Here is a 72,089-nt window from a genome sequence, read left to right as displayed (position 1 = left end):
TCTTAAGTCCTCAGTTTGAATTCTGCTCCTGCCTCTTTCTAACTGTGCCAGTTGTGGGCAAGTCCTTTATTTACTCCTTGAATCCCCAGCTCCTCATTTGTCGGGTGAGAATGAACATAGCTGCTTTGCTGGATTTTGTCAAGACCAGATAAGACGATACACGCAGAGTGAGTGCATTGTACTGCTTTGTACTGAAGGGGCGCCTTTTCTCTTACTTGCCCTGGCATTGGTGTATGTACACAGGCCAAGGGGATACCGGTGTTAAGCTCGGTTATGAACTGAAAATTAGCTGAGTTTTGGTAATGATTTTTAGTTTTCCTTTTTTTTTTTTTTTTTTGCGGGGGCAGGGGGAGGTTCTTGATTCTCTGCAGCCACTTTTAGAAAGAGATTTGGAATGAAACAGGTGTTACTAATACATTTGGCCATTCAAAGATAGGCTTGTTTGTTTCCAAGCACACATCTTGTAAATGAGAACAGATAGAAAACCAAGCAGTTGCACGATGTAACAGGCAAGCAGCTGGCTGTGTCTCCTTTCCGTTTCTACCCCGGCCCCCCACCCCCCCCCGCCCCCCACTGTCTTCCTTGCCTTCGGGCTCTGCCTCCTGATCGATCTATTTCCATCTCTTACCTAACCTAGAAATCAAGTGCTTGGCACTCTGGGGCAGTGGGGAGAAAGATGCTTCGTGCACTTGACAAATAAGCAAAGACTAAGTAAACACACAGAGGGCTGTGGCATTCCAAGAAATAAAAACCTATGAGATTATTGAAAACAAACCATGCCTGACAGGTGTAATAGCATTTGCAGGCACATTACAGAATTGGGGCTGGGAGGCAGTACCCATGTAGATATTAGAAAGCAGTTAGAGTGTCTTGTGAAATCTTATAAAGTGGATTCAAATTGGTTTGGAGAGGAAGAACGCCGCAGGTATTTTATGGATTAAGAGCAATCAGAGGCAGCCAAAGAGACGGGGGATCCCTGGTGGTGTGTGCAGGCCGGACAGGGTGACCAGTGGGGGTGATGGCCTTCGGCCTCGGAGGTGGCCTTGCTGGACACTCTAATTTGCCTGGAAGAGGCAGAAATGACCATGATAAGAATTATTTATTATCTATCGGTAAGAGTTACTGGTGCTAAAAAAGAAAGAGGGATGTAGTGAGGATGCAAGGCATAGATCCCAAGAGACCTGCCAGAAGTCAGCTGTGAAAAATGGGAATTAATGTGTCAAAAAGGCAGAGTGTGAAAAGGTGAGGAGAAATGGTGATCCTTTTGGCTGGTTTTATTTCAAAATATCAGCACTATTTCTCTTGGGGGTATCCTAGGTATTACTGTTTGCCCAGGTGAAGGCTGCTCCGAAGTCCCAACCAGATCTACCATCGATGGGTGACTGATCCATGGAAGTGAGTCCACAGCGTTAGACTTAATTTTTCACCCTGGAGTCAAACTGCCAAAGTCTGTCTGACACACACACACATTCACTGGTACATGAGGGGAAGAGTTAGAAAGTATTTCCAATTTCTTGAATATTTAGCTTACAATTTTCATTTCAGGCTGGATGGGGTGGGGAGTTGGTAAAAAAAAAAAATGGTGACGCCACTTCAGTAAGCAGTTTGGCAATTTCTTTGAAAAGTTAAACATACACGTGCCATAGGATCCAGCCATTCCGCTTCTAGGAATGTACCCAACAGAGATGAAAACATATGTCAACACAGACACATACGCGAATGTTCGTAGCAGTGTTCTTCATGGTCGCCAAAAGCTGGGGACATTCCAGATGTCCCTCAACTGGTGAATCCATCCAGTGGGTTACTACTAGCAAGAAAAAGGAGTCAGCTGTTGATACTAGGTTGCAGCATTGGATGAACCTCAGAAAACATTACATTGAACAAAAGAAGCCAGATGCAAAAGATTACATATTACATTAAATATTCAGAAAAGACAACTCTGTGGAGACAGAAGGCAGAACAGTAGTTGCCAGGGGCTGGGCAAGGGAGCGGAGATCTGTTGCGGGTGGGCATGAAAGCACATTTTAGAGTGATTGAAAGATTTGAAAACTGGGAGGTGCTGATGGTTGAGTGACCCTCAACTCCCAGCTCCTGGCTTGTGATGTGAACTCGGTAAGTTACTGTACTGTTTTGAACCTATCTTTGCGTCTGTGAGTGGGGCCCACTAGTACCCTAGTGCTGCAAGAGCCAAAGATAACTCCTGTTTATTGTCAAGCTCGGTTCCTGGCATGAAATAGGCACCTAATAAATGGCATCACTCTTGCTTGAGCCTTTCACGCGTGTGTGCATGCTAAGTCGCTGCAGTTGTGTCTGACTCTGTGAGACCCTGTGGGCTGTAGCCTGCGAGGCTCCTCTGTCCGTGGGATTCTCCAGGCAAGAAGACTGGAGTGGGTTGCCAAGACTGGAGTGGGTTGCCACGCCCTCCTGACCAGGGGATCTTCCCGACGCAGGGATTGAACCCATGTCTCCTACGTCTCCCACATTGGCAGGCAGGTTCTTTAGCACTAGCGCCACCTGGGAAGCCTTGCCAGTCTCCAAAACAGTTTGGTGCATCCGTTTTCTGCAAGCCTTGAATTGTGGTTGTTCCCCCTACCTCCTTTAGGCTGTGGATTAATAAATCAGTGAGCTAACTTTTCTTCCCTGTCATCAGTTTGGCAAAAATGAAAAAGTTTAAGACTATCACGTTTTGACAAGGATCGGGACAATTAGGTGGCTTTGTTCATTGTTGAGTAGTGAATATTGACACAGCTTTTCTGAGTGCTCATTTGGCAATGTCTGTTACAGTTGAGAATGTGAATGCTTTGGGCCTGGAGTATTTTGGTAGGCTTTGGATTGGTGGTGGAAGGGGAGGGAATAGACCATTCATCCGTTATCTTTCTCATTAAGCCAAGGATGTAGAAATTGGGAAGCCCCCTGCTCGGGGGCAGATACAACATGGTTTTGGCTTCTCAGTTTCCTAACAGGATGGATAATTTTTAGGGGTGAGAAAAAAGTTCCGTCCTTGCATTTTTCTGCCTTTGGGGGATTTCTGTAAACACCCCGGAGAATGTGCCCCCGGCAGACCCTGTGCTGCTCTTAAGGTGTCTATTAACTTCAGACATGCTGGGCATCATGACTGCATCCAGGGGAATGCCACCCGCATTCCCGGCTCCAGCTTCCCAAGACCCTGGAAATCCTGTTCCTCTCAGATCACCCTGACTTTGCTTTACTCCCGTTTATCCCAGTGGTTCCAAAGCCAGTCATGAGACGACAAGCCCATTTGTTTTGGTCCTTTTCTAACTCTCAGGGGATGGTTATTATTCATCTGTTTAAGGGTCATGTATTTGTGTCTTTGGAACCAAGCATGAATTCATGGATTCAACATCAGCAGGGAGAATGTTTTAAAGACTGCTTACGGGTTTGATCCTCATGAACGGGTGGCCTTGGATGGTCTGGATTAGCTTTAATGGACTATAATTATGCCTTTCTCTGCTGCTCAATTGGCATCAAGTAGGTCAGTGGGAGCCCCTTTAAATCAATTCCGTTTTCTCCATTTTCAGACATCTTTGACAGCATCCTGACTTTTCTGTGACAACGAGGAACTTCAGGCTCACCTCCAGGTTTTCTGTTTCAAACATCCAGTCAGTCATTTCTTCCAAAGAGACCTGGTCCCTTTTGGTGGAGATGTCAGAACCTGAGCTGCCCATTGTGGTGTTTTATTTGTACACTGGGAGAAAACTGAATAAAACAAGAGCTGTTGGTAATGTTAGGGAGAGAAAAAGACATTAAAAAAAGTTTATTTATTTTAATGGGAGGCTAATTACTTTATAATATTGTAGTGGTTTTTGCCATACATTGACATGAATCAGCCATGAGTGTACATGTGTCCGCCATCCTGAACCCCCCTCCATCTCCCTCCCCATCCCATTCCCTCAGGGTCATCCCAGTGCACCAGCCCTGAGCACCCTGTCTCATGCATCGAACCTGGACTGGCGATCTAATTCACATATGGTAATATAAAAAAATGTTTCAATGCTATTCTCTCAAATCATCCCACCCTTGCCTTCTCCCACAGAGTCCAAAAGTCTGTTCTTTACATCTGTGTCTCTTTTGCTGTCTTGCATATAGGGTCATTGTTACCATTTAAGAAAGACATTTTTAAACAGCATGCCTCTATGACCATTTATCTCTTTGTGTTCTTTTTGTAAGTTGATTAGATCATGCAAATATATTAATTAAAGATAATTTTGGTATTGTCGTAGTATGTGCTTGCCTGTGAGCATCGCCTCGACGCTGATGCCACCGTTTCTTCTTTTCTTAAGCATGTTGGAATCAGCCCTTAAGGGCATGGGTCCAGGCAATGCTCACTGTTTGTGTTTTTTGGGCACCAGCTTTCTAAGAGGAAAAACGAAAATCCAGTTTAAGGCAGCTTGGTGAGTTGTCTGCGCTGCGTAATTGGTTATCCCTCGAGACTTAGTGACTTTATCGTCTCACCGTTTCTCTGAATCAGGACTCTGAGTGGCCCAGCTGGGTGCTCTGGGCCCCAGGCTGCAGTCAGGACAGTCAGGATAGTGGCTGCGGCTGTCATCACTTCAGTTCAGTTCAGTTGCTCAATTGTGTCCGACTCTTTGCAACCCCATGAATCACAGCACGCCAGGCCTCCCTGTCCATCACCATCTCCTGGAGTTCACTCAGACTCATGTTCATCGAGTCAGTGATGCCATCCAGCCATCTCATCCTCTGTCATCCCCTTCTCCTCCTGCCCTCAATCCCTCCCAGCATCAGAGTCTTTTCCCATGCGTCAACTCTTCGCATGAGGAGGCCAAAGTACTAGAGTTTCAGCTTTAGCATCATTTCTTCCAAAGAACACCCAGGACTGATCTCCTTTAGAATGGACTGGTTGGATCTCCTTTGCAGTCCAAGGGACTCTCAAGAGTCTTCTCCAACACCACAGTTCAAAAGCATCAATTCTTCGGCACTCGGCTTTCTTCACAGTCCAACTCTCACATCCATACATGACCACAGGAAAAACCATAGCTTTGACTAGACGGACCTTTGTTGGCAAAGTAACGTCTCTGCTTTTAAATATGCTATCTAGGTGGGTCATAACTTTCCTTCCAAGGAGTAAGCGTCTTTTAATTTCATGGCTGCAATCACCATCTGCAGTGATTTTGGAGCCCCCAGAATGAAGTCTGACACTGTTTCCACTGTTTCCCTATCTATTTCCCATGAAGTGATGGGACCAGATGCCATGATCTTCTGAATGTTTTCTGAATGTTGAGCTTTAAGCCAACTTTTTCCTTCTCTTTTACTTTCATCAAGAGGCTTGTTAGTTCCTCTTCACTTTCTGCCATAAGGGTGGTGTCATCTGCATATCTGAGGTTATTGACATTTCTCCCAGCAGTCTTCATCACCTGGGCTCAGATGGGAAAGGGTCCGCTCCTGAGATCACTCACAGGGTTGTTTGGAGGATTCAGTTACTCATGGCTCTTGGACTTGAGGGCCTCAGTTCTTCATGAGCTGGAGGGAGACCATGTGGGCTCCTTGCTACATGGTCTTCTCCATCACAGCATGGTACCTGCCTTCACCAGAGTGAGATGCTGAGGGGGTGGGGGAGAGTAAGAGCAAGCTGGAAGTCAGTCTTTGCAACCTCATTTCGGAAGTGACATCCATCACTGTTGCCATGTTCAAGTCAAGTCACTGGGTTCAGCTCACCCTCAAGGGGAGGGAACACCTAAGGTCTTGACTCCCAGCAATGGGAGATCTTTCAGAACCACGTTAGGAGCTCAGCCACAGGAACCTCAAATAAATGACCTGTGGTATAGGAAATTTCGGTTCTTGGAGAAAAATACAAACATCACTTTTAAAGTGTGTTCATCTCTTTTCATTCTTTTTATTATTTTGGGCGCCAGTGTCAGTTCAGCGTCAAGGTTTTACTCTCTAAAGGACTTTGAGTAAAGAGATTTATTGTCTCACAATTGACTTAAATCTTAAAAAAATTATGAAAGTCATTATTAAAAATGAATTAATATGAAGATTCATCAGAAAAATTTTCAAACCTTACCCTAAAAGTTGAAGTACTGTGTTTTTGTAAGACTATAAAATGATCACACTAGTATGTAGGCTCCACAAGACCCAGTTAATAGGAAACAGTAGGTTAGGGTATTAATCAAATTTAGCTGAAGTTTGTTAGTTTTATTGCATATGGATACTCGGTAAAAAATTTAGTACTTAATATTTTAGGCCTTTTGGACCTATTTTTAGACAGTTTTTTTCCTTTTAATTTTCACAGGCTAAAATTGAGAATTAAGTTGGCAGTGATTGAAAAGCTTAATGTAAATATACAAATTATTATATGGATCAAAATATGTCCTGCCTGAACTTTTAGATTTGGTTGCTGAGGCAGTAGCACAGTCATTACAGAAGAACATCACTCAGTATTTTGGTGATGCTGGTGGTAAAGAACCTGCTTGCCAACCCAGGAGACTTAAGAGACGCAAGCTCGATCCTTGGGTCAGGAAGATCCCCTGGAGAAGGAAATGGCAACCCACTCCTGTGTTCTTGCCTGGAGAATCCCACAGGCAGAGGAGCCTGGCGGGCTACTGTCTGTAGCATCAGACTTAGCACTCACACGTGGATGGGGCCCATGAAATCTTCCAGGAAGGATGGTTTTGTGAAATCCGGATGGGCTGACCAGACATTAGAGCTCCTGATGGGGATGTGCTCCAGAAATGTACCTGTTTTCACACATTACCTATTTGCTTGGTGTTGGGAGTGGTGGTTCCAAAGGTCCCCATTGTGCTTGTCTAGGCAGTTGTCTATAAGTAAGTAGGTGGGAGGGTCACCGGTTTACAATGCCCAACTCCAGGTCCTTCTGGACTCACCTCTGCAAGGTGACCTTGAGGAAGGAGGAAACCAAGATGCCTCGAATTTGCCCTTCATCTGCCTTGGGGAACTGCTTGTCTGGCTTCTACTTTCAGGGGCTTGGATTTTTGAGCAGTTTCTCATTTATTCATTGTCATCCTCAGTCCTGCTGAGTCAGACTGTGCAAGGTTAGGTGCCAGGCACCCCTCCTGCTGTGAAGGAGGTGGGAGGCATACTCGTCTTTGGTGTCTAAGTGAGGCTGCTGCACGTGGCTCTGTGAAACTTGCACAGCTCTACATGCAGGACTGGGTCAAGGACCTTATTCTGCTCCACTAGACCAGCTTTGAGTTCAGAGCTGTTTCCATATCTAGTCTCTCTCCTATTTCCAGATCCAGAGCTCTGATATTTTAACCGTTATTTTTTCTTTCACCCGCCAGATATTTTCTGTTTATCCTCTCTTTACCTTTTACATTATCCTTTTACCTTGTTATTACAGGAAATGTGTACACTGGGTTGGGGTAATGGTTTTTAGCTCGGAAACTTCAGAACAAAGACTTTAAAGAAGATTCTGCTGCTGCTGCTGCTGCTGCTGCTGCTGCTGCTGCTGCTGCTGCTGCGTCGCTTCAGTCGTGTCTGACTCTGTGCGACCCCACAGATGGCAGCCCACCAGGCTCCACCATCCCTGGGATTCTTCAAGCAAGAACACTGGAGTGGGTTGCCATTTCCTTCTCCAATGCATGAAAGTGAAAAGTGAAAGTGAAGTCGCTCAGTAAGTGTCCGACTCTTCATGACCCCATGGACGACAGCCTACCAGGCTCCTCCGTCCATGGAATTTTCCAGGCAAGAGTACTGGAGTGGGTTGCCATTGCCTTCTCCGAAACATGTCTCAAACCAGGACTGGGGAGGGGTGGAGTGGGAGGAATGATCAGTTATAGTCAGAGTCTAGGAGCACGGCCAGCCTCTTTTCTGTACCTCGGCTGGCTCCAGTTTAGGATAGTTATCTTCCTCTAAACACAATTGTCTAGAACAGAACAGAGGGCAGCTCTCTAACACTTTAGTTGCATTGTCTTGAGGCCCTTTAAATTGGATTTATGGAGGAAGTGTGGAACCTCCTGGCAAAAGGAAACTTACGGTTTCCAACTGCTCAGATGCTCAGCTCAAACATGCAAACACCTTAACTGAACTCCATACCACTCTTGCTTCAAACAGAAGTTTAAAAACTTTCTTGGAGGATGTACTTATTGTTGCAAATTTTTCATTTCAAATAAGTCTTAAATTTTCTGTACAGAGGACATGTATTCCAAGTAGAACATTACTCCTGGGACTTGACCCCTTGAACACAATTTTTGGTGTTTAGTTAACCTGAACAAATCCCAGAGTTTCAAGGTCACTATTGTGTGTAAAGATGTATGTGTATTTTAAAACAAAAATTTTTTTTTACCTATGATATTTGTTTTTAAAATATTAATCTATTTATTTAAATTGAAGGATAATTACTTTACAATATTGTGATGGTTTTTGCCATACATCAACATGAATCGGCCACAGGTTTACATTAAAACAGAATTTCTTAGTATAACTTGGGACCTCTCTCTGTACTGGTCACTCTTTTAGTGAAGGTTGATGATGTCAGAACTTTCTTACTTTATTTTCTTTATGTCTTCTCACCCATAAAATGTTCAGCATACATTTAAATTCACTTGTATGCAGAATCACATTGTTATTACTTTTACCTGAGAATTAATTTAGCAAGTCCTGAAGCATTTCTCAATTCCGTTCTCATTTTCTCTTAACTCCAAAACCTCAGCAGCTATCATTTGTCCCCCTAGAATTGCTGATGACCTGTTCCACGTGGAGCTCTAGGAATCTTGGTACTTCCCTCATACCAGCCTATCTTTTCAGATGTCTGAGTGGGGGTCCTCCCTTTGTGATCCGTACGTTTTGGCTCAAATCTAACATTTCCTCCTTTTGGGGTCTGAACTCCCTTTGGAGAAAATTCTTAGTTCTGGCTACTGTTTTGGCTCATACAGAAGCTTCTAGGAATTATGCCTTGAGCTCATTGCTCTTGGCTCAGCCATCTTTTTTTTATATGCAGGGTCCAAATGATTGGAGGCAGGAGAACAGTGAATAATTTTCACTTGGCTCAGCTCCTCTCACGAAGACTCTCATGTTTCAGGCATATTTTACTTACTGTTTCCTACCTTGGCATTCTGATCTGTGACTGAAAGCTGGCCATGACAGTGAGTGAGGCATGCCTGGCCCACTTCTGACACCAATGGCAGAGTCAAAATGGATTAGAGGTTATCTCGCAGAGACCTTGTTTGTGCCCCAAACTTCCATAAATTCCTGATGTGTTTAACCAGAGATGCAGGGTCTCATGGAAGGGAGGTGACCACACAGAGATGAAGCAGATGTAGTGTCTTGGCCTGACTTTTTCTGGCCTCTTGGTTCCCCTCATGGAGTGCCTGTCTGCTAGTAACACCTTCAACACTGGCAGAATCCTGATTATACACAGAAGCAGGCAGAATTTTGCTGTGCCACTGCATATAAGATCTTGGAAGATTTTATACTAAAAATATAAGCATCTATTAAGAGATATTTACAAATATTTACAGATATGTTCTTCTGGTTCATGAAGCAAACTCAGCATCTGCAAGGCCACATCCTTTTCTGTAGGAAGAAAGAAGAGAGCCTATGTTATGGATGTGACAATTGAATGTTGTATTACTGATAACACCCTGTATGTTTATGTTAGTATAAGAAGCAAAATGGAAGGCTGCCCTTTGCAAAATAAGTATATAGAGAAATGGGATTGAGCTGGTTACATAACGGGCATTTTGGCCTTAATTTGTGATATTTTATTTCATTTGAAATGGAGAATGCACTTAAAAATTTGTTACAATCGTTTGATAATTCTTGATAGAGAATAATATAGGTGTTAATTACACTTCTCTTTGTAATGTTTCTGCATTTAAATTATTTCCTTAAAAAGCGATACCCTTGTAATTTAAGATTTGTTGCAAATTATAGGGATTTTTAAATATATGTACTGTTTCTCAATCATTCTTTCAAAACAAATTGAGGTTTTATTTTCTGTATGGAAAGCCGCCTTTCAGAGTCTGTAATGAGGAATCCTACGGGGAAGTCTAAGACCCCAGCCTCTGGTTGGAAGAAACAAGGCAGAGAATTGTGTTGCAGATGCAGGGAGGCCTAGGAGCTTGAGTGATGGGGGCCCCTATGGAGGAGGGCTTCTTAGGTGTCATCATCCGGCCACTTTCCACACCCCCTTCTCTCCCCTGGGAACTCCATGGAGGAATTACAGAGATTCTTGAAGGCTGTGGAAGACACATTTCACCTAGAGGAATAAGACTGCAGAATCTTTTCAATGTTTAGAAATGCTGTGAACCTGGGCACAGTTTTCCCATCTCTAAAATGGCCAGATGACGTCTGTGTTTCTTAAGAGCTGGAGTTCTAGTCTTTGACTTTAGGATTTTGATTGTTTCCCCAGAAAATCAAATCATTTGAGATCTTTGATGGAGGTTAAAATATTAAAAATCGACCCTTTCCTGATGAATCAGTTTTGTTATTCGATACCATCCATAGTCTGTTCTAAAGGAAGAAATTGTGAAACCCCCAGGGTCTGGAGGTGAAACAAAAAGAATCAGTTTCCCTGGATTGTTCGTTTCAAAGGGCGACTCCATTAGTCCAGATTAGAATATGACAGAGGGAATTTTCACTCTCCTGGGATGAAAATTTCTAAACCCAAAGGAGTATACAGAGGAGCAGAGCATTTGGCTCATGTTGGAATGGAAAGCAGGAAATGCAAGGAGATGACAAATCATTTGGTGAGATGATGGATGATAGAGGAATAATAATAGGGAGCCAGATTTCAAAGTTATGAAAATCACAGGTGCACTGGGGTATATCTGCAGAGCATGAAGGATTCAAACTGAACCTCAAGGGAACAAATACAAGAGAGGAAATGACTACCAAAAAAGGAAAACTAACTCTGTTGTGTCCTTAAGAACTTGAAATGAACCAGATATTTTTCAACGGCTTTTTGCTAATTGTCACGTATAGAGTCTTCATAACAGTCCTATGAAGTGGATACAGTTATCACCAAAAATGAGGAACAGAGTGGTTAAGCTACGAAGGTTACACAGTTTTAGTGAGTGGTAGAGCCAAGGCTTGAACTTGAGCAATTTGAGCCTGAAATCTGCCTTCTTAGCCACGGCTTCCTGCTTTCTCTCTGGCTTACATTGTGTTGGGTGCTGTGCTAAATTCATCCTTAGGGGGAAAGTTTAGGTCCCATTTGAAATTCCTGGGTGGAAAGCCTTCCTTCAGAATTTTCAACGAGAATTCCTGTCGGGGAGTTCTAAGACTCCATTGAATTCTCATGATGGTCTCATGAAAGCAGGCACAACAATCCCATATATTAGATAAGAGAATGGTTTTATGGATTAAAGGGTTTGGCCACAGTCACACATGCAGTCATCTCATTTCCAAGTCCCAAGTCCTTAAACGCATAATGTTGAATTTTAGAAGACTCTTAGGTCTGTAAATGTGTGGGGAAGAGGGGCTGTGTTCCTAAGAAAGATGCCCCATCTCACCCCCAAGTAAGTCTCCAACCATACCAGTCTCAAAGGAGAGTAATTCATAGGACCCTCACTTGTCCTGGAACAAAAGTTATGTCCTTTGATGTGGCTGATTGTACACTGGGGGCTCAGCTGCTGAAGGTGCTTGAGCACCCTCAGGCACTTAGATGGGATGAAGGGTTCATCTTCAGCTATGGTCTTTGGACCTCTGGGTCTCCAGCAAACATAGTATTTTAGGAAAACACGTTTGGTTGGACATAGTTGACTGAATTTATTTAAACCACAGGATAGTCACCCTGTGGATTTAAGACAGAGGCATATAATTTGAGTTTTAAAAATGAGTGGTTGAGCCTAGGCTGTCAGGTGGGACTGCTATTGAGTTTGCACCAGCAGCTGTCGAATGTCATAGGTTTTGCAGCAAGACTTTGGTTCTAAAATATAATGAAAGTGTTAGTTGCTCAGTCATGTCTGGCTCTTTGAGACCCCATGGACTGTAGCCCACTAGGCTCCTCTGTCCATGGAATTCTCCAGGCAAGAATACTGGATTGGGTAGCCTTTCCCTTCTCCAGGGAATCTTCCTGACCCCTGGGATCAAACCTGGGTCTCCTGACAGATTCTTTACTACTGCGCCACCAGTGAAGCCCTCTGAAATATAAAGGTCTGTGTAATTTTATCTCAAATTTTCCAAAAGTACCAAATACCTCCCTATTGAGTTTTTCATTGTGTGACCTGCAATAAAGAATATGTAAATCTCCTCTCAATTTCTACTCTTGTGACTGCAGTTTTGAGCTTACTCCCTAACATGAACTTTGGGTAGTTCTTGGCTGTTTTTCACGTGGAATCAGGTCTGAGGCAGGTGGACCCATCTGCTCTTCATGAAGGGAACAATAGCTGTTAAAAGCGCAGGCTCTGATCTCAGACTATGTGGGGGTCAAGTCAGTGATGTGTTACTTATAGGCTGTGTGACCTTGAGCAGGTTATTTGAGCCCTCTGAGCCTCAATGTTACCATCTGTGAAATGAGGGTAATCACAGTAACTTTCTCACAGTAGGGTAGTTGTGAGAAATCAAGGAGGTGATGTCCCTAATAAAATACTTAGCCAGGCTTATGGGAGTTGCTGGGTAAATGCCAGCTATTCTTGGTGGTGATGCTATTGCTGGAGCTCCGTGGAGCACAGAGTACAGGGCGAGAGTGAACAGTTGTCCTGGTTTGTCCAGGACAGAGGTGTTTCCCAGGATGTGAAGCCTTCCTTGCTGAAACCAGGCAAACCAAAATGAGTTGGTCACTCAGATGCCCATCCCATGCCACACAGCTCCGTTCAGAGTGGCCTCATTGCATATGCTGTGCAGGTTCCTGCAAGTTGCATGCACAATTCTTATTTATGTAGCAGAATAAAATAAGATTATCTATTTGACCTGCATTTGATAGATGTTACTATAGGAAGAAATAAAATAGCTTTTGTCAGTTTCTGAAGATATCACCATTAGAGGAGCTGTCTGGGGTCTCCTGGTATACCTTCTGGATCCTGACATGAAACAGAATCCAACTGCACTGTGTTGTGAGACTTCCAATGAAGGGACTACATGGTTGGGGTAAAGGGAACCTGCAAGGGGTCCTGAGGCTTCTGGAGCCTAGGAATGGTGGGAGGTTATTGGTACCTTTTAATTTGCAAAGGAGCAGTGGGAGGGAATTATGTTAATAGAGCCCTTTTGTGTGCTGCTCTGAATTCCTGGAGGGAGAGTCCTTTGCCCTCTGGTTCTGATTGTGTTCAGCAGATGGGGAGCACTGGCAGGGGATTTTGAGGCTGGAGGAGAGGGCTTGGGGTGTTTATCCTCCTCTCTGCCTGCCTCACTGCTCTCTGGTAGGGCTGTAGTCCTCAGTGGCAGTGGTTCTCAAAGTGTGCTCCCTGGACCAGCAACATCACCTGGAAACTTTATAAATGCAAATTTTGGGGACCCACCTCAGACCTGCTAAATCATAAACTCTGGGGTGGGTAATCTGTGCCCTCCAGGTGACTCTGATACATGTGAAAATTTGAGAACTGCTGGTCTAGGGAGCAGAGATATACCATTCATTTTATGTGGGGTCTTTGGCTAGTTAAGTTCCTTCTCTGGTTTGGAGTGCAGTTGCCATCTCAGCCAAATGAGAGAGAGTTTTGCCATCTCTGTTCATAGCGCTTGTTCCTTTTAAATAGTCTTTTTACTTATTTATGTGTTTATTTTCTGACTCTCTTTTCTCCACCTGCCTTTTTTTTTTTGGCTGTGGCGTGTATTCATTGCTGTGCATGCTCTTTCTTTAGCTGCTGAGAGCGGGGGCTACTCTCTAGCTGCTGAACGTGGGCTTCTCATTGTGGTGGCTTCTTCTGTTGTGGGGCAGGGACTCGAGAGCATGGGCTTAGCTGATTTACAGCATGTGGAATCTTCCTGGACCAGGAATCTGAACCCGTGTCCCCTGCATTGACAGGCAGATTCTTAACCACTGGACCCCCACAGACGTCCTGACTCTCTTCTGTTAGAATTATCTCTCCACAAGGGTCAGGACTTTGTTCTTTCCACTACTGATCTCCCATGCCCAGGACAGTTCCTATACATGGCACTCAGTGTTGGTGAATAAATGGATAGGAAGTGGTTTCATAGATCACTTTCAGCAGTTTTAATTTTAATGTGAAGATTCTATGTTCTGTCTTATATAATAATTGCTAGTTTATCTTAAATCTGTCAATTTGAAATCTCAACCTGCAATCCTATTTTTTTTTAAAAAGGAAAATAATAATTGATGAATTAAAGAAAGACTATTTAAAACACCTTCTGTGTGCCAGGGGAAATCTGTCACACATTCTTTGATTTATCTTCATAAAGGCTCTGCGAAGTTGGGTCACTATAAAGAAATGCGATCTTAATGAGATTATGCGACATACCCAAAGTCACGTAGCTATTTTTAGTTTTATGGAAGTATAGTTGGTTTACAATAGTGTTAATTTCTGCTATACAGCAAAGTGACTCAGTTATATATATTCTTTTTCATTATGGTTTATCGCAGGATATTGAATATAGTTCTTTGTGCTATATACAGTAGGACCTTGTTGTTCACAACGCTATTAACTGGCCAAACCCAGCTTTCAGTCAAGCTGTGTTCACTTCTAGGCCAGTATTGTTTTAATTTCAGAGCTGTAAAAGATTCAGAGAAATCTACTGAATTGCAAAAATTGATTACATTATAAAAGAATTGTTTGCCTTGAAATATGTTTCATCTTGAGTCACTCAACATGGAGAGAGTATAGGCATTTAAGTCAGAAAGACCTGAATTGAAACCTCACCTTTTGCCACTTAATGGCTGTGTGTCCTTGGGTGAGTAACTGTACCTCTCTGAGCCTAGATTCCCCCATCCGTCATCAATAGGATATAATTCTACCCTGACAGGGGCAGCTGTGACCATTTGAGATAATGCATATAAAATACCTGGCAAGTGATAATAGCAGTGGCGGTTTCTAAGAATTTTTTCGAGAATTAGTAATTCCTGTATAAATTGTGATAAATCTCAGTCTAAGGGGTGGATTTTAGAGTTTACTGTTCTTCATTAGGAAAAACTGATCATGTGACTTGAACTCACAACAATCTTTGGAGATACTCTTAGTCCTGTCTGGATTGGCTATGGGCTCAGACTGCCTGAGATCCTGAGTCATCTTGCATGCTTGCTGTACGTCCTTGGGCAAATTAGTTAGCCTCTCGGAGCCTTAAATATCTTTATCTCAAAATGAGGAATGATAGTACCTATCTCCTTAGACTCTTAGTGTCATATGAAATAACACATAAAATGGCAAATAAATAATATGAGAATTGTTATTGTTAAATGGGAATTTCTTTTGTATATCAAATAGCTCCATGGTCTCATTGCTGTTGAAATTTAGATGTGCAGATTCTGTCTGTGCACGTAGTGAAAGTTGCTCAGTCGTGTCTGACTCTTTGTGACCTCATGGACTATACAGTCTGTGGAATTCTCCAGGCCAGAATACCAGAGTGGGTAGCCATTCCCTTCTCCAGGGGATCGTCCCAACCCAGGGATCGGACTCAGGTCTCCTGCATTGCAGGAGGATTCTTTACCAGCCGAGCCACCAGGGAAGCTATGCACATAGTCGGCATCAAGTGAGGTCCTAAGTGTGGTAACCGTACAGCAGGTATTGTGTAAAACTCCTTTCGTCTCTGAAATCCTACTGTTTAGAAGGCTCATCTTCTAGTATGCAGTCAAGATTTTGGAAAGACGCTAAGACATCTCTGGGCTGCCCAATAGATGCTATACGCCCACACAGCTCTGGTCTTTTCTCTAAGGGAACGCCTCCAGGCTGTCATCCGGTGGCTGTAGCTCTTCCTTTACTCACATTCTAGCAAATTTGTATGATTCCGACCTCAGACCCCAGAGAGTTTCGAAGGAAGGAGGCTGGCTGCTGCAGGGGTACCTGCTTGCCGTGGCGCTTAGTAGAGGGAATGACGGCCTGATTGCTAGAGAGGAGCAGCAGAACTATAAGGGGCAGCCGTGAGATCGCAATAAACTCAGAAGCTGGAGCAGTAGCACGTGGACAGAGCATGTTACTCTCTGAAGGCCCCGAAGGCTGTACCTTATGCTTTCCTCAAGATTCTCTGACAGTCATGACCATTATCATGTCAGAAGGAAGAAATAGGTGTGGGTTCTGAACACAGTAACTGACCTTTTAACGGCTCACCTTGAGTTATAAGAAAAGGCTAAATTGTTTTCTTTAATCCAAGTGATTCTATTTTTACGATATTTTCTGCAGTATTTTCAGGTGTTATCACTCCACTTCAATCTTTGCTCTTAGGTGCAATCACTCTTTTGTAGTGAAGAGGTTGAATCTTAGATGCAACAAAGGACCAACCCAAGGTCACACAGGTACTGAAGCCCGGGGTAGGGCTTGAAACCCCCCCCCCGCTGTTTAGATTGTGAACCTGAGGTGTACAACATGGCCTTATTCTCCCACGTGGGAGGGAAGGGAATTTTGTAGAATATTTTTAAAGCCTTTGCAGACACAGCTCTTTAAGTGTCTGCTGTGGTGGTTAGCATGATGCCCTCTGACTAATTAACCTTGGGTTTCAGTATTTATAGTACGTTGAGTTAAAGAGCAAACCTTGAGTGTCTGGAAAGTTCTGATATTATAAAGGAACATCTTAGGAACAGCTGGAATGAAGGCATCATGGGAGGGGATGGAGAAGGGGATGGTCAGGTAGGAGGAAATGCACGAAGAGGATTGGTAAAAAGAGGGAGAGAGGAGGGGCCAAAGGGCCTCTCTTATAGCATCTGGAGGCCAGGGGCCAGAGGAACAGGGCATGTGACGTTTCCTTGGAGGAGTATGCTGCTGCTTTTCCTCTTGACTTCTTTGAATTTGCTTGACCTGACTCTTCAGGGGAGCAAGTTTACAGCCTGAGGCTCTTAGTTAAAAATAACATTTGGTATAAGAAATTCATGCTAGCGTGAGAAAAATTGTTATGGACAAGAGGTTTTGATGAAAAACAATGAGACAGTGACCACTGAAGGTATGATACCCCACCTCTGGCTTCCCCTGATGCCGATTCTATCCAAATGATCCGGGAGGCCTGGGGCTCAGAGCCATCTCACTCCATTCCTGATGTGAGGCAGGCCAGGCCGAGTGATGTCATTGGTTCCTCCTAGACCCAGAGGTGGCCATGCCATGGTTTGATTTTCTTCTTTGTCACCAAAGAGGTTGTGGTGGTGGTTGTTCAGTCATTCAGTCGTGTCTGACTCTGTGATCCCGTGGACAGCAGCACGCCAGGCTTCCCTGTCCTTCACCATCTCCTGGAGTTTGCTCAAACTCATGTCCATTAAGTCGGTGACGCTGTCCAACCACCGCATCCTCTGTCTTCCCCTCTCCTCCTGCCTTCAATCTTTCCCAGCATCGAGGTCTTTTCCAATGAGTAAATGATGTCTCTTTGGAGGAAACAGATCAAGATTTGTTTAATGTAGTGGTTCTTTGAAAGAAATCAGTGTCTAATCTGTTCTTTTAAATTTGAAAGCCTAGCACAATGCAGTAAGAGGCATATGAAGAGTCAAAAGCATGTGACTTCTGAATTAGGATGACTTGAAAAATTCAAATTGAAGTGAAACCCTATGTTTAACTATTGCTGCCTAAAAAATTGGCACAAAGTTAGCCACTGAAAACAACACTTACTAAACCACTTCGGCCACAGACAATGACATTGGTTATCTCAGTTTTTGTGGGTCAGGAGTCTGGACATGGCTGGGCTGGGTCTTCTGGCTCAGGGCCTCTCATGAGGCTGCCATCCAGACAGCTAGGGCTGTGATCTCATCTGAAGACTTGACTGTGAAGGATCTCTTTCTAAGCTCATGTAGTTGTTGGCAGCATTCAGTTTTTTAAAAAATTTTTACTGAAGTATAGTTGATACATAATGTTGTGTTCCTGGTGTGTGGTGGAGTGATTCAGTTATACATATGTGTAATAGTTTGCATTTGGTAACCCCAAACTCCCAGTCTATCCCCCCTCCACTTGCCCTCCCCGTCAGGGCAACCGCAAGTCTTCTCTCTCTGTGAGTCTGTTTCTGTTTGTAAATAAGCTCATTTGTGTCATATTTTAGATTCCACATTTAAATGCTATCACGTGCTATTTGTCTGTCTGGCTTCACTTAGTATGATAATCTCCAGGTCCATCCATGTTGCCGCAAATGGCATGATTTCGTTCTTCTTTATGGGTGAGTAGTATTCCACTGTATGTGTACACACACACATCCCACATCTTCTTTATCTACTCATTTGTCTCTGGACGTTTACCTTGCTTCCATATCTTGGCAGTTGTAAGCAGTGCTGTGATGAACCGTGGGATGCATGCATCTTTTCAAATTAAGAGTTTTCATTTTGGGGGGATATATGCCCAGGAATGGGATTTCTGGATCATACAGTGGGTCTCTATTTTTAGTTCTTAAAGGAAACCCCTTATTGTTTTCCATGGTGGTTGCACCAGTTTACACCCCCACCAACAGTGTAGGAAGGTTCCCTGTTCTCCACACACTCTGCAGTGTTTATTATTTCTTGACTTTTTAATGGTGGCTGTTTTGACTGATGTGAGATGATACCTCACTGTAGTTTTGATTTGCATTTCTCTAATAATTAGCAATAGTGAGCATCTTTTCATGTGCCTATTGACCATCTGTAACAATCATTCAGTTTTTTTAGCAGACTGCCGGACAAGGGTCTTACTTCCTTATGGCCTGTTGGCCAGAGGCCAGTCTTAGTTTCTTGGGACATGGGTCTCTCCAACAAAGTGGTCTGCTTCATCTTCTAGGCAAGGGAGAAGCTCTGCCAGCAAGACAGAGGTCACAGTCTTACCTACCTAATTGCAGCAGTGACATCTCATCACCTTTGCTGTATTGTGTTGGTTAGAAGCTAGTCACCAGTCCTGCCCACACTCAAGGGAAGGGGATTACATAAAAGCATAAAAGCTGGGAAGCGAGGATCACTGGGGACCAGCTTAGAATCTGCTTGCCATAGGCCCACATCTCAAACTCCCCCTACCACATGCTGTTTTTTGGTATTCTTCAGAGCCTTACCACAAAATGTTTTGCTGCTATGAGTATGGGAGGGATTGAAATTTAAGTGAGAGACTGCAAGAGGGGGATGGAAAAATCTGTTGTGTTTGACCTGGTTACTTGCTTATCTTGATTGCCATGTCAGGGGTCTTACAGGGGGATTGAATTCTGTGATTTCCTTTCACCCTCATTGGTAACCCTGAGAAGTAGGCAGGTGACGGAACCAGGATGTAGACACAAGCTTGAATCTTGTCTAAGCTTGTGAGGGTTGAGAGGCCTTGGATTTTGAAGAGGTCAGAAGGCATTAGGAGGAAAGGCTTTGCTGGGGTTGATAACACTGTGTGCCTTCTCTCTGCTGGAGCAGGGTTAGCTGAAGCTAGGCCATGGGCAACGTTCAATGTCCGGACACGAAGTACAGCCTCCGTACAGATGTGAAGGTCAGGCTTGGAAGGAAATGTTGGAACTCGGGGCTCAGGAAGGGTGGCGCACAGTAAGCACAATGAAGCCGAAAAGGGCCAAGTCTCAGGAGCCTCTCCTTCCATAGAAGGAAGAAGTAGGGGAGAAGCGCTGTGCTTGTCTTCACCATTCGCTCACACCCACCACTGCTGGACTTGATGAAACTGGATGAAGCCATTGCACTCGTGTCTGCTAGCCACGAAGCCTCTCTTTTCCCCCTGCCGCCTTTGTCTGCACAGATGGGATTGAGTTTTTTTTCGGTTTTCTCTTATATTATAAAAATGAACAGAAAAATGGAAATGCAGGTAGTCACAGTAGTACATTGAGGCAAAGGTGGAGCCTGGTATAAAAACAGTCTCGACTGTTTTGCTTTCATTTACTGCTGGTCAGATAGTTCCCATTGTGAAAGGAAATCAGATGAAGCACATGTCTGAATTGATGGGAATATGTCCTCCCACATTGTGATGCCAAGGCCATGTTTTTGCGATGTAGGAAAATAGGGAAATCTTTAAAATTATGTGAAAATCAACATTGAAGAGGAAAAGCTTCAGTGATTCAGGTACAGAGAGAAATCAACAGATCCACAGAGCTTCTGATGGGGAGATGGTTGACTCCAGAATCCTTGATCAAAAGGACAGCGTTGGGCTTCATATTGATGCATTTGTCCAAGAAAGTTGACGACACTGTCAGAATCACAGCTGCCAAAGTAATGTTTTAAGCCATAAATCAGCCATGTCCCTCTTCTCTTTCAAATTGTGTCACTTGTATTTAGAATAAAGCCCCCAACCCAAACTGCTGCTTCTTGCCTCTAATATCTGGCTCCTGAGACTGTTTTTAACCCTGTCTCTCACCATTACCACTGTCATTACTGGATTGAGTCTAGCCTGGCAGGTGAGGGTGAGGTCACCAGTCTTCATCCCATGGGCCAGATCTGGCTTTGCCACCTGTTTGTGTGCGGAGTGTGAACTAAGAATGGTTTTCACGTCTTAATGGTTGACAGCATTTTGTAACACGTAGTGATGGAATGGAATTCAGATTTCAGTGTCCATAAAAGAGTTATCTTGGGACACAACTTTGTCCATTTGTTTGCAGACTGCCTTTGGCAGCTTTCAGGCTGCAGTGGTGGAGCCGAGTAGTGGCAAGGAGGACTGAAGCCCTGCAGAGGCTAAAGTAATTACCATTTGGCTCTCTATAAAACAGTTTGGCTGACTTCTGCTCTAGTCACACTGGCCTTTTTTTCTTTTCTCGAACAGTCAAAATCTGTGCCCACCTCAGGGCCTTTGCTCTTGCTGTTCTTTTTACTCATTTTAATTTTTTGGCTATATCGCACAGCATGTGGGACCTTGGTTCCCTGAGCAGGGATTGAACCTGTGCCCTCTGCATCGAAAGGACAGCATCTTAACCTTCCTGGGCCACCAGGAAGTCTCTGTTTTTTCTACTAGGGATGCTTCTTTGTTTTACCCTTCACACAAGTATCACGCCTGCACTTTCTGTCCCCATTAGCTTAACTCTGTTGATGTGTTAATAACATCTGCTATCTCGAAGTATTTACTTATTCGTTTCTCCCACTTGAATGTAAGCTCTTGGAGGGAACAGTTCTGTCTTACCACTTAGGAAGTGCTTGGCACATCCCAGGTACTCTATAGATGTTTGTTGACAGACTGTGTGAATGAATGGAAGTCAGTGCTGAACCTCCAGCCCGATCTTCTCCTGCATCTCTGCCAGGACTTCCTTCTCCCCGACACAAACTCATTTTCTCCTTCGTATGAGATGTCATTTTCAGTAAGCTGAGATAATTGGGTTTTAAGATAAGACACCACAACATTAAATTTATTGTTTGTAATTTAATTTATTTTAAAATATTTTAGCTAATCCTGAATAATCAGGAGTATGCTGTAGACACTTGTGGAGTTAAGAAATGAAGCGTTGACACTACAATTAAAATTTCATAGTTTTTTGTAGCTCACTCCCCACAGATACCCACCTCTACTCCACTCTTACAGTGTGTAAAGATCTGTATATTCCAAACTTCCGGTTTGCAGCTAATTTTTAGGCGCGTGTTTTCTCAAAGAGAAGATGTGGAATGACTGTGCTTCTGCCTCCTCCTCTTCCCACTCCTTGTTACACGCACATAAGGAGGCGAAAGCTATGAGCCACCTAGATAGCATATTGAAAAGCAGAGACATTACTTTGCTGACTAAGGTCTGTCTAGTCAAGGCTATGGTTTTTCCTGTGGTCATGTATGGATGTGAGAGTTGAACTGTGAAGAAGACTGAGCACTGAAGAATTGATGCATTGGTGCTAGAGAAGACTCTTGAGAGTCCCTGGGACTGCAGGTAGATCCAACCAGTCCATTCTGAAGGAGATCAGCCCTGGGATTTCTTTGGAAGGATTGATGCTAAAGCTGAAACTCCAGTACTTTGGCCACCTGATGCAAAGAGTTGACTCATTGGAAAAGACTCTGATGCTGGGAGGGATTGGGGGCAGGAGGAGAAGGGGCGACAGAGGATGAGATGGCTGGATGGCGTCACTGACTCGATGGACGTGAGTCTGAGTGAACTCAGAGTGAACATTAACACATCGGGAGTTGGTGATGGACAGGGAGGCGTGGCGTGCTGCGATTGATGGGGTCACAAAGAGTCGGACACGACTGAGCAACTGAACTGAACTGAAGGAGGCCCAGGTGAGATGGATGTGCCCGGGATGGATGTCCTTGGATGGCTTTCCCCGAGGACACTAGTCCAGTGGAGGACCACGGAACAGTAACACGGTATATGAGAAATAGCTGCTGCCTTGCACGTACAGCCTGTTCTTCACCTCCCGGTGACAGCACGGACCATGAGAACACTTTGATGCAATCGAAGGCAAGTGTGATTTGGGCTTTAGAGCGAACGGCAAAAAGCCAGCACACTGTCCAGTTGTTGACCACAGATGTTTGTCTTGGAGATTCAAAAGCTGCTAAGCAGCTGCTGTTCATGAAAAATCTTAGGAGGCCTGGCTCCAGTGCTTGGTAGGTCATCCTTGCTGCTATCAAATGTAGGTCTCTGTTCTCTCCCCAGCCCGTTCCTTTGGTCTACCAGTATTTGCTGAGTTCCCTGTCTGGATCACCCATGGGAGCTCCATCAGCAGGGGAGACACAAAGGACCATTCCTGTGCTCAAGGAGCTTACTGTCTGGTTTGGGGAAACAGATGGGCATGTCTGTGGTCATGGTAGAGAGACAGCAGATGTGTTGATAAAGTGCTGCTGCAGTGGGCAGCCTCGGGAATGGCTTACTTGGGTGGAGCCAGGGCTGGTTTCTGGTAGACGGTGAGGCTTCGCTATGGGGTAGTGAGGCGGGGGAGGGCATGGGAGAACTGCAGCTCACTGAAAAGCCAAGCCCTTTGGCATGGTTGGGGCCATGGAGGCTGAGTTAGTGTGGCAGGAGGGAAAGGGAGGGGCAGGGAGGAGTGCGAGGCAGCCCCTTGACCTGATCCAAAAGGGCTTGACTCCTTTGCTGCTTCTGAGTCCAGGACCATGGAGACCTCTGTCGGTAGGGAGCCAGTGTTATAGTTGCCAGGGGTCACTGAGATGGTTTTGGGCATTGATAGTTGTGTGCTTCAGTGATTCAGAGTAGCTTTTTGCTTCTGCAGAAAGCTGTTACTCTTTGCTTTCTGTGCATTTGTTAACAAGCTTTAGAGTCAGACACTGGCTTTGCCACTACAACATTTCTGACCCTAGGAAGTTACTGAGTCTAGCTGTGCCTCAGTTTCATCATCTTTTAAAAGGGTATAATCATAAAACCCACTGCATAGGATCATTCTGAGAATTTAATTAGTTACTACATGTATAAAGCACATAATAAGCACACATTCAGCAGTCTCTATTACTGCTATTTGTTTTATTGATCCCCCCAAATGTGTACCATGCTTGTTTAATTACATCTCCCTGATTCCTGTCCTCCAGTTTCAAATACAGGAATCACCATATTAGCATGGTAATGCTGCAGTAATAATCCACTGAGTCGATGTAAATAAGGAACATCTGTGCAATATTTATGACCCATAAAACACAGCTATGCTCTAAAATGTTGTTCTCATCCCAAGTAGGTCACTGCAGTGGTCCATGATCAGAGGACCCTCCTGGGGCCCTGGGCTGTGTTCACTTAGGTCTGTGCCAGCCAGCCCAGATGGGGACAGGCACTGCCACATGGCAGTTGGCAAAAATTAGACTCCTGAGGGTTTTTTTGCCCATCAGAGCAAAAAATGAGTTATCTTTTTGCAGGAAAAATAGGGTGAAGGTGCTTTTAAAATCAAGAACAGCCAGCTTGCAGTTGCCTGCGTGGGTTTAAATACTTGCCGGACTGTGTAGCGGATATTTAAAATCCCAGTGTGGTTTCCTCACCTTCAGTGCAATTCTGTCACGTGTGTTACCATTTTCTTACCATTTTTACTTGGGTGTCCAGGAAACTCTGAGTCAGATTTGCAGCCCCATCTTAGTCATTATGTATGAGCTCACAATAGGTGATTTTTCTAATACCTCTCTTCCCCTTGATCTTGATTTTCTTCCATTTATTCTTGTGTTCTTATATTCTCTTTGGATTGCATGTGTTTTTTTAAAAGTCAGCTAACCTTTAAATGTTCAAGCTGGTTTTAGGAAAGGCAGAGGAACCAGAGATCAAATTGCCAACATCTACTGGATCATCGAAAAAGCAAGAGAGTTCCAGAAAAACATCTATTTCTGCTTTATTGACTATGTGGATCACAATAAACTGTGGAAAATTCTGAAAGAGATAGGAATACCAGACCACCTGACCTGCCTCTTGAGAAACCTGTATGCAGGTCAGGAAGCAACAGTTAGAAGTGGACATGGAACAACAGACTAGTTTCAAATAGGAAAAGGAGTATGTCAAGGCTGTATATTGTCACCCTGCTTATTTAACTTCTATGCAGGGTACACCATGAGAAACGTTGGACTGGAAGAAGCACAAGCTGGAATCAAGATTGCCGGGAGAAATATTAATAATCTCAGATATGCAGATGACACCACCCTTATGGCAGAAAGTGAAGAGGAATTAAAAAGCCTCTTGATGAAAGTGAAAGAGGAGAGGGAAAAAGTTGGCTTAAAGCTCAACATTCAGAAAACAAAGATCATGGCATCTGGTCCCATCACTTCATGGGAAATAGATGGGGAAACAGTAGAAACAGTGTCAGACTTTATTTTTGGGGGGCTCCAAAATCACTGCAGATGGTGATTGCAGCCATGAAATTAAAAGCCGCTTACTCCTTGGAAGGAAAGTTATGACCCACCTAGATAGCATATTCAAAAGCAGAGACATTACTTTGCCAACAAAGATCCATCTAGTCAAGGCTATGGTTTTTCCAGTGATCATGTATGGATGTTAGAGCTGGACTGTGAAGAAAGCTGAGCACTGAAGAATTGATGCTTTTGAACTGTGGTGTTGGAGAAGACTCTTGAGAGTCCCTTGGACTGCAAGGAGATCCAACCAGTCCATCCTAAAGGAGATCAGTCCTGGGTATTCATTGGAAGGACTGATGCTAAAGCTAAAACTCCAGTACTTTGGCCACCTGATGCGAAGGGTTGACTTATTGGAAAAGACTCTGATGCTGGGAGGGATTTGGGTCAGGAGGAGAAGGTGCTGACAGAGGATGAGATGGCTGTATGGCATCACTGACTCAATGCATATGAGTTTGAGTGAACTCCGGGAGTTGGTGATGGACAGGGAGGGCTGGTGTGCTGCAATTCATGCGGTCGCAAAGAGTCGGATACAACTGAGTGACTGAATTGAACTGAACCTTTAAATGTTTTAATGAGCATGTCAGGGTAACACGAGGCTCTTCCTGCTTGTCATTTGATATGTTCATAGAGTCTGCACACTCATTTCCATTATAGGCTAAGAAAAACGCAAACAGCAAAACAGATCTGCTAAGTGCCCAAGTCAAGTTCAGTATAGTGTGCACAGGGCTCAGCTAGCTTGTTCTACAAAGGGCCAGAGAAGCAGAGACAGTATGTAACTGAATGGGTCAGCTGTGTTCCAATAAAACTTTATGTACAAAAACAAGCAGCTGGCCCTTAGGTCATGGTTTTCTGATCCGTGTGTTAGTGTAATGTGCATAGAGTTTGGCCACCTGATGCAAAGAGCTGACTCATTAGAAAAGACCCTGATGCTGGGAAAGATTGAAGTCAGGAGGAGAAGGGGATGACAGAGGATGAGATGATTGGATGGCATCACCAACTTAATGGACAGGTGTTTGAGCAAACTCTGGGAGATGGTGAAGGACAAGAAAGCCTGGTGTGCTGCAGGCCATGGGGTTGCTAAGAGTCGGACACGACTGAGTGACTGAACAACAATACATAGTGTATGTAATTCACTAGTCACTAAGTGTCCACCACAATGAACTGTCATCTCAGGATGATGCTTCCATGAAACCACCCCCGAGGCCAGGAAGTTAGAACAGGGCCAGTGTCTTGAAGTGCCCCACACCTCTTCCCATGTATCACCTGTCTCTACCACAGAGGTAACCAGTGACTTCTACACATAATAAATAAATTTTCATTACATTAAGTCCCAGATATGAAAGCATCATAGGTTAAAAAAATTACTCTCAAGAGGCAGACCTGATACCTGGTCAGCATATATGACTGACTTTAGCATCACACTCAAAAGACCGATAAGCCTTTTGAGTTTCACTTCTTTTACTTGTAAAATGGGGATGTTAGTGCTTATATTGGGGGCCGTATGAGAAATCAACTGGATGCCATACTTGTGGTCTTGAATGCAGTCCTGTGTCCAGAGACCACGTAAGTTAATTTCTCATCAGTGAGATCACCTTTTCCACACTGGCGGGCACCTCTTTGGGATGGTGCTAACTCTGCATAGAGAGGAATTCTTAGTCAGCTGGACTTATTTGTGAGTCCATCACCAAGCCCGGTCAGCCTCAAGCATGGTCAGCTTCTTTCAGATTCATTCTGGCTGTTGGATGCCTCCGTGAGGGCTCCGTTGGTGTTTTTCCCAGGACACCAAACAAATGGCCGTTGTGGGGGCTTCCTGGCACCGAGACCTCCCAGCTTATTTGTATTCCGGTGGCTTCTTGTTCACACATGAGCACTTGTCTCCCGGGCCCAAGTCCGGCTCGGCTGTATGGGCTGGTGGGTGGCACCGGGCAGGCCTGCTTCCTGCGGGGGCCCTTTCAAGATTGGTCTTTTTTGGAGGGGAGGGGTGGGCAGAAGGGATTGACTCTTTTTGGGAGACGACTTGCCAGTGCCTGTGTGAGCAGCCCAGCAGTGTACCCAGGACAGTGCTGAATGTAATCAGGTTATGAATGATTCTGTCTTCACTGATTTGCTTTGGAGATAAAAGGTCCTGATGAGGTGGGTGCGGCCAACAGCAGCGGCAGAAGTCAAACGTACCTTGGGGACATGAAGGGCCGTCTTCACTCTCAAAGCACCTCCACTTCCTCCATCCAGAAAGGGCTATTGAGAGAGATCGTTATCCATGTCGGAGAGTCCATTAAGGGGAAGGAGTGCTTTGTAGCCAGAGAGCAAGGCCATAAAACCGAAAATGCCCTTTTGAAAGGGCCCCTGTGGCCTGCGAGGAAGCAAGCTTTTCCCTTTATGTGAGAAGGGAGTAATGGGGAGAAGACGAAAGAGAGAAACAAAGCTGAGATTCTTTGGGTCAGACGCCGCGCCAGAGGCTTTGACAAACACGGTTTTGTAAAATCCTCAAGCCAACTCCAAGCTGCAGGGATTATTATATATAATATATAATCTATATAATAGATACACAATGATCTATAATATCTAGATATACAATCAGTTCAGTTCAGTCGCTGAGTCGTGTCCGACTCTTTGCGACCCCATGAATCGCAGCATGCCAGGGATAGAATAGATATATAATAATCTATAATATCTATAGATATATGTATGTCATCTATAAAATTCGACCCAGCTCCCCCACCCCCCAATTTTACAGATGAAAACTAGGCTTGGAGAAGGTGGGTGGACTGCCTGGGTGTCAGCAGCAAAACCTTATTGGGTGGTGATGCCGGTGTGTGTCCTGCCCACATCCGGTGCCCCAGCCAATTGCAGTGGGTCTCTTTCTCCAAAGTCAGCAGTCCGTGCCCCGCCCCCACCTGCAGTCAGCTCTCACCCTGATTGACAGGAGTTGGTGGATCAGCATCTCCGCTCCCTCACCCTCTGTTGGGATAGCCCTGTGTTCTACCGATGGGATTAACTTCCAGCTCCCCACGGTGGTCACTTACTTGATAACACGTCCTGTGTTGGCTTCTTTCCTTGAATTTCTCGTTCACCAATGTTTCTTAGGATTGCTTTCCAAGTAAACTATTTGTTCTGTGATCCTGGTCACAGGATCTGCCTCTCGGGGACCTCACGCTAAGTCAGATACTCCTACTACGGCTAATTACAGCTTGATAATTAATTGCTGATGTTTACCGAGCAGTTCCTAAGTCCCAAGTGCTGTGCTAAGCTGTTTCCATGGGTCTTGTCACTAACTCCTCCCTAACAGACCCATGAGGTGAGTGTTATTATCATTTTACCTCTGAACTGAGGCTCAGAGAGGTAGAGTGATTTGTCCAAGGTCACACAGCTAAGGAGTCACACCCTTAACAGAGCTGGGTTCCCTCTTCTAGGTTTTCAGATCATGTGCCCATTGCCCTCCCGAACAGGCTGCCTGTTTTTATACTAGTTTTCCTTGATAACATTTGGCTTGTTATGGGATGGAATTGTTTGAGGGGGTACCTATTTGGTATTGTAAAGTGCCTGCTCCTTCCTACCCAGAGAACAGCTCTGGGTGAACTAACAAGGAGGGTCACTTAGATTTCTTCTCATTTCTTTTTTTCCTTAGTATGTTCCATCAATACAAGGAACTTGTTTCTTGTTTCTTGTCTGTTTCCATCTCCCACCCCCAGTAAGATGTAAACACAAGAGATCTTTTTTTTTTTTTTAATTGCTGTTCCAATGCCTGGCATTCAAAAATGGATGTTAAATGAAGAGGCAAGTGATTTCTAATAATTGATTCATACCACCCGGCCCACTGCCTTTGCATGATTTCTGGCCATGGAGCTGATCAGAGTGTGTGTTCAGTTCAGTCGCTCAGTCATGTCCGACTCTTTGCGAACCCATGAATCGCAGCACGCCGGGCCTCACTGTCCATCACCAACTCCCGGAGTTCACCCAAACTCATGTGCATCGAGTCGGTGATGCCATCCAGCCATCTCATCCTCTGTCGTCCCCTTCTCCTCCTGCTCCCAATCCCTCCCAGCATCAGAGTCTTTTCCAATGAGTCAGCTCTTCGCATCAGGTGGCCAAAGTGTTGGAGTTTCAGCCTCAGCATCAGTCCTTCCAATGAACACCCAGGACTGATCTCCTTTAGGATGGACTGGTTGGATCTCCTTGCAGTCCAAGGGACTCTCAAGCATCTTCTCCAACATCACAGTTCAACAGCATCAATTCTTCAGTGCGCAACCTTCTTCACAGTCCAATTCTCACATCCATACATGATCACTGGAAAAACCATAGCCTTGACTAGACGGACCTTAGTCAGCAAAGTAATGTCTCTGCTTTTGAATATGCTATCTAGGTTGGTCATAACTTTCCTTCCCAGGAGTAAGCAGCTTTTAATTTCATGGCTGCAGTCACCATCTGCAGTGATTTTGGAGCCCCCCCAAAATAAAGTCTGACACTATTTCCACTGTTTCCCCATGTATTTCCCATGAAGTGATGGGACTGGATGCCATGATCTTCGTTTTCTGAATGTTGAGCTTTAAGCCAACTTTTTCACTCTCCTCTTTCACTTTCATCAAGAGGCTTTTTAATTCCTCTTCACTTTCTGCCATAAGGGTGGTGCCATCTGCATATCTGAGGTTATTGATATTTCTCCCGGCAATCTTGATTCCAGGTTGTGCTTCTTCCAGCCCAACGTTTCTCATGGTGTACCCTGCATAGAAGTTAAATAAGCAGGGTGACAATATACAGCCTTGATGTACTCCTTTTCCTATTTGGAACCAGTCTGTTGTTCCATGTCCAGTTCTAACTGTTGCTTCCTGACCTGCATACAGGTTTCTCAAGAGGCAGGTCAGGTGGTCTGGTATTCCCATCTCTTCCAGAATTTTCCACAGTTTATTGTGATCCACACAGTCAAAGGCTTTGGCATAGTCAATAAAGCAGAAATAGATGTTTTTCTGGAACTCTCTTGCTTTTTCGATGATCCACCAGATGTTGGCAATTTGATCTCTGATTCCTCTGCCTTTTCTAAAACCAGCTTGAACATCTGGAAGTTCACGGTTCACGTATTGCTGAAGCCTGGCCTGGAGAATTTTGAGCATTACTTTACTAGCGTGTGAGATGAGTGCAGTTGTGCAGTAGTTTGAGCATTCTTTGGCATTGCCTTTCTTTGGGATGTGTGGGTACCCCTCCTCTAACCACAGAAGGTTCAACAGAGAGCTGTCATTACAAGTCAGGCAAAGAAACGGCTATTGTGGGAATCTCCTAATCATGCTGGACACAACAGTCTCGTTGTGGCACCTTTCCATTGTGTCATCAGGAGCTGATAAGAACCTAGAGCTGATAAGAACATGGCATGGTCACTGTTGCTTGGGAGTAGTGTGGATAGTGTGCCAAGGAGCCAGGTGAAGGGATGAACAGGTTTCAAAGTGGTGGGGAGAAATTCTCAATGGAGGAATGCTGGATACAGTGCTTAAGTTTTGTAAAGAGCTCAACTTGACGAGTGACTTAGCCCTTTTCACATAGGTGGAAGGGTCTTGTGTGCAGGGTTCAGGCTGCTAATTTCTGAAGAGTAAGAAATCAATTTATATTTTTAGAGGGAGCTAAGTAGTTGTGAAAGAAGACCTCTTGTGCAGGAGAGCATTAATGGCTTTAACAGTTTGATGTTTCCTTCCCCCAAAGAGCTGAGGATGTAAAAGGTGAGGGCCATCCCACTTGGAAGGGACTTGGTGCAGTCCTCTTTCCTGGGGGAGAGATAGAGCCATCTCCAGAAGTTTCTCTATAAGCCACTTAATTCTGAAAGACTGTGCTCCGTCATCTTTCTTGGGGTGGAGTGGTTTAGGGGACCTGGATCTTGAAGTAGGAATAGGAGCTGGCCTTTAAGAAGAGCAAGGGAATTGGAGGTGAGGGAATTAAATAGAGATACCATGTGTCACCAGTGGTAAAGAACCCGCCTGCTAATGCAGGAAATATGGGTTCAATCCCTGGGTTGGGAAGATCCCCTGGAGAAGAACACAGCAACCCACTGCAGTGTTCTTGCGGGGAAATCCCATGGACGGAGAAACCTGGCGGGCTACACAGCCCATAGGGTCACAAAGAGTTGGGACGCGGCTGAGCAGGCACACATGCAATTCCTGAGGCAGCACCGCAGGCTTAGGGAGCTCTGTGAGCTGGTTAGACCGGCTGGAGGACGTGAAAGGGGTGTGGTGGGAGAAAGGGCTGCAGAGCCAGGGGGGCCCTCACTACCTGGTAAGACACCAAGGAGTTGCGAGGACAGTGGGAAGCCGCGGACAGGTTCAAAGTAGGAATATGACATAAGTCAGTTTTCTCTTGAAATAATGATTCTCATGGTTGGTAAAAGGATGAATTAGAAAAGACAAGACTAAGGGAGGGGTATCTAGGGTAATTCAGGTTAAGGCTTGTCAATTTGGGATAAAAGCAGCTGTGTATGTGTGCCTGCACACATTGTGATAATTGATGAGGAAATGAATTTGATGTTATCTTATGGAATGAAGGGAGCTCTCTAGGGTGTGTCTCCCCAGGACCCTTAATACAGGATATAGATGGTCATAGGAACCCTTTCTGTTCAGCCTACTCAGCATCAGCACTCCCTTTCTTTCTCCTGATTACACTTAGATTTTTATTCTCTTTCCTTAGGATCTCACTCCTGACAACCTCACCCCCATCCTCCAATCTGTGAGCTGGTCTTAGCCAGTCAGAGTTAACTCACCTTTCTTAGGCTCAGTGATTGGCCTAGGCTTGGGTTCTTGAACCAGTTAGCTCGTACATTTCCTTGGGCACAGCAGTTGGTGAATAAGTGGACGTGTTGACCCCATCTGAGCCAATGAGGAGATGGAGGGGATGGCAGTCCTGCCTCTTTCTCTGGATGTGATCTTCACCTTGGGTGTGAGAACCTATTAGTGGCTCTGGCAGCTAAGGGTTTTCATTTAGATGCCTCGAGGCTAAATTTCAGGCCATTTGATTCTGCTCTTGCTTCTCAGTGCATATTTGTTTATAAGTGTTTGTTTAAAACACTGTGTTTTAACACGAAGGCAAAGAACTAAGCTTTATACAGACACACATACTCAACATTCTTTTTTATTTGGGAAAAGTAAGTATACAGACACATCTATATGCAAACACACATACGTACTTTTTAAACTACGTTTCGGTCATGCTATATACATTGGTCTCCAAACTCAAGGTACTTAGCTTCGTGGAAAGGAATGGTGAGAGGGACAGTTCTCTGTCTGTCTTCAACATGCCTCTGCTTCTGTGTTTCTCTTTCCTCTTTTTCCTGTTTTTGTATTGGTCATCTTTTGGCCATACTGCATGGCATGCAGGATCATAGTTCCTGGACCAGGGATTGAACTCATGCCCCTGCATTGACAGTTTGGAATCTTAACCACTGGGCCATCAGGGAAGTCCCTCACGTGTTTCTTTTGTCTTTATATATCAGGCCTGGTGGGCTGCAGTCCATGGGGTCGCACAGAGTCGGACACGACTGAGTGACTTCACTTTCACTTTTCACTTTAATGCATTGGAGAAGGAAATGGCAACCCAGTGTTCTTGCCTGGAGAATGCCAGGGACGGGGGAGCCTGGTGGGCTGCTGTCTATGGGGTCGCACAGAGTCGGACACGACTGAAGCGACTTAGCAGCAGCAGCAGCAACTGGCTTCACCGTATACTTTGTGTTCACATTTGCCCCTGGGTAAATACCCCTTAGTCTTTGGACAATGAAGTATTTCAGCGTCCTCTGAACCATCCTCTAAATTTTTTTGGCAAGTACCTGACAGCCTAATAGGGAATGAGGGAGTAGATAAAATCTGGTTGAAGGGTAAAAATGGGGAACAAGTGAGTGAAAAAAAATCAGGGAAATGTTTAAGTAATACAATCTCCATTTCAGGTTTTGGAATTGAATGCCAAGTGCAGAATGTTAAATGGGACATTTTCAGAGCTTGGGAGAAGTTTGATATATAGGATGTAATTAAGAGGCTGAGGAGAGTGCCATTTTTTATATCCTCTACTTGTCACTTGTGCAGATTTGATTTCAAATATGATTTTTGAGGTTACAAGGGTAATTAATTGGATGGTCTCTTCCAGGAACTATCATTCACCTGAGTAACATCCTTTAAATTGATAGACCCAGAGAAAGAGTAGGTGAAGGGAAATACAAGAGGGTGTGCATTTTTTCATTTAACTGCTATTTATTTGGTACCTACTATGTGCTGCGGACCTTGTTGCTGAGGTTAGGAGGTACAGTGGAGATGGCAGAGTGTTGGGGGACCTTGTCTAATTTGACAGGGGACAGAGAAGCAAACGTGTAGGCTGGCTCCACTGGGGTAGGTATCTGGGTCCCAGGTCAGGACTGGATAGATGCCTGACTGGGTACCCTCGCTTGAACAAGATTAATTCATTTTATTTTTAATCTAATTATAGATTATTTAAACAAGTAAGATCAGCCCATTTAAGAAAGTGACGATACTACAGAACAAAAAGGAGCGAAAAAGGGTTATCTGCTATCATCTGTTAAGTGATCCTACTACCTAGAAGCAGCCACTTCAGTATTTTGGTAAATTTTCTTTCGATGTTTTTTAAAAAACTGAATTGTAGTTGATTTACAATGTTGTTAGTTTCAGGTACACAGCACAGGGATTCAGCTATACATACGTGTGTGTGTGTGTGTGTGTGTGCACACACTCAGTTGCTCAGTCATGTCTGACTCTTTGTGACCCTGTGGGCTGTAGCCTGCCAGGCTCCTCTGTCCATGAGTTTTCTAGGCAAGAATACTGGCATGGTTGCCATTTCCTACTCCACAGGAATATATATGCATATATTTGCACATAATCTTAGGCTTCTTTCCCCTTACAGGTTATTGTGAAATAATGAGTATAGTTCTCCGTGCTGTACAGTAGGTCCTGGGCCTACTCTTAAAATGTAATTGTCAGATTATTTATTTAGTCTTTGAGCCTAAACTCAAACTTGAACATGTGACAGAGGCTTCTCCTGAGCAGTTCCCATAGTTGATGGAACTATTGTTTCTATGATCAGGAATGAATCCAGAATGAAACCTTTAATCTTTGTCTACATGTCAGTGTAAAAGATAGTGTCAGTTCCTTAATACCCTTCCTGGACCCAGAACGTGGCCGGCTCCAGCAGCTGGGTTTGCCAAGGTCATCCTTCCGCATCCTCAGGAGTGTGCTCCATCCATCGTGAGTGTGCCTCCAATCGCGCTGGTCTTCTAGTCTTTGGTACCTTAACTCTGATGCATCTGTGGATTGAATGGAGTGAGACTTTAATTAGAAAAGTAAGAGTTCGTGAATGTGTTTTATTTATTCAGATTTGGAGACGAATTCCTGGATTCAATTCATAATTCTCAGAGTTATTAGAACTTTTTGAGACTCAGTTTTCTCATTGTTAGAGTCCTTGTGGTTCTTTATTAATGCTCCTTATTGGAAACTTTCTGTTCCTATGCCATTTTTACCCCATTGGAGTGCCAAAATTAAAGAGATACTCTTTAATGTTTAGGTGGAGAATCTTCAGGACATCTCAGACCGACTGTGATCTGTCTGTCCATTTCCTTCGCAAACATGAGGTTAAACATGGAGTTAGACTGTGCCTGTCTTCATCTCTAGGGAGGCAGAACGTTCCATTGCGTGGGCTATAATAATTTTCTTCTAGTGTTTCTTTTCTCCTTGGAGCTGAGAGAGCTTCAGATGTTTGATGGCCATTTGGGGGTCATGACAACAGTTGTGATTGTGGCTTTTGGGAAGGGCAGTTCTGACCACCTAAATAGGAACCTCCAGCAGATAGAACAGATCACTGGTTAGGGATATAGACCACAGTATTATTATAGGTCACTTTTGCCTGGTCCTAAGATCCATTTGAGAGTCTCCAAGTTTTCTAGTCCAGGAGTGCTTCAGTTTATGCAAATAATGAACACAGTGGAGAACAGCTGGAGGGCCATATTCCTTGGCTCAACCAGGTGCTGCCATGAAGCACCTTGGGCTTAATCTTGCCCAAGCTTGTATTTTCAAGAGAATGTCTAAATCTAACTGTTTGTGGGAAATCTCCTGATTTTAAATATTGGCCACTTTTTAAATAAAATATATTCTATAGTGTGGATCCAACAGAATGAAAGTATGGGCCACTAGTTGGATTAGAATTATCTAGAAATTCCCTTCTGGTCTTTCCAGTTGAGAATTCTGTATTCCCTTCCTCATCCTTTCCTCACTGCAAACTTACAGGGTGTTCGCAGTTTCCTCTCCTGGGCCCTTAACAATTTTCCTTCTACTTTGAATGAGTCTAGGTTGTTGCCATTTCACTACTGAAAATATGAGACCAAGAGACCACAGTGTTACAGAGGCTGCGCAGCACTTGGGATAAACTGTGTTCTTGCAAATCAAAATACAACAGCCGTCAAAGAGGGTTATGATTTATGCTGTTACAGCAAGAGCCCCTACTGCTTGATGTGTGTACTGCCCAACTGAGATTGCATGAGGGCCTTTCACTTACAGTATCTCATTTAATCCTCATGCTGTACAGGGAGTGAGGTGGTATGACCTCCACTTTACGGAAGGTCTGTGAGGTTTGACCTCTTGCTTAAAGATGCACAGCTGGTAAGGGACAGAGCCTAGCTTCTTGGTCCATCTCTTCCACTCCAGTGTGGGCTGTGCACCTTCCAGGTCATAGAGGTGTTATTTCCCTCTAGCCGTTACAAAGGCCTCCCTGGAGCATGCCTTGCACATAGTAGGTTCTTTTACCTTTCTTAATAATGATAATATGAAGCTGGCTTTGCCCTAGTGGGTAGAATTAGCCTAGTGGAGACAGTTTTCTCATGGCATAAATGAGCCTTTTAAAACCTGAATGACATGACAAAGTTAATTTTGAGAAAATACAAAAAAAAGGCAAATATTTACCTATTTTTACTTTATTAAAATGTAATGCACAGAAGCATATTTTTTAGAAGTGATGAATGGATTTGTTCACAGAAGAATCTTGGAGAAAGAAAAGTACCACATTTAAAAATTATATACTGTTCTATAATTGCACAAACCAAATACATGTTTTATTTGTAATTACATTGGTAATATATGTAATTACATGATAAAACAAGCAAAGCAAACTGTGTTCCAAGCGAACATGAATCAACACTTTTTTTGCTTTTCTCCAGTTACTCTGCAGCATTAATTTGTCTTGCAGAAGTACGAATATCACACAGACACTGAAAAAAAAAAAGCATCCCTGACCTACCTCAGGCACTTTAACGATTTCTCAAGCAGGAGATACTGATGTTTTGCAGTCTTGGAGGTGAGAGTGAAACCCATCTTACTCCACTTCTGCTGCCTTGTATTTTTGTCTATGAAAAAGGTAGCAGACGGTTCATTTTTGAGGCATGCTAAAACTATACCACCACTGCACCTGTGCCTCCAGAGTGGTTCTGCTATGGGTAATTTCTTCCTGAAGAAACCAACCCACATATTCTTTATTCCTTCTGCAAAAAAAAAAAAAAAATTAGCTAGGCTGGTTTAGGCATAATGATGCATTGTTTGGAAATGCACTTTCTCTTAAGAAATTCAGGGCTTCTGTGCAATGTAATTCTCATATTTCTGGGGAGTTATTCATTGAATCATTCCTGCAGACAATTATAGAGCTCCTGCTGTGTGCATCAGCTGCCTTGCTGGGCTCAGGGGTTACAGAGAGGAAATACCCAGTTCCTATTCTATGTAGATGTAGTCTGGTCTGGTGAGGGAAAGACACATAAATAAGTATAATGTGGTATGAAAAGTGCTAAGGACCACAGGAGAAGAACTAGGAGACTCTGAGGAAGAGGAGTCCAGAGGCCTCCCAGGCTGGTGATGAGTTTGTAAGGGCTAGATAGGACTGCAGTGGGTACCTCTTGCCCCAGGATGTGGGTCCCCCGGTGGGATGTGAATGGTTGAGGCACATTCTAAGAGCTGCCATTTCTGTGGAGTTGAGAGTGAAGGTCAGGTGTGAGGGTGACAGGAGATGAGGTTTAAGCATGAAGGGAGATCATACCTCCCAGCCTAGAGATCTGCAGGCGTAATCAGTAATCCGTGTTTAGGTCATGAACTTTTTTTTTGAATTAAAGTATTATTGACTTACAATATTGTGTTAGTTTCAGGTGTACAGCAAAGTGATTCAGTTATATACGTATATAAATATGTATTTCCAATGCTTTTCCATTAATAGTTTGTTATAAGATATTGAATATACTTCCCTGTACTATACAGTAAATCCTTGTTGTTATCTGTTTTATATATAGTAGTGTGTATCCGTTAATCCCATACTCCTAATTTATCTCTCCTTGCTTTGGTAACCATAAGTTTTTTTTTGTACGTCTGTGAGTCTGTGTGTTTTGTAGATAAGTTCGTTTGTAGATCACATATAAGTGATATCACGTGCTACTTGTCTTCCTCTGACTTACTTTACTTAGTGTGATAATCTCTATTTCCATCCATATTGCTACAAATGGCATTATTTCATTCTTTTTTATGACTGAGTAGTATTCCATTGTGTATATATGTGTATACACATGTACATACATATCACATCTTCTTTATCCAATTCTCTGTTGACAGGCATTTAGGTTGCTTCCATTTCTTGGCTATTGTGAATAGTGCTGCTATGAACATTGGGGTGCACGTGTCTTTTCCAGTTAGCACACTCATGAACTTTTATTATGCCTTCTCTGCAGCTGCTGCCCATAGAGCCTTTGCTTTGCTGGAGGAGATCTTCTGGGGATTTAATCTCTTGTCTTGGATTATAGAGTTATCTGTGATGTCTAATTCCATGGGACAGGTTGCCAAGGGTGGGAGTCCTAACGTCTGCTGCTGGCTTTGCCTTTCACCAGGTTCACCTTTAATCTGTGGGCTTCTTGGAGCTCTATCCACAAACAGAGATGGAGGGAAGGCGCTGTTCTTGGAGGAGTATTTTGCAGACACCTAGCAGTTTTGGGCTCTGGAGGCATGAGATGGAGAAGGGTGACTCTTGGGAATATGCAGAGGAACAGAATGCAGAGTGGCCTTGCTCCTTGCTCCTCCGGTCTCCTCTCACTTTGCATCAGATTCTCCCATGTAGACTTAAAATGTCAGCAAGCCAGAGACTGTGGGATGCATTATTGAATCCCACCTGCGTTGGTCAGGATATAAATATTGCTTAATTCCTTCGTGTTCAGCAAACATTTATGGAGTGTCAGGCTCTTTTCAGTCTCACGTCTCTGCCATTAACAAGTCCCTGGCCTTGTGGGGAGGGAGAATGAATTGTTGAGGGATTTCTGACTGTGGGATGTGTAAGATGATATGATCATGATGAAGATGGTGATTTAGGAAGAATATATAGGCAATATTGCCATGGTTACCTTTTGTCCCAGGGGTAGGGAGAGCGGGTGAGAATGCATGCCAGGCAGGGGTGATGGATGTGCTGGCATTTGCTGAGTCTCTGTTGTGCACAAAGATTATCCTTGTGTCCATTTTAGGAGAGATGTACTATAGTCTCGCATTTCATTGTTGAGGAAACTGAGGCATGGGGGCAGTTTCTGGTAAGTGGAGGAGGCAGAATTCAGACCCTGGGTGGTTACTAGCTGATGGGCACAGAGGAGGATGTAGTCAGTTGCATCTCAGAGGTGGTGCCCCTTTAGTGAATCTCCTGAAGGAGAAATATCCAGAGGGACAACCTGAGGCAAAGTGTGTTTAGCTAAAGGAGAACTGGGATGATTGCCATTGATGTTTCAGTGGAAGGTGAGGGGGAGTGAGGCTGGAGTCAGGGAGATTCTGCTGGACTGCTCTGGGAGCCTCTAGGGTGCTGTCCGTGGGTGCTCCACCTTCCTGTTAGGGGATTCACATGACCTGTGAATGCAGTTGATGCCTCGTGACAACTGGGGCCATCTGCAAAGTCCTGTTTAGAAGCACTTGTGAGGCAGGGTCACCAGGGGCATGTCCAGGAGGTTTTGTAGATGTGTACACGATGGAGAGGACTCTTTAAGAAACAGAACACAGCATTTTAAATACAAAGTGAGATTCAGGGCCTTGAAAGGGACGTGTGCACAGAAGGATCCGAAAGTGTCAGCTTTGTTAGCATCATGTAAATCCACCCTAGGCAGTCTTCTCCATCCATATTGTGCTTATTTCTGCACCAGTGCAGAAAAGCAACGATTCATGTTTCAGTTTTGCTTTGTTTTAACCCACAACTGAGGACCAGTCATTTATTTTATCATGACATCCACCATATTCGGAGGGTGGCCTAACCAGACTCTTTCCAGGATGTCTCCTAGGATTGGCCACCCAGTTGTGGCTACTCTGAACACAGTGTCATCTCATGCATTCAAATACGGCCTCCTTGTACATCTATATATATATTTTTCATAGCAGAGGGTCTAGAGATGGTTGATATTCAGGGCATAATTCCCTGAGCGTTCCTGCCTTGCTAAATTTCAGTTTGTATGTCTTTCGTCAAATATTTGGCTTAGCTGGGGCTGGTTGGCATATTGTGTTAGCTCAAAGTGATTTATTGTCTCAGTGTCATCCATTCAATACAGAGAGGTAATATTTAGTGTGTCAGTGGGGATTATGTTGTAATCTCAAGAAAAATATAGGAAGTTAGGTAGAGAAAAAATCCAGGGAGAAGAACCAAGCAGTTATTAAAATAGACTTTTCTAATATATGTTCATTCGTGGAGAGTTACATCCACAACTTCATTTCTCATCAAAAAGTCTCAAAGAGCCAATTTCCAATAGTTCTTATCCTTCTTCGCAGCTGAATATTTGGGGGTATTTTAAAGCGATATTATAAAATAGATTGAAAATGAAGTCCTATAAATGATCTTTAATCAACAGACTCTGTTGCTTTATGGAACAGAAAACAGTGAACAAAAGACTATGATTTTAATTCAAGGAAAGAGAGCTATTTATTTTAAGTATTTCTGCAGAATGGCAGAAGTAATTTATTCAGTTATAATTAGACATATTGTAACATGGACGATTGTGAAAAGAGTAATTCTCACTGGCTTCCTTGAGTTGGGGAAGGCTCTTCTGCATGATTCTTTGCTATCTGGTTGTAGATCCTAGTGCCAGAAATTAACCTACGAACCAGGTCAGACCCAGAGAAAAATGGAAGCTGAAACTATTCATATTCCCCTTTTAATCCTGAAAATGGGTTTGCCTTCCTTCTGTCTTGATAAGAAACCTGCTTGGTAAGACTTCCTCTTCCTGGGAACTTGGATTTCAAGAGTGGAGCCACCACTCCCTAACTTAAAAGACTGTGACCAAGTGTTTGAACAAACAATGTGGTTTATACTGAGCCTGGCTTTCCTTCTGGAAGTCTGGAATTTTGGAATGTGCTAGGCAGAGGGTGCCTACATGACCAGCCTCTGGTAAAAACACTGGGCACTGACTTTGTAATGAATCTTTCTCATGGACAGCACTTTACATGAGTTCTTGTTGCTGCAAGAATTGTGTCCTTAGTGACTCCACTGGAAGAGGACCCTGGAAGTTTGTGCTTGGCTCCTTCCAGACTTCACCCCATGCACCATTTTCCTTTGCTGATTTTCTGTCTCCTTTTGCTCTAATATATCATAGCCATGAACATGGCCGTCTGCTGAATCCTCCAGCTTTGAACTGTCAAACCCAGGGGTGGTCTTGGAGACTCCTGAGACATCTCCCACCAGCATGTATATATGCTCAGCTAATTCATCTTAGCAAGGGAAGAAATTGCACTCATCTCACACACTAGCACAGTAATGCTCAAAATTCTCCAGGCTTCAACAGTACACGAACCACGAACTTTCAGATATTCAAGCTGGATTTAGAAAAGGCAGAGGAACCAGAGATCAAATTGCCAACATCTTTTGGCTCATAGAAAAGGCAAGAGAATTCCAGAAAAACATCTACTTCTGCTTTATTGACTATACTAACGCCTTTGACTGTGTAGATCACAACAAACTGTGGAAAACTCTTCAAAAAATGGGAATACGAGACCACCTTACCTGCCTTCTGAGAAATCTGTATGCAGGTCAAGAAGCAACAGTTAGAACCAGACATGGAACAACAGACTGGTTCCAAATTGGGAAAGGAGTACGTCAAGGCTATATATTGTCACCCTGCTTATTTAACTTATATGCAGAGTACATCATGTGAAATGATGGGCTGGATAAAGCCCAAGCTGGAATCAAGATTGCCGGGAGATAGATCAATAACCTCAGATATGCAGATGACACCACCCTCATGGCAAAAAGTGAAGAGGAACTAAAGAGCCTCTTTTTTTAAAAAAATAAATTTCTTTATTTTAACTGGAGGTTAATTACTTTACAATATTGTATTGGTTTTGCCATACACCAACATGAATCTGCCACAGGTATACACGTGTTCCCCATCCTGAACCCCCCTCCCTTCTCCCTCCCCATACCATCCCTCTGGGTCATCTCAGTGCACCAGCCCCAAGCATCCAGTATCATGCATGGAACCTGGACTGGCGATTCATTTCATATATGATTTTGTACATGTTTCAATGCCATTCTCCCAAATCATCCTACCCTCGCCCTCTCCCACAGAGTCCAAAAGACTGTTCTATACAACTGTGTCTCTTTTGCTGTCTTGCATACAGGGTTATTGTTACCATCTTTCTAAATTCCATATAAATGCATTAGTATACTGTATTGGTGCTTTTGTTTCTGGCTTGCTTCACTCTGTATAATAGGCTCCAGTTTCATCCACCTCATTAGAACTGATTCAAATGTATTCTTTTTAATGGCTGAGTAATACTCCATTGTGTTTATGTACCACAGCTTTCTTTTTTTTATTTTTATTTTTATTTTTTATGTTTTATTAATTTTTTAATTTTTTTTTAAATTTTAAAATCTTTAATTCTTACATGTGTTCCCAAACATGAACCCCCCTCTCCTCCCTCCCCATAACATCTCAGTGGGTCATCCCCATGCACCTACCCAAGTAAGCTGTATCCTGCGTCAGACATGGACTGGCGATTCAATTCTTACATGATAGTATACATGATAGAATGCCATTCTCCAAAATCATCCCACTCTCTCCCTCTCCCTCTGAGTCCAAAAGTCCATTATACACAGCTGTGTCTTTTTTCCTGTCTTGCATACAGGGTCGTCATTGCCATCTTTCTAAATTCCATATATATGTGTTAGTATACTGTACTGGTGTTTTTCTTTCTGGCTTACTTCACTCTGTATAATCGGCTCCAGTTTCATCCATCTCATCAGAACTGATTCAAATGAATTCTTTTTAACGGCTGAGTAATACTCCATTGTGTATATGTACCACAGCTTTCTTATCCATTCATCTGCTGATTGACATCTAGGTTGCTTCCATGTCCTGGCTATTATAAACAGTGCTGCTATGAACATTGGGGTACACGTATCTCGTTCAATTCTGGTTTCCTCGGTGTGTATGCCCAGCAGTGGGATTGCTGGGTCATTAGGCAGTTCTATTTCCAGTTTTTTAAGGAATCTCCACACTGTTCTCCATAGTGGCTGTACTAGTTTGCATTCCCACCAACAGTGTAGGAGGGTTCCTTTTTCTCCACACCCTCTCCAGCATTTATTGCTTGTAGACTTTTGGATCGCAGCCATTCTGACTGGTGTGAAATGGTACCTCATTGTGGTTTTGATTTGCATTTCTCTGATAATGAGTGATGTTGAGCATCTTTTCATGTGTTTGTTAGCCATCTGTATGTCTTCTTTGGAGAAATGTCTATTTAAAGAGCCTCTTGATGAAAGTGAAAGAGGAGAGTGAAAAAGTTGGCTTAAAACTCAACATTCAGAAAACTAAGATCATGGCATCTGGTCTCATCACTTCATGGCAAATAGCTGAGGAAACAATGGAAGTAGTGACAGACTTTATTTTCTTGGGCTCTAAAATCACTGAAGATGGTGGCTGCAGCCATGAAATTAAAAGACACTTGCTCCTTGGAAGAAAGGCTATAACCAACCTAGACAGCATATTAAAAAGCAGAGGCATTACTTTGCCAACAAAGGTCTGTCTAGTCAAAGCTATGGTTTTTCCAGTAGTCATGTATAGATGTGAGAGTTGAACTATAAAGAAAGCTGAAGGCCAAAGAATTGATGCTTTTGAACTGTGGTGTTGGAGAAGACTCGTGAGAGTCCCTTGGACTGCAAGGAGATCCAACCAGTCAATCCTAAAGGAAATCAGTCCTGTATATTCATTGGAAGGATTGATGCTGGAGCTGAAACTCCAGTACTTTGGCCACCTGATGCAAAGGGCTGACTCACTGGAAAACACCCTGATGCCTGGAAAGATTGAAGGCAGGAGGAGAAGGGGATGACAGAGGATGAGATGGTTGAATGCCATCACTGACTCCATGGACATGAGTTTGAGCGACTCTGGGAGTTGGTGATGGACAGGGAAGCCTGGCACGCTGCAGTCCATGGGGTGGCAAAGAGACCTGACTGAGCGACTGAACTGAACTGAAGTAAAGAAATGAGCACAAAGCCATGTCTCTCCCTTCACGCCAGGTCTTCTCCCAGTCACACCCCACAGTACCTGATGCTACTTGCCTGTTGCTCCTCCTCCTCTGGCTTCCTTGTCCTGGGCGGGGGGACTATGGGAGTTCTTTCCTTTCCAGCCTCCTCTGTGGACTTGTTGTCTCAGGTGCAGTGTGTGTGTGTGGGGTCCTGTCCCAGGTTCTCTCTCCCTGTTTGCTTTGCATGTGCCACTGGTCCTTGGTGAGCTGAGATGGGGAAACTGCATGGGGGAATCTCTGCAAACTCAAGTGCCTGGTTGGTTCCTGCCTTGGGAGGCAGACAACAGTCTCTTGGGACAGGAGCCTGCACTAAACTTCCCAAGGAGTTCGGGCTAGATTTCGCCTCTCAGATGAGAGCGGTCAGCCTTCGTGATGCCACCCATAGCCGGTACCTTTACACGACAGGGCCCCCCAAATCTGTGCTTCCACCTGAGACCCCTGGTCTGAGATTTGGGCCTGCGCCAGAAGAGGCCCTGCCCACTCTCCCCCATCCCTGTCATTGCCCCTTTGTCCAGTCTGGCACCTCTTGGACTCCACCCCCGTCTCCCCCAGTGGCCTTTCTGGATAGCTGTAATCCCGTCACCCTGCTTCATAAAAGCTCTTGAGCATCTCCTCGGTGCTGTCACTCTGGGCTGGCACTTGGTGGGCCCTTGGTGAGTTTTTGTGGAATGAGTGTGTGAATGCATGGATGTGTAAGTGTTAAGCTTTATTCAAGTGCTGAGTTAGCAACCCTGTGAGCCCTGTAGGCAGACCAAGAGCCAGAGCTGAGGTTCAGAGCCAGTGAGCTGTTGAATTTATTTGAGATCAATTTGCTGAAGACTTTGGAAAGTCTCTAGGAGGAGGAGGGAGCAGAAATGGGTGTCACTTGTCTTTGTCTAAGAGTCATAGGAAGAGAAAGGTGGAAAATAACTCACAGTGATGGGGTGGGGAGGCTTCTGATCCTACTGGGAACCCTTCAGTGGTCCACAGGACCTCCTTCTTAATGGGAGAAGAGGAGTTCTTGCTAAGGCAGGATCTCCCAAAGGTGTGATGCTCCCTGGTTTGAATCTGGCTCTGCCACATGCTGGCTATGGGCTCCCGGACAGATTCTCAGTGCCTCAGTTGACTTATTGTAAAGTGGAGATCATGGTGTCTGTATCCAGGGGTATTCATGGAAGTCTTTGAGAAAACGTGTCTATAGCTAAAGAAAGTGTGAGCATTCATAAAGGCTCTGTGCAGTCTTTTGCTGATGGTGTGTGAAGGCAGCGGTGGTAGCGTTAGCTCCTTTAATTGCGCAGGCACTTGACATTTACCATCACTGTGTCTCCACCCCTCAGGTAGAATCTAGTGCATAATAGGTGCTCAGCAAAAACTACTGAATGGATGCTTGTGGCCTGGGTCCTAATTATTTAATGTAGGTGGTTGACTGGCACTATCTGCCATGTGGTTGATCTGCAACAAATGGTAGCTATCATTCTTGTTATTTACCCAGAAATACAAAAAGTGGCTGTGATAGGGGTTTATGTTCTTTTGTAAAGCATAAGCAGCAGTGTGATTCCTTCAGGTCTTTAATGGAGCCACACGAATTCCCATGCTTTGCTTCCATCAGGTAGGGCTGTTTTCCTAGCAAGGACACGCCTGGGGACTCGTTCTCATTTGGTGAGAGAATGGGGGCCAAGACCTGTCTGTTTCCATGGAGGGTGTAGAGAGCGCAATTCTGCCATCTTCAGAATTTCAAGTCCCGCCTGGGGTGCAGCTCTGTGGCCACGCTTGTTTCATTTCCCTTCAGTGCTGGCTTAGAGCCTTGGTCTTCCTTCCAGCCTCCTGCTCACATCTATCATTTTTATTTGGCTGATCAAATCCTTCTAGGACTTTGGGCCTGATTTGCTGTTTCAAGGTCTCCTCCACGCAACACTGGACCCTTCAGGAGCCTGTGGCGTGGGCACAGGTGCTTTTGTTTGAGTCCTCCCTTTGTACCTCTCCTGCCATCCCCGTTGGCAGAGGAGGGAAGAGATGGCACGAGGATTGAAACAACTTGCTTTGAGAGCTGAGATTAAGCTTGAGGCTTAATCTTACCCTGTGTGGGGTGATCTGCCCTTTGTGCCATGCCTGCCTTGCAGGGAGCCCTTCAGAGTGCACCACAGCCGAGTGCTAACTTCTATTAATAGGATGACTTGGAACCCTTCTGTGGGTACCTGACTATTGGCCTTGGATGTCTCTTCAGTGGTTGCTTTTATGTGGACTTTGTTTCAAGAAACTCTTCTAGGAATGAAGTCAATGAGATTGAAAGCAGCTCTGTGTTGCAAAGCCTTACACAGATACCGAGTTTGTAAATAGTCCATGTGGTCATTTGTAAAGATGTCTGTCCATTCGCTCCTGACCTGCATTGGGGCACTTGCAGTGAGATGCCAGCTTCTCCCATGAAGAGGAGGAGTCTGTTTTCCCACTCTGAAGCTGCTGCTTGGTCGTGTGACTTGTTTTGACTAATGAGATGGTGGTAAATTGGACACCAGCTGAGGTTTGAAAACTGCTTGTGCATTGGAGCGGGTTCTTTTCTGCCCCTGGGATCCCTGCTGCCACCTCTAGGTGAGGAAGTCTGCTGGACATGTGACCCAGCTGCCCCCACCACCCCAGCTAGCCTAGAAGCAGAGCTCCCTTAGCTGAGCAGCCACTGATACAGACCCATGATTGAGTCTGATCTGTATCAGCAGAAGAACCACCCAGCTGAGCCTAGATCAAAGTCCTGCCCCACAGACTCATGGGGCAAATAAATGGTGGTGGTTTGAAGCCACTGAATTTTAGGGCTAGTTTGCTACACGGGGAAAGCTAACTATCTAACTGATAGAGTTGACCTAATGGCCAGTGTTGTTTTTTTTTTTTTTCTTAACGGAAAGGAGTTAAGGAAAAAATTGCAAACCTATTTGCTACAAGATTTCTTAAAAAGTAACTCTTTTCAGGGCCTGTGAAATACCCACCCAGTTTATCACCCCAGCATTTGTACTTAAATGTTGCAGAACACAGGTGGATTTTGAGTATGGATTTCCAAGTTGGAAGAGAACCTTTGGCCAGAGTGGGTCCAAATAAGTGACCACACCAGCCACCGGGGTTAGTCTTGTCAGAATTCATGATCCAAGAAGTAAGAAATTTAGCCAGAAATATCCTGAGCATGGCTCCGGCAGTTGGGAGTAATTGACTGAAAACTACAAACTGCTTGGATTCAGCATTGTAAAAGATAATTTCACACATGGTGGTTCTGTAAGGGTATTAAGGCTCAAAAAAGTAAACTGGATTAAGAAGCCCTAGTGAATATGAAACACTGAATGGAGGCATTAATAACCGAAAGTGTGGATGAAATTGAGGAACAACAGACTCAAAGAGAAGCAGATGAAGTGAAATCGGATGAGTTCAAATTGGCTCTAATATTCTACAACCGGAAGATCTCATCCCATTGTATTAATAATAATAAAAAAAAGACAAGCACATTGTGCACATCACACACGCATACACACATGTACACATAACCCGGAGAAGATTTGCTAACCCTTGTCCATTGCGAAGGAGCTCCACTTCTACCTGATTCACTGTGTGTGTGTCGATGTGCAGGATGTGTGTGTAATAGGTTATTTACTGCAGCTTTCCTTGTACCTGTAAAAGACTGGACATAATGTAAATGTCCTTTCTATGGAGGACTGTTAAAGAGAAAGAACAAGATCTCCCAAGTGTTAATGCAGAACAAGATCCAAGACATATCAATGGAAAGAAGTATGGGACTCTGTCTAGTGGTTTAGCAATTATGTAACGAAAGGACACACACAAAATACACACGTGCACATATTTGTATCTAGTAATATTTCATGGGGAGAAGGCAGTGGCACCCCACTCCAGTACTCTTGCCTGGAAGATCCCAGGGACGGAGGAGCCTGGTAGGCTGCAGTCCATGGGGTCACTAAGAGTCGGATACGACTGAGCGACTTCACTTTCACTTTCATGCATCGGAGAAGGAAATGGCAACCCACTCCAGTGTTCTTGTCTGGAGAATCCCAGGGACGAGGGAGCCTGGTGGGCTGCCGTCTATGGGATCGCAGAGAGTCGGACATGACTGAAGCGACTTAGCAGCAGCAGTAATACTTCATGGACTTACATGCAGAGCTTACCGCCAGAGGGCAATGCAAGAAAGTGCTAGTCATCAGTGCCTGGGGTAGGAGCCAGGTGGCCGGTGGTCTGTATGTTGTCGGACAGGGCAGGGGTGGGAGGGAGGTTTCACTGTATGCTCTTTTGTGTTTACGTTTCACTATATTTCTGGATTATTTTCATGAAAGTCATATAAAACGTATTTAAAATATTGCTCCTGTTCTATATTAAGCTTCTTGAAGGCTTTTGTGTCCTCATTCTGATGAGTTATGGCACTCTGATCCCAGGAGGTGGTGAAGGAAGCGCCCACTGTGGCAGAGGAGTGACAAGGCCAGCTTTGGGGTCTTTCTGGGTTCTGGGCCTGGTGTGGCCATTTTCGAACTTGGACCACCTTGAATGCTTTGTCCTTGAATTTCTCATCCATGACCTCGGAGAGGAAGACCACACTCTCCCCCGCTGGGAATAAGCAATGAACGATGTGCGTGCTCTGAGTCTGGTTCAATCTCAGGCTCCCTGGCACTGCCTGCTGTCAGCCATAGCCGAGTCTTCATGGTGGGGTTGTCCACGCCCATGTGGGCTCAGGTGGGATATTGAGCGAGGCAGCGGTGTCTCAATGGGGGCTCTCTGAGCAGCATTGCCTGTCCTATGATTCTAATCCAGGAGAAATCACACAGGCCTGGAGTGCAGAAGCGTGCCAAAGAAACACGATGGTTCCATGTAACCAAAAACAGAGAACATAAAGATTTAAAACTAATCGCATAGAGGAACTTTTCTGGCAGCCCAGTGATTAAGACTCCATGCTTCCAATTCAGGGGGTGTGGGCTCAATACCTAGTTGGGGAACTAAGATCCCACCTACTGTGTGGCATGGCCAAATTAAAAAAAAATAGTAATTGCATGGGGAGGGAGACACGAGCAAAAAGGTCAGAGATACAAGGGAGCCAGGATGTTGATGAACTGGTGGGAACTCCGGCTGAGTTCCTTAGGAGCGTTCCTGGAAAGCAGCACCTCTTACTGTCCCACTGGATCTCTATTAGACTAAGTGGATTTATTTAAATGGACAGTTGAAACTGTCACTGGCGTTAGTGAAGTACAGTGGGCGACTTTTCTCATGGCTTCCGAGTGGAGCCTCCACAGTGATGCACATGGTGGAAGGGACTTGATGAATAACTGATCTGAATCATGAGTTTCACAAATGCCTGAGTGTGTGTGCAGAGAAGGTGAGTGGCTCTCCTACGGTCACACGGGAAGGAAGCGGGGAGCCAGGACTAAGCCTCATCGCCATATCTGCTGCCTGGCCTCTGGTCTTGCGGTTTTGCGTGGCAGTGGCTCCGTGTCCCCCCAGTGGTGGTCTGGTGTCATGTTGGCATAACTCTGGCACGTGATAGCCGTGTCGATGGCAAGGTGTGGCTGTGAGGCTGTGTGGGGGCTCTGGCTGGGGACAGGGCATGAGATTGGGATGGGAAGGGAAAGAAAGGGGTTCCACTTTGATCCTCCAGTGTGTGGGGGAGCAGGAGAAGGTGCTGGTGCCCCTGTCCCGAGCAAGGGGGTTTTGTGGTCTGGCCAGAAGGTGAAATTGTTACTGAGGTTAATGATGGAAGCAGTGACTCACCTGCGGAGGGACCCTCCCTAAGCTCGGTACTGCGGCTCAGGGGTTTATTGTTCGGACGTTGGTCCTCACAGAAGGCTGTGGGGTAAAGGCTATTGTCTGTTTATAGACAAGGAAACAGGCTCTGGGAGACCCCATGGCTTCTGTGTCTCAGGATGAGGGAAGAAAGAGCTCAGGTCGGCTCAGCTCCAGTGCCCACCATGCTCCCAGCGGCCATATCATCCAGCTCTGTCTTCCAGGCCAAATAGGGTGGCCCGTGTGACCCGTTCTGGTCTCACTCTTCTTTTTGCTTTGCATTTCTGAGTGTTGCCCTTGGAATGGAAGGAGCCTGCTTCAGACCCAGAGCTTCTGAGACTGTTCTGGACACTGGAACCTTGGCGCACCCGAGTCACATCCAGATGTCCAAGGCAGTCCTCCCAGAGCTTCTCATCAGCACCCACTTCAACACTTGCCCTGTGGCTGGCACTGAGCTGGAATTCCATACCTGACATTTGAGTCCTTACAGCTATAGGCACTGTCATTTTATTGATGAGAAGCCCTGGGCTCAGAGAAAGTAAATAACTCCAGGTCACCCTGTGGGCAAGAGTTGTAGACAGGACTTGAATCCATGCAGCCTAACCCCTAGAAACCAGGCTGGGGTTCTTTTTTATTTTTAATGAACTGGAAAGAAAGGTGTCCTCCCTGTGGCCATGTCTCCTGCCTCCTGGTCTTTCTTGTGATGTAGAGTTCAGGCCCTTCTCTGTGGCAGCTCATGGTTACTCTTCCAGACCTATGTATGGAGGCCACAGCACACTTGGAACTGTGTGTGTGTGTGTGTTTGAGGGGACAGCCACAGCACAGTTGGAACTCTGTGTGTGTGTGTGTGTGTTGGAGGGGACAGCCACAGCACAGTTGGAACTCTGTGTGTGTGTGTGTGTGTGTGTGTGTGTGTGTGTGTGTGTGTGTGTGTGTGTGTTGGAGGGGACAGCCAGAGGTGCTTGACATTGTGGGGCTGCATCTCTGCAAAGGCATCTGTCAGGATGCCAAAGGTAGTCTGGGTGAAGAGGGGTCAGAGAGATGACTGGTTCTGCTTCAAGAGGGTCCCCCCTTTTAGAGCTGAGCTGGCCACCTTTGAGGAAACTAGCAAAGTGATCAGCTGACCTTTCATGGGGTGTTTGCACTGGCCTTTTCTTCCCACTTTCCTATTCTTTTGAACCCTGTAGCAGGGGTCAGTCAACTTTTTCTGTAAATAGTGAGATAGTAAATATTTTAGTCAGGCAGTTCTACAGTCTTTGTCACACCTAGTCAGTTCTGATATTGCAGTGGAAACGACTTATAGACAATATGGAAATGAATGGCAGTGTATGTGTTCCAAAAAAGCATACTGACAGAGATGAGCAGGGGGCCAGATGTAGCCCATAGGGGTTAGTTTGCTGATCCCTGCTCTAGAGAAAGCAAACTGGGCTTTTGGGGATCAGGAGGCCTTGGGCACAGTCCCTGCACTGCCCCTCAGTTACCAGGTTCCCCCTGACCTGCTTCTTCAGAGCCTCGGTTTCCTCTTCTTGGAAGGAAGTTGGACTAGACCCCTAAAGGGGTGGTTAGGAGAGGATTTGGGGTGACAGTATGGGAACCCTGAGTGGGTACTGGTAGAAGGCCAGAAGACAGGGAAGGGAATTGTTTAGCTGAGAGTTGACCTTGATTCCAGAATCTGATGACATTTCTATGCCAAACACTGGAGTAAATTGAGCAGAGAGTGTCTGCGAGTAACAGAAAAATCCATTGTATGGCTGCTGAGCACCTGGGGAAAGCCAGGGGGCCATGTCTTCAAATAAGTTCAGGAACCTTTGTGGGAGGAATAAAAAAGTCTGCAGCTAGGGGGAATTCAGAAGCAGCTCTCTTGTAGATATTACATACGCTGCCTCATGAATTTTAACTCTGGAAATTAATTCGTTTTATTAGGAAGACAATGAGATTGAGCACAGGCTGGGTGGAGGCACAGCACTGAATGGAAAGTGTTACCAGGGCCGAGGGTGGGAAGGTGTCTGGGGGTGTGGCAGAGTGTTGTGTGTGCGCACATGCGTGTGTGAGTGTGTGTCTCTAGTCCAGAGGAGTGCACCCGTCTTAACATTTCCATTAAGCCACTGGAATTGGGGGTTAGCAGCATGTTAATGTGGAGGAGGCAATGGCACCCCACTCCAGTACTCTTGCCTGGAAAATCCCATGGACGGAGGAGCCTGGTGGGCTACAGTCCTTGGGGTCTCTAAGAGTCGGGCACAACTGAGCGACTTCACTTTCACTTTTCACTTTCATGCATTAGAGAAGGAAATGGCAACCCACTCTGGTGTTCTTGCCTGGAGAATCCCAGGGATGGGGGAGCCTGGTGGGCTGCCATCTATGGGCTTGCACAGAGTCGGACACGACTGAAGTGACTTAGCAGCAGCAGCAGCAGCATGTTAATGACAACCCACTCCATTATTCTTGTCTGGAAAATCCCATGGACAGAGGAGCCTGGTGGGTTCGCAAAGAGTCGAACGTGACCGAAGCGACTTAGCACATGTAGCACGGCACATTAATGGAATCAGATTGCTGATAATCCAGTCCATTTGGTGGTCTTAGAAATTACTGATGCTCCCTGAAAAGGCCAGAAATCGGGAAAAGGGAGGGGAATGCAATGGAATCATTTTTTCCAGAAATTGTATATTGTGTACCTACAAGGCAGCAATTCCTCTTCCGGGCACCAGCAGTGAAGAAGGCAAAGTCTTTGTATTTATGCACTCTGCTTTCTAGTGGAATAGAATGACCATGAAGAGGGCTATGATTGTCCAGCAGGGCAAAAGGGTAAAGTGGGAGGGTAAAGACAGGCATCTGAAAGTTAGGCCAGGTACTGCGGAAGGAATCATAGCACTGAGAGCTCCAGCTTACTGTTAATTACTTTGGCCAAAGTCAGGCTGCAGCCACTCAGGTGAGCCAAAATAACAGGTGATTAAACAGCAAATAATTTATATTTGGTGATGAAAAGCAGAAGAGCTAAACCTCTGCTACTCAGAACCTTTGAGGCATGAGTCTCACTTAATAGCTGAGTTTTCTTCCACTGGCCTATGGATTTAAGCATCAACGTGATTATTTTTAAAAACTTTAAACATTTGCCTGGCAGGGAAAGTACCATTCTGTGTTTAGCGAAAAGGCTTTCTAAAAATTTATTCCATGTGACTCTGCCTTCTGAAACAGAGGAGATCAAATGAAATTGAGATGCCCAAGGTCTGTATCAGGAAACACACACATGCATACATACACACACACAGGTGCGACCGTGAGCTTGCTTTAATGCAACATTTCCTTAGGGGGTATGAGATATCTCTGCCCCTGTGTGGAGTGGCTCCCTGATAGTTGTACTTTTTGATATTTCGTGTTTGCTTTGAAGTCTTTTTATTTTTTTCCTTGCCTGCATTGTATCTCTCTGTAGCCGTCCCTTTCTTCTTTATTAGTCTTCATTTTATTTGTTTGCTTACATGGAATCATATGTGTATGCTCATGCGGAGAGCTTTGAAAACTACAAATTGGAGGAAGAGAATTATTACCTACAATTCCACCTCCTGGAGACCATTAATGTGAATATTCTGATCCATACTCTCTCTGACTCTCCTTTTTTGTGAAAATGGGGTTGCAGTGTACATGTTGCCTGGGGATGTGCCTTTTTTCCCACTAGATATCATGAATATTTGTTAGAAATGTGTTTCTGTAGTAGTACCTTAAGTGTGTGCATGTGTTTTTGCAGAAATCTTGCATCAGAAGTGTTCAAAGGTGCATTAAAGTTGAGGGACTAGAGTAACCCCCTCACTGCTCAGCTGCAGCAGTGGTCACATTCTGCCGTTCTAGTGACATCTCACACCACTCCCCATAGTTTTTTTCTGATTAAAAACAGAATACAGGCGTATCACTTCACTTGTAAATCCTTCAGAAGATGTGTTAAGCCAGAAGTTCTCAACTGGGGGCAGTTCTTCTCTCCAGGGGACAAAAGGGAGTTGCTGGAGGCAGTTTGGGTTGTTGCGGCTGGGGATGGTGAAGGTTGCTATTGGCTTCTAGCAGATGGAAGCTAGGGTTGCAGCTAAACAACCTGCAATGCAAGGACTGCCCTCCAAAAAAAGCATTATCTGGCCCCAAATGTCAACAGTGTTGAGGCTAAGAAAATCTGGTCTAACAGATCAAGATTTCAAAAATACAAGCATAATTCTATTACCACATCCAACAAAACTAACAACAGTTCTTTTATGTCACCAAGTTTTCTTTCACTTTTCAGTTGAAAAAAAAAATAAGTGTAGCTAGTTTGATTCAGTTTCCCCAAAGGTCTTTTAATTTCTTTTAATCTCTTGATAATTCCCCTTTTGCTTTTCTCCATGGCAGTTATTTGTTAAAGACTCTGGGTCTTTTTTTTTTTCTGTAGACTTTCCCATACACTGGATGTGGCTGACCACATCTTTATGGTATAGTGTATTACTCTCTCTCTAATCCCCCATTTATTTGTAAATTGAAGTTCAGATTAATTAGCAAGTTCAGGCGTTGTGAGCCGGATGTATCTATTTAAAATGTCCCCATCAACCTTTTGTCTCATGCATTGGTGTTCACAGTGTGGTCGCTTAATTAGCACCATCATCACCTAGGAACTTGTGAAAATTCTAATTCTTGCACCCTACCCTGATCTACTGAATCAGAAACTCTGGGGTGAGGACCCAGCAATTTGTGTTTTATCGAGCTCTTCAGTTGTATTGGAGTTCTCCAACATATAAACAGAGAGAGAGAGAGTAAGGGAGGGAGGGAGAAGGACTGAGACTGAGAGAGAGGAAGAGGGAATGATGTATCATAAGGAATTGGTTCACCCAGTTAGGGAGGCTGGCAAGTCCAGAGTCTGCAGAATAGATTGGTAGCCTTGAGACCCAGAGAGAGCTGATGGCGCAGTTACGGTGCCAGAGTCAGTGCTGTAGATGAAGCCCAGAGGCAGTCTGCTTTAGAACCAGGAAGCCTAGTACGACAGAGTCCCTTGTGCTTGCAGGAAGTGCCACGGTGGGGAGGTCAGCCATTTGGTTCTGTTCAGACCTTCAGCTGATTTGATGAGGCCCACCCGCGTTACAGAGGCAATCTGCTTTACTCCATCTATGCGCTAAATGTTACTCTCATCCAGAAAACCCTCATGAAGATGTTTAATCAAATATCTGGGCACCCTGTGGCCAATCAAGTTGACACATAAAATTACTCAGTACCCTAAGTGATGCCAATGTGTGCTAGAGTTTGAGAACCACTGTGCTAATTTTTTGTTTTTATTTCCACCATTTGATGAACTCTGTGTGTGCTAATGGTTCTAACAGACATTGACGGATATTTTCTAGAATGGTTTATTTCACTGAAGATTGCAAAATGGTGTTTCAAATTCCTTTGTTTAGCATTTAACTGTAACTTTTGGATGAGGAAGAATTTCCCCTCATTGTCTTTGCTTACCCTGAAGGACAGTATTTGCAGGAAAGACAGGATAAATGCTTGATTTATTCCCTATATTTCTATTTCCTTTTTATAGAGGCATAACTTACACATGATAACATGCACAAATCTTAACTGTACAACTCAATGAATTTTACACATGCATACACCCATGCAGCCATCATCCAAGCCAAGATATAGAACATTTCCAGAATCCCACTCCCCCGTACCTCCTCCTAGTTGGTGCTCACTCCCTGCTTTCCACAGTAAACAGTTGTGCTTTAGCTGTATTTATGATGTCCTTTTCTGCCCAGTTTATTTTGTATATAATCAAAATAGTCATTTGTTTTATACAGTTTCTGGATTTAGTTTCACGTTAGGAGCTTCATTATACAGTCTAAGATAATAGCATATGTTGCTTCTCCTCTTGTTTAGTTGCTAAGTCATCTCCGACCTTTTGCGACCCCGTGGACGTCGCCTGCCAGGCTCCTCTGGGCATGGGATTTTCCAGGCGAGAATACTGGAGTGGGTTGCCGTTTCCTTCTCCAGGGGACCTTCCCTCCCCAGGGATTGAACCCACATCTCCTGCACTGGCAGGCGGACTCTTTACCACTGAACCACCAGGGAAGGCCCACCTTTCCTCCAGTCTTTTTTTTTTATTTTTTTATTTTTTTTATTTTTTTATTTTTATTAAATTTTAAAATCTTTAATTCTTACATGTGTTCCCAAACATGAAACCCCCTCCCACCTCCCTCCCCATAACATCTCTGTGGGTGATCCCCATGCACCAGCCCCAAGCATGCTGTATCCTGCGTCAGACATAGACTGGCGATTCAATTCTTACATGATAGTATACATGATAGAATGCCATTCTCCCAAATCATCCCGCCCTCTCCCTCTCTCTCTGAGTCCAAAAGTCCGTTATACACAGCTGTGTCTTTTTTCCTGTCTTGCATACAGGGTCATCATTGCCATCTTTCTAAATTCCATATATATGTGTTAGTATACTGTACTGGTGTTTTTCTTTCTGGCTTACTTCACTCTGTATAATCGGCTCCAGTTTCATCCATCTCATCAGAACTGATTCAAATGAATTCTTTTTAACGGCTGAGTAATACTCCATTGTGTACATGTACCACAGCTTTCTTATCCATTCATCTGCTGATGGACATCTAGGTTGTTTCCATGTCCTGGCTATTATAAACAGTGCTGCGATGAACATTGGGGTACATGTGTCTCTTTCAATTCTGGTTTCCTCGGTGTGTATACCCAGCAGTGGGATTGCTGGGTCATAAGGTAGTTCTATTTGCAATTTTTTAAGGAATCTCCACACTGTTCTCCATAGTGGCTGTACTAGTTTGCATTCCCACCAACAGTGTAGGAGGGTTCCCTTTTCTCCACACCCTCTCCAGCATTTATTGCTTGTAGATTTTTGGATCGCAGCCATTCTGACTGGTGTGAAGTGGTACCTCATTGTGGTTTTGATTTGCATTTCTCTGATAATGAGTGATGTTGAGCATCTTTTCATGTGTTTGTTAGCCATCCGTATGTCTTCTTTGGAGAAATGTCTATTTAGTTCTTTGGCCCATTTTTTGATTGGGTCGTTTATTTTTCTGGAATTGAGCTGCATAAGTTGCTTGTATATTTTTGAGATTAGTTGTTTGTCAGTTGCTTCATTTGCTATTATTTTCTCCCATTCAGAAGGCTGTCTTTTCACCTTGCGTATATTTTCCTTTGTTGTGCAGAAGCTTTTAATTTTAATTAGATCCCATTTGTTTATTTTTGCTTTTATTTCCAGAATTCTGGGAGGTGGATCATAGAGGATCCTGCTGTGATTTATGTCTGAGAGTGTTTTGCCTATATTCTCCTCTAGGAGTTTTATAGTTTCTGGTCTTACATTTAGATCTTTAATCCATTTTGAGTTTATTTTTGTGTGCGGTGTTAGAAAGTGATCTAGTTTCATTCTTTTACAAGTGGTTGACCAGTTTTCCCAGCACCACTTGTTAAAGAGATTGTCTTTACTCCATTGTATATTCTTGCCTCCTTTGTCAAAGATAAGGTGTCCATATGTGTGTGGATTTATCTCTGGGCTTTCTATTTTGTTCCATTGATCTATATGTCTGTCTTTGTGCCAGTACCATACTGTTTTGATGACTGTGGCTTTGTAGTAGAGCCTGAAGTCAGGCAAGTTGATTCCTCCAGTTCCATTCTTCTTTCTCAAGATTGCTTTGGCTATTCGAGGTTTTTTGTATTTCCATACAAATCTTGAAATTATTTGTTCTAGTTCTGTGAAAAATATGGCTGGTAGCTTGATAGGGATTGAGTTGAATTTGTAAATTGCTTTGGGTAGTATACTCATTTTCACTATATTGATTCTTCCAATCCATGAACATGGTATATTTCTCCATCTATTAGTGTCCTCTTTGATTTCTTTCATCAGTGTTTTATAGTTTTCTATACATAGGTCTTTAGTTTCTTTGGGTAGATATATTCCTAAGTATTTTATTCTTTTTGTTGCAATGGTGAATGGAATTGTTTCCTTAATTTCTTTTTCTACTTTCTCATTATTAGTGTATAGGAATGCAAGGGATTTCTGAGTGTTGATTTTATATCCTGCAACTTTACTATATTCATTGATGAGCTCTAGTAATTTTCTGGTGGAGTCTTTAGGGTTTTCCATGTAGAGGATCATGTCGTCTGCAAACAGTGAGAGTTTTACTTCTTCTTTTCCAATTTGGATTCCTTTTATTTCTTTTTCTGCTCTGATTGCTGTGGCCAAAACTTCCAGAACTATGTTGAATAGTAGCGGTGAAAGTGGACACCCTTGTCTTGTTCCTGACTTTAGGGGAAATGCTTTCAATTTTTCACCATTAAGGATAATGTTTGCTGTGGGTTTGTCATATATAGCTTTTATTATGTTGAGGTATGTTCCTTCTATTCCTGCTTTCTGGAGAGTTTTTATCATAAATGGATGTTGAATTTTGTCAAAGGCCTTCTCTGCATCTATTGAGATAATCATATGGTTTTTATTTTTCAATTTGTTAATGTGGTGAATTACATTGATTGATTTGCGGATATTGAAGAATCCTTGCATCCCTGGGATAAAGCCCACTTGGTCATGGTGTATGATCTTTTTAATATGTTGTTGGATTCTGATTGCTAGAATTTTGTTGAGGATTTTTGCATCTATGTTCATCAGTGATATTGGCCTGTAGTTTTCTTTTTTTGTGACATCTTTGTCAGGTTTTGGTATTAGGGTGATGGTGGCCTCATAGAATGAGTTTGGAAGTTTACCTTCCTCTGCAATTTTCTGGAAGAGTTTGAGTAGGATAGGTGTTAGCTCTTCTCGAAATTTTTGGTAGAATTCAGCTGTGAAGCCGTCTGGACCTGGGCTTTTGTTTGCTGGAAGATTTCTGATTACAGTTTCAATTTCCGTGCTGGTGATGGGTCTGTTAAGATTTTCTATTTCTTCCTGGTTCAGTTTTGGAAAATTGTACTTTTCTAAGAATTTGTCCATTTCTTCCATATTGTCCATTTTATTGGCATACAACTGCTGATAGTAGTCTCTTATGATCTTTTGTATATCTGTGTTGTCTGTTGTGATCTCTCCATTTTCATTTCTAATTTTATTGATTTGATTTTTCTCTCTTTGCTTCTTGATGAGTCTGGCTAGTGGTTTGTCAATTTTATTTATCCTTTCAAAGAACCAGCTTTTGGCCTTGTTGATTTTTGCTATGGTCTCTTTTGTTTCTTTAGCATTTATTTCTGCCCTAATTTTTGAGATTTCTTTCCTTCTACTAATTCTGGGGTTCTCCAATTCTTCCTTTTCTAGTTGCTTTAGTTGTAGAGTTAGGTTATTTATTTGACTTTTTTCTTGTTTCTTGAGGTATGCCTGTATTGCTATGAACTTTCCTCTTAGCACTGCTTTTATAGTGTCCCACAGTTTTTGGGTTGTTGTGTTTTCATTTTCATTAGTTTCTATGCATATTTTGATTTCTTTTTTGATTTCTTCTGTGATTTGTTGGTTATTCAGAAGTGTGTTGTTCAACCTCCATATGTTGGAATTTTTAGTAGTTTTTCTCCTGTAATTGAGATCTAATCTTAATGCATTATGGTCAGAAAAGATGCTTGGAATGATTTCGATTTTTTTGAATTTATCAAGTTTAGATTTATGGCCCAGGATGTGATCTATCCTGGAGAAGGTTCCATGAGCACTTGAAAAAAAGGTGAAATTCATTGTTTTGGGGTGAAATGTCCTATAGATATCTATTAGGTCTAATTGATCTAATGTATCATTTAAAGTTTGCGTTTCTTTGTTAATTTTCTGTTTAGTTGATCTGTCCATAGGTGTGAGTGGGGTATTAAAGTCTCCCACTATTATTGTGTTATTGTTGATTTCCCCTTTCATACTTGTTAGCATTTGTCTTACATATTGCGGTGCTCCTATATTGGGTGCATATATATTTATAATTGTTATATCTTCTTCTTGGATTGATCCTTTGATCATTATGTAGTGGCCTTCTTTGTCTCTTTTCACAGCCTTTGTTTTAAAGTCTATTTTATCAGATATGAGTATTGCCACTCCTGCTTTCTTTTGGTCTCTATTTGCATGGTATATCTTATTCCAGCCCTTCACTTTCAGTCTATATGTGTCCCTTGTTTTGAGGTGGGTCTCTTGTAAGCAGCATATAGAGGGGTCTTGTTTTTGTATCCATTCGGCCAGTCTTTGCCTTTTGGTTGGGGCGTTCAACCCATTTACGTTTAAGGTAATTATTGATAAGTATGATCCCGTTACCATTTACTTTATTGTTTTGGGTTCGGGTTTATACACCCTTTTCGGTTTCCTGTCTAGAGAATATCCTTTAGAATTTGTTGGAGAGCTGGTTTGGTGGTGCTGAATTCTCTCAGCTTTTGCTTGTCTGTAAAGCTTTTGATTTCTCCTTCATATTTGAATGAGATCCTTGCTGGGTACAGTAATCTGGGCTGCAGGTTATTGTCTTTCATCACTTTAAGTATGTCTTGCCATTCCCTCCTGGCCTGAAGTGTTTCTATTGAAAGATCAGCTGTTATCCTTATGGGAATCCCCTTGTGTGTTATTTGTTGTTTTTCCCTTGCTGCTTTTAATATTTGTTCTTTGTGTTTGACCTTTGTTAATTTAATTAATATGTGTCTTGGGGTGTTTCGCCTTGGGTTTATCCTATTTGGAACTCTCTGTGTTTCTTGGACTTGGGTGATTATTTCCTTCCCCATTTTAGGGAAGTTTTCAACTATTATCTCCTCAAGGATTTTCTCATGATCTTTCTTTCTGTCTTCTTCTTCTGGGACTCCTATAATTCGAATGTTGGAGCGTTTCATATTGTCCTGGAGGTCTCTGAGATTGTCCTCGTTTCTTTTAATTCCTATTTCTTGTTTCCTCTCTGATTCATTTATTTCTACCATTCTATCTTCTATTTCACTAATCCTATCTTCTGCCTCCGTTATTCTACTATTTGTTGCCTCCAGAGTGTTTCTGATCTCATTTATTGCATTATTCATTATATTTTGACTCTTTTTTATTTCTTCTAGGTCCTTGCTAAACCTTTCTTGCATCTTCTCAATCCTTGTCTCTAGGCTATTTATCTGTGATTCCATTTTGATTTCAAGATTTTGGATCATTTTCACTATCAATATTCGGAATTCCTTCTCAGGTAGATTCCCTACTTCTTCCTCTTTTGTTTGGTTTGGTGGGCAACTCTCCTGTTCCTTTACCTGCTGAGTATTCCTCTGTCTCTTCATCTTGGTTATATTGCTGCGTTTGGGGTGGTCTTTTTATATTCTGGTAATTTGTGGAGTTCTCTTTATTATGGAGCTTCCTCACTGTGGGTGGGGTTCTATCAGTGGCTTGTCAAGGTTTCCTGGTTAGGGAGGCTTGTGTTGGAGTTCTGGTGGGTGGAGCTGGGTTTCTTCTCTCTGGAGTGCAGTGGAGTGACCAGTGATGGGTTATGAGACATCAAAGGTTTTGGAATAATTTTGAGCTGCCTGTATATTCAAGCTCAGGGGAGTGTTCCTGTGTTGCTGGAGAATTTGAGTGATATGTCTTGTTTTGGAACTTGTTGGCCCTTGGGTGGAGCTTGGTTTCAGTGTAAGTATGAAGGCATTTGATGAGCTCCTATTGCTTAATGTTCCCTGAATTCAAGAGTTCTCTAATGTTTTCAGGCTTTGTATTTAAGCCTCCTGCTTCTGGTCTTCAGTTTTTACAGTAGCCTCTAGACTTCTCCATCTATACAGCACCGATGATAAAACATCTAGGTTAAAGATGAAAAGTTTCTCCACATTGAGGGACACTCAGAGAGGTTCACTGAGTTACAAGGAGAAGAGAAGATGGAGGGGGTAGTTAGAGGTAACTGGAATGAGATGCGGTGAGATCAAAAGAGGAGAGAGCAAGCTAGGCAGTAGTCACTTCCTTATGTGTGCTCTATAGTCTGGCCCGCTCAGGTATTTACGGAGTTATACAGGGAAGAGGAGAGGGAGGAAGTAGACAGAGGTGACCAGGAGGATAAGAGAGAGGAATGAGAAGGAGAGAGACAAATCCTGCCAGTAACCAGTTCCTTAGGTGTTCTCCACTGTCTGGAACACACAGAGATTCACAGAGTTGGATAGAGAAGAGATGGGGGAGAAAAGAGACAGAGGCCACCTGGTGGAGAAAAAGGAGTCCATAGGAGAAGAGAGTGGTCAAGCCAGTAATCTTGCTCTCAGGTAAACTTGGGTAGTGAAGTTTGGGTTTTTAAATGAACATAATTGACAACAAAAACCTAAGAGCAAAGGTTAAAAATCTAGAGTAGAGGTTGGATTTTCAAAAATACAATATTAAAGAAAAGAAGCAGAAGGAAAAAGCAGGAAAGAAAGAAAGAAAAAAAAACCAAGAATTATTAAAAAAAACAAGCAAACAAAAAAAACAAAACAAACAAACAAAAAACCCCACCAACACCCATCCAAAGGCTATATATGGTGTTTGCCTTAAAAAAAAAAAAAAGTCTTTTTTTTTTAAAAATAGTAATAATAGGTTATAGTAATAAAAATTAGAGGAGAAATAGAAGATTTAACAATTAAAAAAAAAGGTTAGAAAAAAAAAAGAAGAAAAAAAAAAAAAAGGAATGATTTTTAAAATAGTAAAAATATATCCGGCTCTTCTCTGATGTTTTGGGCCGTGTGGGATCACTTCCAAGGTGGTTCCCTCTGTTTAACTTCTTCCGTTTGCTGGTTTTTCAGGCTCACTAGTTCAGTCGCGCTGTGGGGAGGGGGAATGCCGCAGACAAATAGCGCTGTCGTGTGCTCACAGTGTCACAGCCCCGCTTGACCTGTCCCTTCTCGCGGCGCACAAACCGCTCCGGCTCTACGATGCACAGCCGGGAACCGTCTGGGGCCGGCCCTAGGCTGCGTGCACTTCCCGGTCCAAGCCGCTCAGGTTTGGCGCTCAGGCAGCCCTCAGAGGCACAGATTCGGCTGGGACTGCGCTTTGTGCCCTTCCCAGGTCCGAGTAGCTCAGGAGTTTGGCGAGCGTGATCGCCGCGGCTTGTCACCTTTTCTGTCGCTGCTGCTCAACTTTCTGGGTGGACCGCTGGCGTCCCCCGTGAGGCAGATTGTGACTGTCCAGCACCCCCAGAAGTCTTAGCAAAGAAGCCCGCTTGCAGTTAGGTAAGTAAAGTCTCTCCGGGTCTGCAATTGCCCCTTTCCAGTCCTTACGGCTCTGGCTGCCTGTCCCCGGCGGGGGATGGTCTGCAGCCGGCTTTTTCCGTTCCGTCCTTTGTTCTGTGCTCGGTCCTGGCGGCGTCTTATGTTCGAGCTTTTCGTGCTGTAGCTATCCCACAGTCTGGTTTGCTAGCGCAAGTTAGATCGTTCTGGTTGCGCGTGGGGCGTTCCTGCCCGATTCTTACAAAGCACTGCAGCCCGCGCCTCCCGCGCGTCCCTGCCCTGCCCCCACTTCCCAATGGCGGATGCAGGCGTCTGTGCTGCTTTTCCGCTGGGGGAGTTACTGTTGGGCTTGTAATCTCTTGGTTTTAATTATTTCTTTATTTTTCCTTCCTGTTATGTTGCCCTCTGGGTTTCCAAGACTCGGCACAGACTCGGCAGGGAGAGTGTTTCCTGGTGTTTGGAAACCTCTCTTTTTAAAATTCCCTTCCCGGGACGGGCTTCCCTTCCCGGGACGGAGTTCCCTCCCCACCTCCTTTGTCTCCTTTTTCGTCGTTTATATTTTTTCCTACCTGTTTTTGAAGACAATGGTCTGCTTTTCTGGTTGCCTGCTGTCCTCTGCCAGCCTACAGAGGTTGTTTTGTGGAGTTTGCTCAGCGTTGAAATGTTCTTTTGAGGAATTTGTGAGGGAGAAAGTGGTCTTCCCGTCCTATTCCTCCGCCATCTTTATGCTCCTCTCCTCCAGTCTTAATTGGTGTACGCATGCAGACACACACGCATGCACACTTTTGAGTCATGTTTTCAGTGACCAGCTAGTTGTCCTAACATCATTTATTGAATCCTGCCTATCTTCCTTACGCATCTGAAATAAAGCCTCTTTTATCTTATATTAAATTTCCATGGGAACATGAGCCTACATCTGGATATTCTGTTATATCTGTCTTTTCCTGCCATATAGCATTCCAATGTGTTTTACCATCTGGTAGTCCAGGTTATCCCAAATCTTCACAGTTACCACAGTTTCAGATTTTTTTCTGACTATTCTTGCTGACTTTATTCTTCCAGATGAATTTGGGGATCATACTGTCAAGATTCATAAATTGGAACTTTTTATTGGAATCACCTCTTCAATTATCACAAAATTGGATATCACACAGTTTCCAAGAACAACGTATTTGGTGGACTCAGTGGTTCTTTTTTGTCCTCCAGTGAAACCGTCTAAAGTTTTGTATGTTTGTGTAAAATCCACTCCTAGATGTTTTGTTTATTCTTATTCTTTTGGGAAGTATCTTTTCTCATTTGTTCTATATAGTTATTAGGGCAGAATACTAAGAATAGTACCCATCTCTCTCACTGAAATCTAGTTTTTTCTATTAGCTTTGGGCTTTTCAAGTTTATTAATACAATCAGCTACAAAGAAAGATGATTTTACTGTCTCTTTTCCAGTATTTACTACTTCCTTTGCTCCTTGTAAAGTGTTTTGGCTGTTCTGGGTCTGGTGGCAGGAGGGCTGCTCGTTGCAAATGCATGGGCTCTCTGGTTGTGGTGAGCAGGCTTAGTTGCCCTGCCACGTGTGGGATCTTAGTTCCCTGATCAGGAATCAAACCTGAGTTCCCTGCCTTGGCAGGCAGATTCTTAACCACTGGACCACTAGGGAAGTCTCTTCTTTTGTTCCTTTCTAATTGTATCCGGTAGCACATAGAGTACAGTGTTAAGTAACGGTGGTGAAAAGGGGCATCTTTTTTTTTTTTAAACCATTGCCTAATGGAAACACTTATAGGCCACCCCCCTTGAATACTCTGTTGATTATGTTGTGATATGATAATGGTGTTGGTAATAATGGTGTGTGTGTGTGTGCACTAGTTTTTCATCCAGTTAAACACGAGTTCTGTTTTAATTTATCAAGAGTTTTCTTTTTTTTTCTTATCAACTCAGGCTTAAGTGAAGAATTTGATTAAATGCTTTTTTTAAAACTACTGAATTCACCATAAAATGTTTACTCTTCACTGTATTAACATGGTGATTATTTTTAATGGGTCCTCATCTTGAGATGAACCCTGTTAGGACGTGGTGTGTGTTTTTTTTTTAAATGTTTTTCTGGTTTCCATTTGATAAGTGCTTAATTAGGATTTTTGCTTATGTTCATAAGTTAGTTTTTTTTTTTGAGTTCTTTTTATGGTCTTTCTCAAATTGTTATCAGTATTATACTGGCTGTTTTAAAAAAATAAAGCTTGTCAAAGTAAATCACCTCTGAATCATCTATGTTTAAATGTTTCTTTTAGGGATAGCTCTTTGACAAGAGAGAGGGTATTTTTATTTTACTTTTAATAAGAAACTTTAAAAAACTTAAGTTTAGTGAAGTGAAGTCGCTTAGTCATGTCTGACTCTTTGCGACCCCTTGGACTGTAGCCTACCAGGCTCCTCTGTCCATGGGATTTTGGTGAAGGGAAGTTGTTTTATTTTTTGTCAAGTTGCTTTTAAAATTAGTTCAGCTTAGTTTGTTGTTTGTTTTTTTTTTTTGGCCTAGATTGTTTGCTTTTGTTTTCTGCCTCTCTGTTTCTGTTCTTCGGTGTCCTCTTGATTCTATATCCCAAAATCCCCTCAAAAGAACTCTTTGGAGTTGGGAAGGGGGAATGAAGATGGAGAAGCAGCTGAGCAGCTAAAAGCAGTGTTCGTTTGGTAAGATTGGAAGGGAGAAGTTGGCAAAGAATCAGTCCTTTTTCCCCATCAGAGCAGAAAGATAATGGGATCAGGAAAGGGCACTGAGGCAGGGCTCAGCCAGCACGTGGTTGTGTACATTAGAAAAAGATGCAGACCCTTGCAGCTGAGTGCATGGAGAGTCGGGGGTTTCAGCTCCCCTGCCCTTCTGCAGGGGGCACCATGCAGAATCAAGGGTGGTGGCCCAGGCATGAGGGCTCAGAGCTCTGCCTTCCCTCCTCACATGGGGAGGGGTAGAGCCGGTTTGAAAGGCTGGGGAAGCCACCTGTGCCTTCAACCTCTATGCCCTCCCGCTTTTGCCAGAGTCACTTTCAACCATTCACTGAACTAATTTCTGAATGACCTGGCTAGACTCAGGGCTAGGCGGAAGGGATTAAAACAAGCACAGAAACAGGACCCTCAGGGAGGACCCTTGTGGAGCTTACATCTGTGTAGGGCAGGTGGACAGAAAGCACAATGCTATGCATATGCAGGTCAAGAAGCAACAGAACCAGACAGGGAACAAGGGACTGGTTCAAATTGGGAAAGGAGTACGTCAAGGCTCTACATTGTCACCCTGCTTATTTAACTTATATGCAGAGTACATCATTTGAAATGCCAGGCTGGATGAAGCACAAGCTGAATCAAGATTGCTGGGAGGAATATCAGTAACCTCAGACATGCAGTTGACACCACCCTTATGGCAGAAAGCAAAGAAGACCTAAAGAGCCTCTTGATGAAGGTGAAAGAGGAGAGTGAAAAAGCTGGCTTAAAACATCATTCAGAAATCTAAGATCGTGGCATCCAGTCCCATTACTTCATGGCGAATAGATGGGGAAACAATGGAAACAGTGACAGACTTTATTTTTGTGGGCTCCAAAATTACTGCAGATGGTGATTGCAACCATGAAATTAAAAGATGCTTGCTCCTTGGAAGAAAAGCTATGACCAACCTAGACTGCATATTAAAAAGTGGAGACATTACTTTGTTGACAAAGGTCCATCTAGTCAAAGTTATGGTTTTTCCAGTAGTCATGTATGGATGTGAGTTGGACTATAAAGCAGGCTGAGCACCGAATTGATGCTTTCAAACTGTGGTGTTGGAGAAGATTCTTGAGAGTCCCTTGGACTGCAAGGAGATCCAACCAGTCCATCCTAAAGGAGATCAGTCCTGAGTGTTCATTGAAAGGACTGATGTTGAAGCTGAAACTCCAACACTTTGGCCACCTGATGCAAAGAGCTGACTCATTTGCAAAGACCCCAATGCTGGGAAAGATTGAAAGCAGGAGGAGAAGGGGCTGACAGAGGATGAGATGGTTGGATGGCATCACAGACTCAATGGACATGAGTGTGGATAAACTCTGGGAGTTGGTGATGGACAGGGAGGCCTGGCATGCTGTGGTTCATGGGGTTGCAAAGAGTCGGACACGACTGAGTAACTGAACTAAACTGAAAAAATATATTTTAGATTGTGATGAAGAGGCTCTTGTGCTGATGTGCTATTGTGATATGCATAGTTTGAGAATGTCCTGGGGCATCTGTCCCAGGCTTACAGCATGGGAGCTGCAGTCGAAAGATACCAACAGTTCTCTAACTTTGAAGCCCATTGCCCCAGCCAGGTCTGAATTTCAGGCAGAGTAGGCTTAGGGCTGGTAGCCTGCAATCTGATTTTTGGTTTTCTTTTAAATGTGCTGCAGGACAGTGTGAAGCCAAGGACTGGGTACTCCTGGAATCTTAAAGCCCAGATCCATTTACTAGGTGCAGTGGTAGAACTGGGAAGTCTCTTGAGGGTCTCCATCCCTTCTCCCACTTCTTGATATTAAAGAAGTCTCTTCTTAATGCTGGAACTTTTTCCTTTGATGCCCTAATCCAGGGAATGTGCTCTTCTGCCTTTTGTCCTTTCCTATTTTGTGACCCCACCCCCCACCCCCCGCACCCAATTTGGTGGTGCTGGGACAGGGTGGAAAGGGTGAGTTGGCCGTCTTAAGATTGTCAAGAGCGGTAAGCCATATGATTTGTTGCTGGAGCTTGAACCTTTCAGATCTCTGCATTTTGTCATCTGTGATAGTCCCAATGTAACAGCTGGTCCAAGACAAGACTGTAGACCAGCCAACAGGTGTCATTCTTTCATCTTCCATTGTTGAAAATTCTCATACCGCTTTTTGAACCTATTTGTCCTTTCTGATGGCTGTCCGCAAAAGTGTGCAGCTGAATACCCCCTCACTGGCCCAGTGGAGGGCCTCAGGTTGTCTTCGCCTGCCTCGAACATGATTACCTGATACAGATTTGCTTTGTTTCTCATTATTTGTACAGTCAGTGTCTTTGTCATCTTCATACACGTTTCATCTAATTATCATTTCCTTTCTTTGCTCAATGGTTGAAAATACAGTATAATTCTCAAAAGGGTCATCATCATTACAAAGGAAAGAATGAAACTCTTCCGAAGCTCATATTGTTCCATGGCAATTGTCAACACAGAAGATCAAGCAGTATTCAGATATGTGGTTGTGGGAAGAAAACTGGGAAAATTAATCAAAGTGAGACCCAGCAGAACCCAGTGAGAAGTGGAGGTTAGCCCAAGTCGGCATGCAAAGAAAAAGCCTCCCCTGCCATCAGAATCTGACCTGGGCCCCAGTCTCTCTCAGCTCAGACCCTATGTCCTCCCATGGAGAAATTCTCTTTGGATTGTCAAGTTAGAAAGGGTTTGTGTCCCTCTGCCCTGGTCTCTTGAACCTCTTTCTGAAAGTAGCTTGTCAACAGGATGCTACAGTGGTACTCAGTGATGCCTTAGTGTAATGGCCTGGACTTTCTGCTTTATCATCCCCTATGGATGATGCTTGTGGCTGTAATCACATGGCTAGGGAATGGCCTAGGAACTTGCTAGACATGATGGGCCCTCCAGTCTTCTTTGGCTTTGGTACTAGTAGGTGCATTAGGGTGTGGATGTGTCCTGGCCATGTCTTGTGATAAGCCTTTCTTCTGATGCAATCTTTTTTTTTTCCTCATCTAAGGTTAAGGAGGAAGCCAAAGGAGAGAGAAATAGTTCACAGCCATAAGTAATTTTGTGAAACAATGTTTCATTTTCTGTTGCACAGAAAAGAAATGAAAGTCATAATTATAGGACTATTATTTGTTCTTGCAAAATCCTCACCTGGGCAGCTTTCCTTTAAGGGATGGTTCTGGGACCCAGTTTAGAAGCTGCACTCCAGGGACATTTGTTACTACTAGTAAGCCCCGCTGCTGAATGGGGTATTCCTACTCTTCCTGCTGCTTCTATTACTATTTATTAAACAGCACCTTTGTCTCCTGCTGAGAGTGGAAGGGAGACTGGGGCTGAAATGGAGGTGTTGGTGTTATTCTTAGAGCACACGTTTATTTTCCATGTTTACATCACATAGTGACTCTAAAATCTCTGCTCTGACTTTTGTAACATCCTCCTGTATTGTTGGGAAGTATTGGCATCTCAGTTGAAAAGGAACAGCTCCAGGAAATGACAGCATTCCAGGAAAATCTTTTTCTTTCTCATGTGTGCTCTTTCATTTATAAAGAGAGAGAGATGCAGGATTGTGCGTTCGGGTATGACTAGACCAGTGGGCGAGCCCATTTTACAAATATAACAATGGTTTCTTTCCTCCACAGTTTCTTTCAGACTTCCCTGGCAGCTCAGATGGTAAAAGCCTCTGCCTGCAATGCAGGAGAGCTGGGTTTGATCCCTGGGCTGGGAAGATCCCCTGGAGAAGGAAATGGCAACCCACTCCAGTACTCTTGTCTGGAAAATTCCATGGACAGAGGAGCCTGGTAGGCTACAGTCCATGGGGTCACAAAGAGTCGGACACGAATGAGCGACTTCACTTTCACTTTCTTTCCTTCATATCTGGTCAGACTCCAAATCTTCAGCTCCTTTCTTTCCATCTTCAAGCAAGACATAAACAAGGACTAGGTACACAGTCTTCAAATGTTTGAGTCCGTTTTTGACAAACCTTCTCCCCAATGCCTTTCACTTTTAAAATCAATCACCCTATCCACAATGCCTCCCTCCTATGTCATTAAATTACCATCTTTCTCTGGCTTTTCTTTTCAACAACATAATTTGCCCTTAATAATTAATATAAAAGAATTCAAAATGTAATCACTGCGCTCACTTAAAAGCTTTCTAATCAGTTACCAGAATCTGTGGGTCTGTGACAGAGGTCTCCCCAAGGGTTTCAGAACCCCATTTTTCCAAGCTTAATTCCAATAGAAAGCAAATTTATAGTGCATTCTCCTGTAGCTGGCCAGTCCTTTGAAGACAAAGAATGGGTTTCAAATGAACAATGATCCACACAATTGCTTTAAGGTTCTTTCAGAGTGAAAATAATGCCCGTGTTTATCACATGGAAATTAAAATGGAAATTTTGCTCAGGCCAAGTCTAGATATAAGCATGGTGATGCGAATGGGTGCCAGTGTCCAGGCTAGCTGTCCAGGCATTCTGTTAATCTTAGCCTTATTTTCTGAGAGAGTCTCTTATTGATGAGGGGGGTATATATTAACAACGATTTCTGTCCTGCAGTCTGTGAGAAATGAGTTCTGAGTTGATTGTGTAGGCTTGGTCATTTATCTGCCCATTTGGTGTGAGGGGTAGGATGAGGGCAGAATTGGGCATCAGGTTGGTCTGAATTCAAACCCCAAATCTAACTTCGTTTCTAATTTTGAGCGAGTTAACTTCTCTTCTTTGAACCCTTATTTATCATTTCCTTAATTATAAAATTAGGATACTACTTAGCTTACAAATTTCTCTTCAGTATGCTGGGCATTTATGACTGCCCAGTACTCTGTGTTAGCTCACATATTTCATATCTTTATTTCTAAAAGTCAGTTGATGTTCAGCCCAGTTTAATTTGCTTATTTATGTTAATTATTATTTATTGTTCACTGCACCTTATTCCCACCCTGCAGGAGGGCAGGTGCCTTTGTTTCCTACACTGATGTAGCAGGGTTCCCAGCATACAGTAGGTGCTCAATAATTATATGTTGGATGGGTGAATGCATGAGTGACCATGTCTATTACCCACACATCTCTTTGAATTGGGCTGTGAGGTTTTCATTCCCGGTGATTCATCTTCTGAATTGTGTTTTGTGTGAGTGCTCATTAATTCTAATCTTGGCACTGCCTGAGTGATGAGTGAACTGGGATCTAAATTCATGGTCAGGGGAGCTGGTCTGGGATGAATCCCTGGCCTCAGTTACTCCTCAGAAGGGACAAAACCTGTGCAGAGACGTTACCAGATTGTTGTGTGTGCAGAATCTAATTTATAGTTGTCTAGGGTCTCCTGAGAAGAATGTGTATTTATATCATTACTAAACAGTAATTGATTACAAAGCTCGGTTGTGAAATTTACAATTATTGAATTACTCTATGTTAGCACATAAATTTCAAATCTTTATTTCTAAAAGTCAATTGATATTCAGTCCAATAAATATTTAATTTAGATGTAATAATGGTGTTAGAGCAAAATTAAATTCTCATTTGGAAAATAAAGAATGACCTGAATGGGACTGAGAGAGGTGACTTGGCAGAGATGAGCAGAGAAACCGTTGGTCTGATTCAGCTTCCTTCTGCTTAATTAGAAGACTTCTCATACATGAATTTCTCCTATGTCATTTTCTCTTAAAAAAAAAATTCTTGTGTTTGTAGGAAATGAAAGTCCTTTGTATATTTGTAGGGCTTTAAATTTCATAAAGCTTATTTCAGCTAGGCCTCATGAAAGCCTTTTAAAGTAATTGCAACATGTGTTTTTCTTCCTATTTTATAGATGGAGAAACAGAGGTGCAGGGAACTGAAGTGACTTGCTTGGGACATACTATGAGAGAGGGAGGCTAAACTGGGTCCATGGGTCTTGCAGCTGGCTCATACTGTCTGTTAACATCTGTGCACTAGTCAAGATGAAGTGCTGTTGCATAAGAGAGAAGCCTCAAAGTAACTGGCTTAGACGAGATATAACTGGCTTAAACGAGATGAAAGTTGATTCCCACTTCTTGTAAATGCCATCTTAGAGGAAGCAACCCTGCTTGTCTAGTGGTAATGAAAGGTTGAAAGGGTCATTAGTAGTAGTGTTAGCCACTCAGTCAAGTCTGGCTTTTTTTGACCCCATGGCCTGTAGCCCACCGGGCTCCTTATTCAGTTCAGTTGCTCAGTTGTGTTCGACTCTTTGAGACCCCATGGAATGTAGCATGCTGGACTTCCTGTCCATCATCAACTCTTGGAGGTTACTCAAACCCATGTCCGTTGACTTGGTGATGCCATCCAACCATCTCATCCTCTGTCAGCCCCTTCTCCACCTGCCCTCAATCTTTCCCAGCAACAGGGTCTTTTCAAATGAGTCAGCTCTTTGCATCAGGTGGCCAAAGTATTGGAGTTTCAGCTCCAGCATCAATCCTTCCAATGAACACCCAGGACTGATCTCCTTTAGGATGGACTGGTTGGATCTCCTTGCAGTCCAGGGGACTCTCTAGAGTCTTTGCCAGCACTACAGTTCAAAAGCATCAATTCTTTGGTGCTCAGCTTTCTTTATAGTCCAACTCTCACGTTCATATATGACTACTGGAAAAATCATAGCTTTGACTAGATGGACCTTTCTTGGCAAAGTAATGTCTCTGCTTTTTAATATGCTGTCTAGGTCGCTCATAGCTTTTCTTCCAGAGCCAGCGTCTTTTAATTTTATGGCTGCAGTCACCATCTGCAGTGATTTTGGAGCCCAAGAAATTAAAGTCTGTTACTGTTTCCATTGTTTCCCCATCTATTTGCCATGAAGTGATGGGACCACATGCCATGATCTTAGTTTTTTGAATGTTGAGTTTTAAGCCAGTGGCTCCTTCCAATTTACCCCTCTATCATTCACATGGTCTATGACCTTGAGCTTCATAGTCCAGGTGGCTGCTTGAGTTGCAGCCTTTGTATTTGAAGTAGCAAAGTGGAGACAAATACAGAAGGGCATATTCCCTCTCTTTTAAGAAAACTTCCTGGAAGGTCTACCTCTGTTTCTGTGTTCTTGCTTGGAAATTAATCATGTTCATGTGGGTATATCAAAATACAAGGAAGGCTGAAAAATAGCCTTTTACCTGGGTATGGTGTGTGCTAAGTCGCTTCAGTCGTGTCCGACTCTTTGCAACCCTTTGTATGGTAGCCCTTCAGGCTCCTCTGTCCATGGGGATTCTCCAGGCAAGAATACTGGAGTGGGTTGCCATGTCCTCCTCCAGGGGATCTTCCCAACCTGGGGATCGAACCCCTGTCTCTTAGGTCTCCTGCATTGGCAGGTGGGTTCTTCACCACTACTGCCACCTGGGAAGCCCAGGT

The sequence above is a fragment of the Capricornis sumatraensis genome, chromosome 15 (assembly GCF_032405125.1).
Source record: "Capricornis sumatraensis isolate serow.1 chromosome 15, serow.2, whole genome shotgun sequence".
Taxonomy (NCBI): domain Eukaryota; kingdom Metazoa; phylum Chordata; class Mammalia; order Artiodactyla; family Bovidae; genus Capricornis; species Capricornis sumatraensis.
The sequence above is the reverse complement of the archived record's forward strand: the minus strand, read 5'-3'. Positions refer to the sequence as shown.